The following is a 72,089-nucleotide window of genomic DNA, read 5'->3' on the forward strand; positions in this document are numbered from 1 at the left end:
ATTGTTTTGTCTGGAAGACGTTTCTTTGAAGAATTTTTTTCCAATGCCAGCTCTTAGTTATTCCATTTATGACCACTGTTTTGCAAAAATTACTGAGCTGTGGTAGGGGAAAGGTGATTGTTAACATGCTGAATTTAGTGCTCAGTCCCTATAGGATCTTCCTATTCTCAACAATATCCAGTTATTGGCCAGTATATTAATTATAATGTATTATAAGATTTCTCCAATGAAGGCTGAGTAGCACAGTTGCGGATAGGTATAGAGCTATATATCATTAGGAGTTGTATTTATATGTGGCCATTTGACAGATTCATGGTAGCCACTTTTGCCATAGAGTCAATGACCTATCTTGTCTTAGGTTATTGATCTCATTAATAACAAAACAAAAACAATGTACCAAGAAAATATCTAACATTACATAAGATAGATCCTATAACTAGCAACAATTTAAACTTGGGAATCTGGTGACATCATGAGATTGTGTGAAACATATTTAGGGAGATACAATAAATTTATAAAGCATATATTGATCTTAAATTCTAACAAAAAGATCTAGATCTATTCATTAAAATTTTGATAGGAGACAATCTAGTCAGCATCTAAATAAATCCCTTTTTGCATTCACTATTCATGAAAAAGAGAAATATCATCATGCAATATTATTCTTGGAGACATATAACTATTTTTAATATGTAAATTTTTAGCTAGTTTTAAAATATAGTCATCTAAGTATATTTACAAAAAATAATTCTTAAGAAATATTTTATAAAGCTTATTACTTCAGTAAGCCCATTTTTTACTATGTGGCTACAATTTTTAAAATTAAGTTCTAAAAGAAAGTTCATCATCATGCATAACAAAAATAAGTTTTTCCACACTCCTATTTTAAGGTAAGGTCTGATGCTGGTGTAAGGAGTAAAAGTAATATTTTAGTACTTTGGCTAATGTAATGGAGAATTTTTTTCAAGGAAATACAAAATCACCATCTGGGAAAAGGACTAATAGGTAAGAAAAGGATTTTCATTTCAACTTGAAACCAATAAGAGATGATGAGATGAGTAAAGATAATTTAATATACAGGCATATAAAAGAAAAAATAATGTTGGAATTCTCTCTTGCAGTTATACTGGCTTTATTAGGCAGAATCAGAACTACAGATGAAAATAATTCAATGGAGTTTTTGTTTGTTTTTACTATTATTTTACATCCTGACAGCTGATTGTCCTCTCCTTTCCTCTCAGTCTTCCCTTCACCTCGACTCTGTACCCTTCGACCCCATTTACTCTTCTGTTTCTCTTCAGGAACAGCAGGTCTACCATGGATACCAACCAATCGCCACAATCAAGTTACAGTAAGACTCGGTGCCTACACTCAAATTAAGTCTTTACCTCTTCTATAGGCGACGCTGAGCTCTGCCTAATGTTTGACTGAGCGTCTCTGAATCTGTCTCCATCAGTTGCTGTATGAAGACACTGGTGACAATTTGGCTTGACACCAACGTATGAGTATAGTAGAATAACATTAACCATTAGGTGCCTTTTTTTTTTGCCAGTCATGTTTGGTTCTATCCTAGGTCTCTGAGCTATCCAGACTCTGCTCCTGGATTTGCAGAGAGTGTTAAGGGTAGATTCCCTCTTATGAGTTGGGTCTCAAGCTGTACCATTCATTTGTTGCCTACCCCCATTGTTTCTGTTCAACCTGCCTAAAATATCTTGTAGGCAGGACAAATTGAAGGTCCAAGGTTTTGTGGCTGTTCCAATTTTTCCTCTGGTTAAGGAGATTACTGATTCAGGCTCCTTATTCGCATTGCTAGGAGTCTTAGCTAGGATGACCCTTGTGGTTTCCTGAACATTTCCAGTGCACTAGTTTTCTCGCTTATCCCCGAGATGCTCCCCCAGTTCCAGTTGCCTTTTCCATTTCTCTCTCCATCCTTCCCCAAACTGACTTCTATTCCTGTCCACACCTGCTCCTTCCACTCTCTGTGATTAAATGATTTAAAAATTAGAATAAGTAGTTCTATAGTAGCTTTTTCAGAAATGAATGACATATTTTCAGTATATAAATATGATTGCATTGAGTATGTCTTCTGCATATATTATTAAATAAACATACAATATCAATATTTCCATGTATAAAAGATATAGAACCATTACCTACTGTGACATAAGTGTTTGCATTGTTAATATATCTGTTAAATTTAAAATATTGTTTTTTTACATTTTGAGCATGTGACTATTTTTGTTAAAACAGAAAAAGTACAGAGCATGTTTCAAGATACAAATATAATGTCTTTTATGCATTAAAGGCCTCCCAAACTTTACTCAAAGCTATAAAAGTCATACTGAACACAAAATAAGGGCATCTAATAACTAAAGATATTGCTTGATGGTTGAAGGATAACATCATGCAGGTTCAATCGTATTTTCAAAATATCTATATAACTTGGTTTTTATATCTTTTCCAGTGTGAGCTCTAATTGTGTTCTTAAGAGTCTATTGAAGTTATCAAATCCTTTGAACCTCAAATATACAAATACTGAAGAAAGGTAGCATCCTTTTAAAATACATTTTTGGTATTCTTTAAAAATTTCACACATATATACAAGATATGATTTTGTAATAATGTTAGCCCTACCTCATTCATATTAGTTAGCCTTTTCCACCTCATTGAAACTCATGCCATTATTACTATAACTCTGTAATGAGAAATCAATAAAACATTTATTGTCAGGATACAAAATTTGTTGGAGCACAAGCACAAATTAGTTAATATTGCAAGGTCATCTCAGAGTTCAACGAGCACTTGATTTTGAAGATGAGCACAGAGGTGCATGTGCTTGCTTTTCTGCCAAAGCTAAGTGTAATTTTTAAGTCTTTACTTGAAAAACCTGCAACTCAGTTTGTTTTTCAACTTATTAAAGAAATAATACCTGTGTAAGAACTATTTGAATAATGTCACAGTGCTAACACAAAAGGACAACACCACAAAATCACTCTACTTCATGGGGAAAGTTTACTACACCTTAATGTGTATATATAATTAATATGCAGAATATAGGATATAGGCATTAAGACATGGAATATAAAATATAGAATATATTATATATAATATAAAATATAATGGATAATATATGAGTTTTCCTTAGAAACAGGAGTAATACAGGAAATAACTGATGCAAATAAGCTCAAAAAGAGGAAATATAATGTTGTTTAAAATTTTGAAGATTCCCTTCCATTATTATACTGGCACATAGTTTCAGATCTATGCTAAGTCAGAGTATAACCAGATCACATTGCTGAGGCTGCCTACTGGCCATTACCACCGATTAACATATGACCTCTGCATATAATTCACCTCTTAACAATTCGACTACATCATGGTAGTGTTATTGCTAAGGAAATATTGTGGAAAACGGACAGTTTTGGACATTTATTCAAATGACAAGAATATCTATGCACACATACATTCTTGCTCCTTAATGTAAATCTCATGAATATGACAACATTTTGAAGACAATAAAACAAGTATTATGACAACTATTATAGATGTGGAAATACTGGAGATAAACTAATTGCACAATTAACAAATACTCAAGATAGAAATAAAAGCTCTCTTTTCAAAATGAGGTGATTCTGATTAAGTCATGTCATTTGCATTTGATTTAGTTTATCAATTTACATTAAATAGCAGTGTATAGTCATTTAACTTCATTCTTCATAGAGATAAAACTTATGTTGCCAGTAGGATTTGTTTGGTGAGGGTTCATTATTCAGCTCAAAAATGTGACTTTCTTGTCGTTAAGCATCTGACAAAGACACATAAATATGACATCTCTAACATGAGAATGAATTAAGGTGGCAGATTGAAATATAAAAACATAGTTATAAAAACACGGAAGAGTTGAGAATATAATTATTATTATTTTCTGTTATTAGATATTCAAAATTAGTTCTTGCCCATTTAATCAGATGCTCAAGATGTTACTCACTAAGACAATATTTTATAGGAAAGTGATAACAACAATAACCTTCTATAGAAGCAAGAAATTGTATTTGCAGAAATAATGCAGACAATCTGCCTAGAGTATTTGTTGCAAATATCTAATGCATTGAAACCAGTCTAATTTGTTTTATGAAGAGGAGATTGGGGTATCAGATATTTATAAGGTAGGGTAATTTGAATGAGATACTCTGGAGAGAAAGATTTCCATCAGTGTTTTTATTTCTGGAAGACTTGAACAAATCTTTACTCCTCTAGCTGCTTAGTCACAAGATGTCAAACTCCTAAGAAGGGTGATTGTGCTTGAGGCTGGTGGTTGCAGGAAGGATACAGTTTGAAGTTGTTTGTAACAATTTGTTTATGACACCCTTTATCTTAGTTGCATATCTTCTTTTGTCAATGGATCTTGGAAACATCCCTTCTATGATGACCTCCTAACCATTGCATTACATTTTGTGCCTATTCTTGGGAGCATCTTCTAATGAAAACATTTTCTTGATAGAAAACATAGAAGGGGCCTAGTAGCATGAACTTCAACACAAAAATGCAATTTGTCTTTGGCATCTTGTTAGATACTTATGATCCTCATTCCACACTACATTTTAAGCTTTTCTTCAATAGGATTTTTGTTTTGATTTCAATGAAGCATATATTGATATGACACAGAACTTCAATTTCAAGGTGATTGAGACACTGGGAATCATGTCCAGATCACTTAGGATTCTCTAATTATATTACCATTCTCTAAGTATATTCACTAAGTAATATTACAATTTTGGACCATGGAGTCTCAAAAAAATTCAAGTCAACTCATGTAAATTCTGTCCTACCTTTATTGAGTAACAAACACATAAACTTAGCATTATCTTTTGTCAACAAAATATGCAAAAACCAGTGACCTTTCTTTCTGTTCTTAACTCTAGGTATTAAAAGTCCAAAGTGACCAGGTAGAAGATATGGGCCATCATTCAATATGCCTTCTAACGAAAGTACATATACCAGGCTGAACTCAGATATGATCCACCTAGATCTGCCTTGCAAGTGTTGACATAAAAGGTATGTGTCACCATATCTAGCCACATTGTTCATTTTAAGTGGTTAAAATGACTGTGAGACTCGGTACTTTACATTGTCAATATATCAAATGTTCCTTGAGCCTTTTGAACTGGAAGACTGTCAAAGAGTGTACTTTAGAAAACAAACAGCAATTTCACATTGGTAATGTATTTGCATGTATGTATGAATAAATTTCCAAATTCCCTTTGTTAGAAAGTAGGAAAATGTTTGCCAAGCATAGATAGTGGCTTGCTGTTGTTACTGTTATTTATTGTTGGTAGGAAGAATTGTATTTGCTAACTGTAAAATCACATCAATATCCAATATTTGTTTCTATGGCTTTTTGTTATAATATTTTATGCAAGCTATGATATGGTTATTATTAGAGTCTTATTGAAATCAGTATCTTGGAAAATTTGTATTCTTAATTTTTCAGTGTCTTTTCTAAGGAGAAAAATCTTTTCAGAGTCAATGACACATGATAGACAGTTTATCATTTTCATATCAACTTCAATATATCCCTCTCGCAAAACACATTGTCTGCATCGTTCCACATTTTATCTTCAATATCTTTACCCAATGGCATTCAGGATATTTGCCTTTTATCTTTAAATGCCACATATTTAAATCTGATTCAGCATTTATTACAAAATAAAAATTAGGTTTTGTTACCAAAGATTTTGCTTACTCACTGACTTTCAAAGTCTCTGCTTTATAAATGCTTATACATTAGATGCAAAAGTTTTTATTTGTATATATTCAATGAAATGAAATATAAGATTAACTTGTTTTGCATATGCATAGGGTCATATGGAAATATCTATCAGTAATTACCATAAAAATGTTTCTTTGCTATGTTCTGGAAGTACAGATACAATGGCCTGGGCTTTAGTTTGAAAATGGTGTATAAGTACAGATGTAGTTAAATATTTTCCTTAGAAGTGTTATTTTTTTCATATAAAGTCCCCAAATACCCATGGGCTTTATGTACTACCTTTAACATATGGGCTTTTAGCAAAACTCCACTCTGTGTATAGTAACATAACTATGATAACCAACAAAGGTTCTATCACCAGTGTAATGAATAGGCTTGATACTGGGTCACATGTACAACTTATTCAGGGGTCTTAGGATTGTATTATAATAGAAAGGCAGATATCCAGCTAATTATAAAACTAAGATAATTTAAATGCTCATGCTGCTAATGAAAATACACTATTACCTAAGAGGGCATAACAGATAGTTTATTCCATGGCCCAATACGAGTGATTATGGCCTAGGAACACAGATTAAATTTACCTCAAATTTACTGTAATAAATCTTAGATCTTTCACTTGGTTAACTGGAATGTCTGTTAATTCATAGTAAATTTTTATTTAATGAGCACAAGAATAATGGGTCACATATAGATATTTGCAATAGATGGCTATAAAGCTAAAGAAGGCTCCAGAACTGTAGCTCTTTAATTTCTGTACATCACTGAAGATCTAGTCTGCTGTCCACAGCTGTAGTTGCAGGATTTCTCTAGGAACTTTAATTAATGCTTCTTTTGTTCTTTTTTTTTGATGAAGAAAGAAAATCATGAATTTATCAAATCAGTAGTTAAATATCAAATCTCCTGGAAATGTTACATTTGAAAACACTTCTGTTTTTGATTAGTGTAACCAGAAATGTGGAGGATTTTTGATTAGTATAACCAGAAATGTGGAGGAAGACTGACAATCATTTCACCATCCACTATCCCCTTTTAAAAAATATTTGTTACTCTCTTATTGGATATTTTATGTACTTACATTTCAAATGTTATTCCTTATCCTGGTTCCTCCATCCCCCAATTCCCTCCTCCTGTTTCTATGAGGATGCTCACTCTCCCCCCCCCACTCTCACCTTAGCACTCTGGCATTCCCCTACACTGGGAAACAAGCCTTCACAGAACTAAGGACATTTCCTCCTATTGATGCCCAACAATGCCATCTTCTGCTATATATGTGGCAGGAGCGATGGGTCTTTCCATGTATACTCTTTGATGGTTTATTCTCTGGGATCTCCTGTGGGGGACGTCTGATTGGTTGATACTGTTCTTCCTATAGAGTTGCAAAGCGCTTCAGCTCCTTTAGTCCTTTAATTACAACATTGGAGTTGCCAAGCTCAGTCTGATGGTTTGCTGTAAGCATCCTCATCTGTATCAGTGAGGCCCTGGCAAAGCCTCTCAGGAGACATACATATCACTCTCCTGTCAAGAAGAAATTCTAGGCATCAGCAATAGTGACTGGGTTTGGTGACTGCATATAAGATGGATCTCCAGGTAGGGCAGTCTCTGGATGACCTTTCCTTCAGTCCCTGCTCCACTTTATACCTTTAGATTAGTTCTTTTCTTCCTGGCATCCTCCAAATGATATTATAATCTTACCTGGAGAAAGCTAGATTTAATATTCTCCCTAATCTGGTGTACTTCCAGAAACACATGATTATGTCAATACCTATTCTACATTTTAGGATCACAAAATTGACAATTTTTTCAGGGCATATAACATAACGTAAGATATGCTTGCACACCCTGTGGTTTATTATACTATGTTCTGCTTCTTCTTTTTTTTTCATCTTTATTAACTTGAGTATTTCTTGTTCACATTTCGATTGTTATTCCCCTTACCGGTTTCCCAGCCAACATCCCCCCCCCAACCCCTCCACTTCCCCTTGTCAATGGGTATTCCTCTTCCCATCCTCCCACCATTACTGCCCTCCCCCAACAATCACATTCACTGGGGGTTCACTCTTGGCAGGACCAAGGGCTTCCCCTTCCATTGGTGCTCTTACTAGGCTATTCATTGCTACCTGTGAGGTTGGAGTCCAGGGTCAGTCCATGTATAGTCTTTGGGTAGTGACTTAGTCCCTGGAAGCTCTGATTGGTTGGCATTGTTGTTCATATGGGGTCAATAGCCACTTCAAGCTCTTCCAGTCCTTTCTCTGATTCCTTCAACGGGGGTCCCGGTCTCAGTTCAGTGGTTTGCTGCTGGCATTAGCCTATGTGTTTGCAGTATTCTGGCTGTGTCTCTCAGGAGAGATCTACATCCAGTTACTGTTAGCCTGCACTTCTTTGCTTCATCCATCTTATCTAATTGGGTGGTTATCTATGTATGGGCCACGTGTGGGGCAGGCTAAAATGGGTCCTCCCAAGGGTATTCTTGTTCCCCTTTTAAAGAAGGAGTGAAGCATTCGCATTTTGGTCATCCTTCTTGAGTTTCATGTGTTCTGTACATCTAGAGTAATTCAAGCATTTGGGCTAATAGCTACTTATCAATGAGTGCATACCATGTGTGTTTTCATGTGTTTGGGTTACCTCACTCAGGATGATATTTTCCAGTTCCATCCATTTGCCTATGAATTCCATAAAGTCATTGTTTTTGATAGCTGAGTAATATTCCATTGTGTAGATATACCACATTTTCTGTATCCATTCCTCTGTTGAAGGGCATCTGGGTTCTTTCAAGCTTCTGGTTATTATAAATAAGGCTGCTATGAACATAGTGGAGCATGTATCTTTCATATATGTTGGGGCATCTTTTGGATATATGCCCAAGAGAGGAATAGCTGAGTCCTCAGGTAGTTAAATGTTCAGTTTTTGGAGGAACATCGAGACTGATTTCCAGAATGGTTGTACCAGTCTGCAATCCCACCAACAATGGAGGAGTGTTCCTCTTTCTCCTCATCCATGCTAGCATTTGTTGTCACCTGAGTTTTTGATCTTAGCCATTCTTACTGGTGTGAGGTGAAATCTCAAGGTTGTTTTGATTTGCATTTCCCTTATGAGTAAAGATGTTGAATATTTCTTTAGGTGTTCTCAGCCATTCAGGATTCCTCAGCTGTGAATTTTTTGTTTAGCTCTGAACCCCATTTTTTAATAGGGTTATTTGTCTCCCTGCGGTCTAACTTCTTGAGTTCTTTATATTTTGGATATAAACCCTCTATCTGTTGTAGGGTTGGTAAAGATCTTTTCCCAATCTGTTGGTTGCCATTTTGTCCTAACAACAGTGTCCTTTGGCTTACAGAAGCTTTGCAGTTTTATGAGATCCCCATTTGTTGATTCTGGATCTTAGAGCATAAGCCTTGGTGTTTTGTTCAGGAAATTTTCTCCAGTGCCCATGTGTTGGAGATGCTTCCCCACTTTTTCTTCTATTAGTTTGAGTGTATCTGGTTGATGTGGAGGTCCTTTATCCACTGGGACTTAAGCTTTGTACAGGGTGATAAGCATGGATCGATCTGCATTCTTCTACATGCTGACCTCCAGTTGAACCAGCACCATTTGCGGAAAATGCTATCTTTTTTCTGTTGGATGGATTTGGCCCCTTTGTCAAAAGTCAAGTGACCATAGGTGTGTGGGTTCATTTCTGGGTCTTCAATTCTATTCCACTGGTCTATCTGTCTGTCTCTATACCAATACCATGCAGTTTTTATCACTATTGCTCTGTAATACTGCTTGAGTTCAGGGATAGTGATTCCCCCTGAAGTCCTTTTATTGTTGAGGATAGTTTTAGCTATCCTGGGTTTTTTGTTATTCCAAATGAATTTGCAAATTGTTCTCCTTAACTCTCTGAAGAATTGGATTGGTATTTTGATGGGGATTGCATTGAATCTGTAGATTGCTTTTGGTAAAACGGCCATTTTTACTATATTAATCCTGCCAATCCATGAACATGGGAAACCTTTCCATCTTCTGAGGTCTTCTTCAATTTCTTTCTTCAGAGTCTTGAAGTTCTTATCATACAGAACTTTCACTTGCTTGGTTAAAGTCACACCAAGGTATTTTATATTATTTGGGACTATTATGAAGTGTGTCGTTTCCCTACTTTCTTTCTAGGCTTGTTTCTCTTTTGTGTAGAGGAAGGCTACTGATTTATTTGAGTGAATATTATCCCCAGCCGCTTTTGTGAAGGTGTTAATCAGGTTTAGTAGTTCTTTGGTGGAACTTTTGGGATCACTCAAATATACTATCATATCATCTGCAAATAGTGATATTTTGACTTCTTCTTTTCCAATCTATATCCCTTTGATCTCCTCTTGTTGTCTGATTGCTCTGGCTAGAACTTAAAGAACTATATTGAATAAGTAGGGAGAGAGTGGGCAGCCTTGTCTAGTCCCTGATTTTAGTAGGATTGCTTCAAGTTTCTGTCCATTTAGTTTAATGTTAGCTACTGGTTTTCTGTATATGGCTTTTACTATGTTTAGGTATGGGCCTTGATTTCCTATTCTTTCCAGCACTTTTATCATGAAGGGGTGGTATTGGATTTTGTCAATGCTTTCTCAGCATCTAGTGAAATGATCATGTGGTTTTGTTATTTCAGTTTGTTTATATAATGGATTATGTTGATGGTTTTCTCCATATTAAACCATCCCTGCATGGCTGGGATTAAGCCTACTTGATCATGTTGGTTCATCGTTTTGATGTGCTCTTGGATTTGCTTTGCCAGAATTTTATTGGGTATTCTTTCAGGGATTTTTGTGATTCCTCTCTATAGGCTTCTTTTTTTTTCACTTTTATTATATTTATTCTCACATATACATATTCATGAATTTACATTTACATTTTTGATTATGTATGGATATTATACCTAAATTAAACATGTATATGCAAAATGGTATGCAAAATGGTATTACGTTCACTTAAAACTATTTTAGTGTAAACAAAACAACATTGAATGCTTGAACTAGTTATTCTGATAGTCAAAGACAGAGCTCAGACTCAAATGAAGATTTGGTCCTTAATATCGAGCCTCTGGTTGCATCTTTTTTAATGTTCCCATTTTTTAACTGATTAGTAGATGTTTCTGTTATTGTGATAACTGATGTGAACTCTTTACATCTTCAAAGCCCTCCAGGATTCTAACACTTTTAAACGTTTTATTCTATAGGATAGGTTTTAAACCTGTATAAACGTGTGGAAGCCACATGTGGATTCCAGTATACTCTTTTGTTACTCTCTACTTTATTCCTGCTGGTTGCTACATTTTCTTACCTGGGCACTCCCAAAAGCCCCAAAAGATCTTCTACTTGTTTATTTTTTTCCTCCATTTCTCTAACGGAGTTCTTTATGTCTTTTTTTAAAGTCCTCCATCATCATGATCAAATGTGATTTTAAATCTAGATCTTGCTTTTCTGGTGTGTTTGGATATTCACTGTTTGCTTTGGTGGCAGAATTGGACTCTGATGATGCCATGTAGTCTTGGTTTCTGTAGCCTGGGTTCCTGCGCTTGCCTCTCGCCATCAGATTATCTCTAGTGTTACCTTGTTCTGCTATTTCTAACAGTGGCTAGACCGTCCTATAGGCTTGCATGTCAGGAGTGCTGTAGACCTGTTTTCCTGTTTTCTTTCAGCCAGTTATGGGAACAGAGTGTTCTGCTTTTGGGCATGTAGTCTTTCCTGTCTACTGTAACTGGCTGTTCCTGTGGGCCTATGTCCTGAGCCCACCTGGCAGGTTGCTTGGAGCAGAAAAGTTTGTCTTACCTGTGGTCCCAAGGCTCAAGTTGCTCGTGAGGGGCTGCTTTTGAGCTCTCTGTGAGGGCGGCAACCAGGAGGTCCTGTGCTGCCTTTTCCTGGTGATCCTTTGCACCGGGGTTCCAGATGGTGTTAGGTCTTTTCCTCTGGAGTCAGAAATGTGGGCAGAGTGTAGTCTCTTCTGGCTTCCCAGGCGTGTCTGCACCTTTGAAGATTTAGCTGTCCCTCCCAAGGGATTTGGGTGCAGAGAACTGTTGACCCGGTCCCTTCAGGTCTGGGTGGTGTCTGGACTGCAGGGGACTGGCTGCTAGTATGCCCAGTTCCCAGAGACCCTATATATATATGCCAGGGGTATGGGCAGGGGTGGGCTGTATTGGTGATCTCTCTGGCTCTGCAGTCTGAGGAGTGCCCACCTGTCCGGGTGGTGAGCTCTCTCTTCTAAGGGGTTTGGGGCAGTGAGCTGTGGGCTTGTTCTTCTATACTACAGGATGATCATGACTACAGGATTGTGTACTGTATCAGTGGCTACTAGAAACTTTCACCCCAGTTTTAAAAACTATTTTGCTATTACCACTCACCTGGTGCAAGTCTCCTGTATATGTTGTCATAAGGCCTTTCTTATTTTACTGATTCCTGCCCACTCCCTGGAAGAATAATCTATTCATTTGGGTTCCTCAACCCTTCTTCCTAGAGATAGAACCACCTCTTCAATTTATTAAAACTAATAAAGAAATCATAAATCTTCATTGAAATGATTGCTCTCAGGTTTTGATTATTTTCCTCTGCAATAGTTTCCACTTTATTTACTTTTCAGATTTCTGCATTGATTTTGAATCCATAATTTTGTGAGGCAGGGCTTGCTGATCACCACTTAGACCTTTATATTATTAAAAAATGTGAGATACTACATCTGACAGTAACAATTGTCAGCTCCTCAATTATTTCATTCTCATCCTCATTTCTATTTGTGGGAGAAGTGTCATAATCTGCCTTTTTAGGGTTTGAGTCTATAAAACAAAGGTAGTGGTATATTATGTAAGGATATTAGTCTCTCACCAGTTCATTCACATATTACTAAACACCGCACATTCAGCATTTCCCAGAGAATATAACTGCCTTCTTTATATCTCAATGAAATTTATCTCTTCCAGAATGCTAACATTTTTGCATCTTCCAGTCTTTTCATAGTTTTTTTTTCATGGAAATTCCAGAAATATGTGATGTTTTGAATAAAAATGGTCTCATAGGCTCAAATATTCAAATAATTGATCCCTATTTAATGCTAATGTTTAGAAAAGATTATGAGGTGTTGTGTTTTGAGAGGAATTGCATCACTAAGGGTAACTATACCATACAATTTCATTTTCTTTCTTTCTGTCTTATTTCTGTTGAGTCTCAAGACATGAAATCTCAGAGCCTGCCACCATGTCATATCTTAATGCTACTGCTATACTCCCTGCTACGATTATCATGGGTTCTAACCATCTGAAAATGTAATCTTCAAGTAAACTTTTCTATAATTTTCCTTGGCCATGGTGATTTACACAAAAACAGAATAATGACACATTATAACCCACTTTTTCAAGATGCATTGACTGATCTTGTGTGTGTGCTCTGTATTGATTTTCACACCCTGTTTGATATGTAGTTCATGGAATTTTGCAGTCATAGATCATAAATTATTTTATGATTCACTTCTCATTTTAGTGATAACTAGTTATTCTTTAAAAAAGATAAATAGCAACAAAAATAATTATATTCATCCTATTAATGAAAATACTTTATGAATACATATGTTAAGGTATGATTATATAGGTAGGAATAAGTGTGTGTGGGGGAATGTACATGACTGGTGAAAGCTTCTCCAAATATTTCAATGTTTCAATTTCTATGGGCAACAGGAAAATATATATCCAGTATTAAGCAATTGTTCTAAATGATTTTCTTTTTATAAAAATACAAAGCTGTTTTAGATTTGTGTCCCTAAAGAATGGTTATTTTGTAAACGTGATATGAAAAAGCACTGAAAAGGAATGACTGCTATCTCTTTATTCACCAACATTTTCAGACAAATACTTGTGTGCTAAAATGATGAAGTTGTTGACACATAAGACATCCATCACAAAAATACAGCTTTGATACAAGTTGGATCAGGAGAATTATTATGCTGCTATAAAAATATGAGTGTACAGTGAAGCTGAAGTAAAATAGCAGCCTACAAAGTGGTAGAGCACAAATGTATAAGAATATCCTTACTATATATTTCTGTAAATTATGGATGAACAAAATTTTAGTATAAAAGTAAACCGTGGTTGGAACTTTGTGCTGTAAAATAAGGGAAAATATAAAAATTCTTAAACAAAAAGGTAGAGGAGAAAAAGGAATGAGGCTCAAATTAAACAATGTTTTTCTTAAACCTCAAATAAGGAAGTATTTAATTATAATACACACAAACACATACATAGATAGATGCATATATACATACATATATACATGTTTTGTGGGAAGTTAAGCCATTTTGCCTTACACTCTTTCCTAGAAACTATACAGACTAACAAATGCTTCAGTAGCATTTCTGAGTCTGTAGAGAAACTTTAATCCAGGTATATGGCTGCTTTGGAAAGGGCTCACATATAAAGACCTAATTCTACATGGTCTTGCTTAGATGTAGCCATGCTCTGAATTACAGTATGGTGTAGATTAAATACAGATATGAGCATAGTAACAAATTTTAATCCCCAAAAATGAAAGTAAGGTTAGTTTATAAAAGGAAGGAGCTATGTTTTGAAATGCCTTCTAAATGAGGGGCAGATCAAGTGATGAGTCAGAAAAGATTTGACAAAATGAGTCAGAAATAGGATATGTCCAACTCGCCTGAGAACAGAAATGAGAGGTAACATAAGAGAGGAGCACAAGCATACATGTGTGCACACAGGTACGCATGTGCACACACACTTGCACGCGCGCGCGCGCACACACACACACACACACACACACACACACCCACACACACACACACACAGAGAGAGAGAGAGAGAGAGAGAGAGAGAGAGAGAGAGAGAGAGAGAGAGAGATTTTATGAGAATAGGGCAATTTTACAGGAACAGATGGCAGATAAAGACAGAATGAGACAGCAAATAAGAGGAAGACAGAAGATTAGAACAGATTGCCAGAGATAGTTTGAGGGCAAGCAAAGCAATTCCATCAGAAGCTGTGAAAAAACAGTTGGAAGCAACCAGCATGGAGTCGAGGTTTTAGCCACAACAGCTGAGTTGAATTATCCAGCCAGAGTTTAGAAAGAACAAGAAAGGGTGAGCTTAGTTAGCAGTAAGCTTCTGAGGTGAATTCCATCAGGTGAATAAAAGTTAATTTTATAGAATGGATGGCCATGGTAGACAAAGTGACTCCCAAAACAATACAGATAATCAATATATATATCCCTTGTTTGTTTTGCAGGGGTTGAGGGTGGGCCCATTTTGTTGAAGACCAAAATCACTCACAATCACCTATGCATTCACATGGAGGTCACCCAGTCTGGAAGAAATGATGCTAAATCTGCAGTCATGAAGTACTGTATCCTAATACCAACACGCACAGTGTCTGAGTCATAGGAAGGACTAATATATGTAATTTCCAGGAATACTATAAATAAGTAATGCATAATATAGGCCTTAATAATATGGGCAATATAGAGCCTTAAATCACTCTCACTTGCTAAGATTTTATTAGACAATGGGAAAGGAAAGACTCAAACACAACGTTAGTTATTTTTTAGCCAGACAGTATTTTAAACATATTTACTCAATGAATTCAAGCTAAATATGTCTCCTGAAACTTTGATAACTTAATTTATTCACTAAATTGCTAGTAATGTGCTTCTATCATAAAAATTGAAGCGATAGCTCAGTGAGTATGAATGCTACACATCCGTGATAATCTTGGTTCAGGTTTCTGAAACCTACCTAAAGGATACACATGACAGCAGGCACACCTCGCTGCAGCTCCTCTGTGTCAGGGAAAGAAGGGGAAGATCCTTGGGGTATGGTGCAAGTCAAGTTTCAGTGTCAACAGAAGACCTGTGGAATCAAGTGGAGATCATAACGGTCGACCTCCAGCTCTTCTTCCCAGTACAGGTAGAAACATGTGCTTCCCACGTGCACATAACTACATATTTACCCACAGAAGCACACACATACACAGAAAATTAAAGTTTATTAAATCTGACATTTAAAAACATGAGAAATTAAAAATGTAGTCTTTAATTATATCTATAAAAAGACGCCTCTTTCTGTTTCTCTGTCTCTCTCTTTTTCTTTCTCTCCTTGTGTGTGTGGTACTTTGCAGTGTGTGTGTTTGTCTCTGTCTCGTCTCTGTCTCTGTCTCTGTCTCTGTCTGTCTCTCTGTCTCTCTCTCTCTCTCTCTCTCTCTGTGTGTGTGTGTGTGTGTGTGTGTGTGTGTGTGTGTGTGTGTGTTCAACAGAACGAACTTTTAGGGAACAGAGGCTAATCTTATTACAATGTCTGAATATAACAATGTGTTAGACCATGAACCAAGTAGAACAAATTTCTCCATTAAAAAAAGTGTGCTCAGTATCAGAGAAAACTGATGAGATATAAAATAATAACACTTTGAACTATTTCATATATCTGCCTTTTAGGATGCATGAAAATCTGCCAAGTGAAAAGCATATTAAAACATATAAAAATATAAAAGATGATGAGCAATTAACAAATACCAAATATGAACTAGCCCCCTGGGTACTGATGTGGATGAGCTCTGTTGATCCCTGACCTCAGGCAAAGGTTTTCATCACTGACACTTCCAAGCTGAAGAATGAAGTGAGTTATAAAAGAAGTCTCTTAGCTAACACTGATTTCTTACTGTGAATTCATGATATTGTATTATCTATTACATAATTTTAAGAAATTAAACAGACATGAAAATAAGACTTTAATTTATTACCTTAGAATCTATTACTATGGTATAATAAAAATTGTTGCTGTCTTTATAGTACCTGAAAGCTACTGGTTAAGGAATTAAATAGGCATCAATTATCATATAGCTAGTGTTTATAATACAATATGTAAGTAATAAACATTAAAATAAATATATTTAATAACAGTATTTAAATTACAAACATTAAAATTCGCAGTGCTCTTTGCCTAACAGTAATTTTTTTAAATAGGGATGAGACTTTTCTGGAAACGGAAATGGAAATGGGCTTAACCATAAACATTTATTTATTAATTAAATGCATTCTTTATCCATGTCCTCCAGGAGAACTGAAACAACTAAGAAAATTAGGGGTACTTCGTTAAAATATTTTATGATAGAATTTATTACTTAAAATTAATTTTGATTAATAGGTATCCCAAGTATCTTATGCTTTTCAAAAATACCTCATGTTACATAATATGAATAATCCATTTTTATCACACTGCCTTCTGACCACAGTGCCTTGTGATAAAAGCCCAATAAAATAGAGTCATTTATAACTATGAAGAAAGTTACAATAATTTTGGCACGCTGCACAATCTTATATTAATTTAAAGTTGACTTTGATTTTATTGTAGTGAGATCAGTACATAAGGATAACATGCCATATCTGAAGATATATTTTGTTGTCTATCTCCTTTATGTGCACGGGCAAAGATAATTGTAACATTATAAACCATCTCTGAATGGTGACATGAAATATGATTTCCCTAATTGTTATTTTCCCCAAGTTTCCATAGTTTTGAAAATATCAGCCTCAGAAGTCTTCTGATCTCATGGAATTTCAGCATTATCGGCATAGAGCACTTAAAGGATGAAGATTTATTTCAAAAGAATTATTTCTATTATGGTACCAGTATAATGGGAAAGCAGGTACATCAGGCTTGGTTTAGAAAAGTCTAAATATGATCAATTTTAATGTACATTATCATCAAGGTACTTTCAATTATTACATGATAACAAGTACCTTTATGTTTTACTTTGTATGTTATTAATATCAAAGATTTGACATATCTCCATGACACTAACAGGTAAGCAATGATTTCATTTTTATGATTCATTTTAGGGCTTTACTAATTTCAGTATTTTCAACTGACTTTAAATATAAAATTAATTATCTTACCAGTTATTATAGTACATATATTTAATGTCTAACTTATTTACTTTAAATGATCTGTAATAGTAAGTTTTTATTTTTTTCCTGCCTCACATTTCTTTCCCTCCATTTCCCATACATCCAGATCCATTATGTTTCTCTGTAGGCTTGTGTAAATCCTATAATTTTAAGTGATATAAAGTTATTAATATGATTAGTTTTGTGATTTAAAAATTTTTTGAAAGACCATGATGAAATTATAATCACTGCTTAGAGACATGGATATCTTTTCTGTTGTTTGATTCGAAGAATATTTTCACCTAGATTTAGTCACTACAGCACTACCTTCTGATTGTCACAATAGGTGCTAAAATGTTATGTTCTATGCTTTTCGTGTCTTGCCTTCAGCCAGACTCAAATTCTACACATGCTACTGTGTCTCCCTTGTGAGTCTGAAAGGCCAGCCATGAGCCCACTTGGAAAGAATCACATTAAGGTCTCTTCATTACAAATGCAAGCTTGGGCTTGCTCCACTGACTGGCAGGATGGTTTGGTGAAGCAGGCCAAAACTCTCATTGGGACAAGGTCTTACAGAAAATGGGAGCAAAGGAGGGGGCCTCCACCCCGGCAACATCTATTTGAATGGCTATTGTAAGCCTGCAAGTGGGTGGTGCTCTGAAGCAAGGCTGTGAGGATCACAGTCTGAAAGTCCACCTGAAGCAATCAGACTAGCCTTCCGGGGTAAGGGGCAAAAACAAGTCACGGATAGCATCCTTCCTGTCACTTGGGTTCAGCTTGCATTCAGCTGCAGGTCAAATGCTCAAGTTCTTTTCCTTTTAAGATGGAGGCCAGTCCTAACATAGTGTAAGTTTGGTCTTGCAACTCAGTTGATCTTCCCTATAGGATTCTTTTACAACAACAGAGGAAATCATTAAGTATAAGAGGAAGGGATTACAGAAACAACAATACTTACTAGGGAGTCCTTCAAAGTACAAGTTCATTGCTTGGTGGCTAATGATGTTACAGCCTTGATAAACTAACTTACTACATGTAGTATAGACTATATATTAAAAAATCTTAACTGGTAGGAAATGAAGTGACAGCATTTTCTAAGTGTATAGCCCCTGACACTTATCCCACATTCCAATGGAAGGCACACATGCAAGAATGTTTGGAGAGCACAAATTGGCCATGGTGAGAAAAACGCTAGATGGGTAGGGGAAGGAGAATGGTCCTGAGAAGAGGGTGAAGAGAAAGGATATGTATGACCTGACCTCATTGTAGAAAATGCTCAAAAAAAGTATTTGGTCCAGAGTAAAATCACTTTTTCCCCCAAAGTGCTTTTCCTCTGTGGTGTTTGAATTTTAGGAGGCTTACTGCCTCAGTCTGTTAGTGTGGCCTATTTCTGGAAGCTTCTAACCTCCATACAATCTTATCTAGCCCTAGAATGCTTTCAACCTTTGAGACTTACTGCTGAGTAAGCTCACCCTTCTGAGTTCTTTCTGACCTTTTATTGAATGTGACCTTTTATTTAATGACTGGTTCATTCAATTCATCTGCACTGGCTCAAGTTCCTCACCAGGCTGACTGATTCTCTCTCTCTCTCTCTCTCTCTCTCTCTCTCTCTCTCTCTCTCTCTCTCTCTCTCTCTCTCTCTCTCTCTCTCTCTCTCTCTCTCTCTGCCTCTGTGTTTGGCCTCAAAACTAACTCTGGCAATTTATTTGAATCTTCTGTCTTAATCTCATTCTCTGTCTCGTTATGTTTTTAACTGTGTCTAGCTATCTTTTTCTCTCTCTGCAACTTGTCTCTCCATAACCTTCACAGTAAAATTGTCTCCCTCCTTTCTCTACAGCCCTCTTAAATAGCTTCCTTTTCCTCTCTCTTCTCTCTCTTCTCCAGAGAGTTGGCTATTTCCTAATCTGTCAAATCTTTCTTGGATTCTTCCCTTTGTCTGCCATTCAGTTAGAAATCACTTTCAAATATGCTCCTTACCTCAACAAACTAACATTATCTTCATTGCTTGGGGTTAAAGACATGTTCGAAGGCTGGGTCTCTATTCCTTGCAGAGGGATTAAGCCTGTGTGCAAAGTGCTAAGCCACATTACAACTAGAAACAGGGTTTTTTTTGTTTGTCTGTTTGTTTTGTTTTGTTTTGCTTTTTGTTTTGTTTGTTTGTTTGTTTTTAAGAAACACAATCAGCTATCACAGTGTGATAAAATATCCTTACACAGTCCACTCTGCGACTAGAAAGCCTGGTATGGAAGAATCCCTACTGTTGCTAACTGATTTGGGCAAGGAAGCGGTGGAGTCTGTGACTCACTGCTGACTCAGAACTCAGAATGAGAGACACTGATGGCTCCTGTGACAACCTCCTCGTAACCTATCCAACAGCCGAATAAAAGAAAAGAAAAGGAAAAAGAAAACAATCCAGACAGGAGTCTATTGAAGAAAGGCCTTTAAACATTGTGAGAAAGATGTGATCAAGCACTTCACAGTTGATGGCTTCTGGCAATGGGAGCAGGTACTCATTTTTTATTAAGCAGCTGGTCATTGGGAGTTTCACTATGCTGAAACTCCCAATATATATTGGGAGTATATGGACATCACAAATTGGATTTGGTGTGCTTGGGGTGGGAGGAAAAGGGCTAGGGCATAAGGGTAAGAGGTAGACCTGGGAGGAATGGAAATCTAAAGTGATTGTGGTTCATTGTATGTAATTTGCAATTACTTATTAAAAATATTATGTTGGACAAAAAAAGACACAGCGAAAATACCCTTTAAAATAGATGGCTAGAAATCACTTGTTTGCATGCATAGAACTCATGTTTTTTAATAGATTTTTCAGAGCTCAGATTCCATCTTCTATAATAAACCTTTACTTTAGAATCTTCTCAAACGTCAGTCATGCTGAGAGCAAAATTATTACTTCTTAAAACATTTGATACAAAAAAAACATTTGATACACATTAATTTGTCTTTATTTTGTCAGATGTTTTAAGTTACTGAAGAATTCTAGGTTTTCATATTTTACCAAAAATAGATATATCTTTAAATTTAAAAATTTTGCAGCAATGTGGCAGATGAGGAGCAACCTTGGCGTTATCTGTTGAAGAAGAGGCAGCGTCAAACAGTGTGGATTTCATGTGCATCAAGGAAAGAGCTGCAAAACGGCAACACAAACAATGACAAAATGCACATGAAGATGAGAAAAATTGGACAACACAGAGAGGAAGCAAAATAAATCCAAACCAAATAGAAACAAATGAAAAACCCAACAAGGTTGCATAATGGAGAGTAAAGAAAATAAATAGAATCAATTAAGCAAAGTGTTGGTTCTTGGGAAAGATAAATTAGAGGAAGCAATCTACAATCACACTAACCAAAAGATAGAGGATAATCACAGGAATCACACGGTCATCTAAACAGATTAAGAAATGCTCTTGGACAAAGTTCAATGTCCTTTCCAGATACAAGCCCTGAATCTAGGAACACATCTAAATATAATAAATTATATGAAAAACAAGCCTATGTCTAAAAATTATTTTATCCAATGTATGGCTCAGAGCGTTCCAAGTCCGTAAAATGCAAGAAGATAAGAGATATATATATATACACTGTCTCCGCTTATTCCACACAGTGCTTTAAATCTTATCTACAGCAATAGGGTAAGAAAAGAAGTAAAGACCACAAGTAAAAAAGTGGGGAGTGAAATTAGCCCTATTTGTAACATTATCACTTACTTAAAAGATTCTGAAGAATTCATCAAAAAGCTCTAAGACTTGACAAACACTTTCAGTGAAAGGGCAAGATACAAAAAGTTGTATATGGAAATCACTAGTCTTTATGGCAATAATGAACATTCTAGGAAAGAAATTAGAAATGCAAAAGAAATCTCATTCAAAGTAGTTAAAAATGAAAATACCTAGTAATGAATTCTAACAAAAGAGATGATAGGATCTGTAATACAATCTCTGAGACATTGAAGAAAGAAATTGAAGATCACATAAGAAGATCTAAATCTCCCTTATGCTCATGAATTTGCAGGATTAATAGTGTGAATAGTAATCTTAACTAAAGAGGTGCAAAGATTTTATGGAGTTTAGATATAAATTTCAATGATATTCTACCAAAAATTATATGAGAAACACTATTAAAATGTATTCTGATGAAAAATGACTTGAAATAGTAAAAAAAAAAAATAAATGCTATAAACAGACAGAGACATGCTGGAGACATGTTTGAATCCTATATGCTATAGATCAATAATAACAAAAACTTTATTGTATCGACACAAAAATAAAAAAAATATACAGCAATGGAATACAGCAGAGTATGCAGAAATAAGCTCACATATGTATAGTTTCCTAATCTTTGACAGTTTTGTCAAAAATATACAACTTCAGTTCTGGAGACTTAGCTCAGTGATTCCAGCTTTTTATTTCTCTACTGGAGGAAAAGAGTTTGGATCCATATGCCAGGTTGCAAAAATTGTAATTCCAGATTTAAGGCATTTGATGTACCATTCTGGCATTGTAAGCACCTGTGCACATACAAGGGCATACAGATATACATATATAATAACACTTTAAGAAATTAAAATAGTAACACCCTCTTCAAAACCAATTTTAGGGAAAATACATACATACATACATACATACATATATATATATATACATATATATATATATATATATATATATATATATATATATATATATAAAATCCTGAATCCTGAAAGATCATATGGGTAGTGAGTGGCTTAGCCCCCAATAAAAACAATTACCAACGGATGAAGTGATATGAAATCTTCAACATAGTGTGGATACAGTACTTCAGTATAGGTATTAGAATTCCAGTAGCACAAATAAGAAGAATCTTTACCAATTATATATCTGATACCACTTCATATCTGCGCTATGGGAAGAACTACACAAGTCACCTACTAAAAGAAAAATGTTCAAATTAATAAGTATTTATGAACTGAATAGACATCTGTTTAAAGTATATAAATAACATTTTGAATAGATGTTCAATATTCTTACCTTCTGGGGAAAATAATAATGAAACTACTCAGTAGTATATCACAAGATAAAAAACAACAAATACTGTGAAGGATGTAGGGAGAGAGAAAAACACTTATTTAATTCTGATGTGAATGTTAGATGGTTGAACCAATATAGAAATCAGTATAGAGATTTTCAAAGGCCTTAATATAAAATTATGTGTTAAACCAGCTCATTCACTATAGGCAGATAGTAACTACCCTGGAATTTTCACATCCATATTGCAGTGTTGGTCAAATATCTGAGCAACAAAATCAGTCTTTGACATACATGAACTGATGGTTGAGTTAACACTGTGTGCAGATAAATACAATGGAAATTTAATTAATATATAATTAAAAAATTATAATGTATTTGAGGATAGACCCTCTTGTCCCCCACTCTGCCTCTTCTCTATCCAATCATCTTTCTCTTTTTTAATAAATGCAAAACCAAAGAAATCACATAAACACACACCCTACACAAAAGCAAAAATTAAAACCAAGAACCAATTTTTGTTAGTAACTACTCCTGATTAGTATCATTACATTGAAGAAAACCAATTATCCTTCCCTACCAGTTATAAATTAACAGTATCTTCTTAGTTAGGGGTAGATTTTGGTTCACAATTTAATTCTCTTTGTGGGATCTTTGTCCAGTTTGATCTTTTGCAGTTCTGCATGTGTTGTCATAGCCTCTCTGAATTCACATTTGTACCAGACCTGTTGTCTCTCAAAAATGTTTCCTTGGATGCAATTCCCACTTCTGACTTGTATAAGGTTTCTGTCTCCTTTTATGCACAGAAACCTGAGCTTGACTGTTCAGCTATTAAAAACCAGGAGGACATCATGATTTTACAGGCAAAAAGACAGAACTAAGATCAAGAATTGATGAATACAACCTCATGAAATAGGAAAATTTCAGTAAGACCAAGGACATACTCAATAAGACAAATTGGCAACCTACAGATTAGGAAAAATCTTCACTAACTCCACATCCCATACAGGGCTAATATGAACTATATAAAAACCTCAAGAAGCTAACCACCGAAAACCAAACAACCCAATAAAAAATGGGGTATAGAACGAAACCAAGAATGCACAACAGAGGAATCTTAAATGGCTGAGAAGCACCTAAAGAAATGTATGAAGTTCTTAGTGATCAGGGAAATGCAAATCAAAACAACCCTGAGATTCTACCTTACACCGATCAGAATGGCTCAGATCAAAACCTCAGGTGACAGCAAGGATGTGGAGAAAGAGAAACACATTGCTTGTTGGATTGCAAACTGGTATAATCACTCTGGAAATCAGTTTGGAGTTTCTTCAAAAAATTGGAAATAGATCTTCCTGAAGACCCAGCAATACTACTCTTAGGAATATACACAAAAGATGCCCCACCATGCCACAAGAGCACATATGTGTTCCATTATGTTTATAGCAGCCTTATTTGTGATGGCCAGAAGCTGGAAACGACCCAGATGCCCCACAATAGAAGAACAGATACAGAAAATGGGGTTCATTTACAAAATGGAATACTACCCAGTTATTAAGAAAAAGGACATCCTGTGGGCAAATGAATGGAACAAGAAAATATCATCCTGAGTGAGTTGACTCAGACTCAAAAATCATGCAGTGTATATACTCACGGATAAGTGGATATTAGTCAAAAAGAGTATAGAATACCAAAGATACAGTTCATAGAACTCAAATAGATTAACAAGCTGAAGGGTACAAGTGAAGACACCTCAGTCCCACTTGGGAGGGGGTGAAAAGCAACCACAAGGGAGAGGGAGGGAAAGACAGTGAAGGGGAGGGAGATTGGACAGGGGGAGGTAGAGGAGAACATGATCTGGTATTCATGAGGGAAAAGGACTGAAGACCTGAGAGCCAGCAGAAAGAATGGAAACAGTTGACATTGGGAGGAAGGAGGTTGGGAGGACCCTCCAGAATGTACCAGAGACCTCAGGACTCAAAGAGGGGGATCTCTAGATGAAAGGCCCTACAATGGGAAGAGGGAACTTATGGAACCCATCTCCAGCAGAAAGACAGGGCATTGAGTGAGGTATGGGTTTGCCATCCCACAGTCAAAATTCTGACCCATAATTGTTCCTGTCAGAAAGAACTGCAGGGATAGAAATGGAGAAGAGTCTGAAGAAAAGAAGGTTCAGAGACAGCCCAAAGTAGGATCCAGTTCCAGGGGAGGCCCCAAGGCCTTACACTATTACTGAGGCTATGGAGTGCTGATAACAAGGAACCTATCATGACTGCCCTCCAAAAGACCCAGCAAGCAGCTGAAAGAGTCAGATGCAGATATGTACATCTAACCAATGAACAGAAGCTTCTGACCCCTGTGGTTAAATTAGGGGAAAGCTAGAAGAAGCTGAGGAGGGCAACCCTGTAGGAGGACCAGCAGTCTCAATTTACCTGGACTCTTGAAGTCTCATATGAGGTCCCCAACATTTATACAGCAGAGGACAACCAGGTCTGGGTTCAATTAGAGTAGATGTATCTAACCCTAGATACTGGAGGCCCCAGGGAGTTTAGAGTTCTGTTGGGAAGTGTGGGGTGGGCACATTCTCAAGGAGATATTAGGGGTGGTGGTAGAGGCAGGGAAGAGTTATGGATGTGGAACAAGTTGGAGGGTGGACCAGACCAACAGGTGGATAAAAATCTGGAGGCTGAAAAAAATAATAAAACTATATATAAAAACAAACTTTCAGAAAGGAAACAAAATAAATATTAATTCTAAAAATAAAAGTCATCCTGACGGAGGTAACCCAGATTCCAAAGGACATCCATTGTATGTATTCCCTGATAAGTGGATATTAGTCTAAAAGGACACAATACCCATGATGCATCCCACAGACCCTAAGATGTTAAAGAAGTAGGTTCAAGTGAGGATGCTTCAATTTTACTTAGACAGAAGAACAAAATATCACGGAGGTAGAGGCTGGAGAGACCTGAGTGGGAGAGGACGAGAGTAAAGGAAAAGGGGTATAGAATTAGCTATGGGAGGAGAGGAAAGAAGCTTAGAGGGCCAGGAGATTGGATGGAAATATGCACTGCTGCTGGGGATGGGGGTGGAGGACCTCTAGAAAGTCCAAGAGATGTGGGATGTGAGAGGTGCCCATGGCTCATGGTGGGTGACCATAGCTGAAATGCCTAAGAGTGAGGAGATGGAACGTGAAGAGCTCTCCTCAGTAGGTAGACAGGGCCTCTAGTAGAAGGATGGGGACACAAACCCACCTTCAAATTTTTGACCTAGAACTGTTGCTATCTAAAAGAAATGCAGGGACAAAAAGGGAGCAGAGACTAAAGAAATGGTCTACTAGTAACTGGCCCAGCTTGGTATCAATCCCATGGCCAGGCACCAAACCCTGTCACTATTACTGATTGCTATGATATTATTTTGGATAGGAGCCTTAGCCTGGCTGTCATCTTCGAGGCTCTACCAGAAGCTGACAGAGACAGATGCAGATACTTACAGGCTAGCATTGGTCTGAGGTCTCAGTCTTCTATGGAAGACTAGAATTGAAGGCATTGGCAACCTCATAGGAAGACCAAGAATGTCAACGAACCAGGTACCCTTGGAGCTCTCAGAGACTGAGCCACCAACCAAAGAACATACAGGGGCTGGGCAGAAGCCCTGGCATATATGAAGCAGTGGATTGACTGCTTTTTCTGGTCCCTATGGTAAATGATGAGTTTATTCCCGTAAAGACTTGATGCCCCAGAGAAGGGGAATGCCCAGGGGAGACCTCCCTCAGAGGCAAAGGGGTGGGGAGATGGACTGAAGAATTTTGGGAGGAGAATCTAGGAGAGGGAAACTTTGGGTAGTAAATAAATAAAATAATTCAAAAAATAAAAGCGATTCACCATTAAAAGTAAAATACAAATAAAGAAACCTGAACTTGAGAGAAAAAATTGATAAAAACAACCCCTTTAAGGTTCTAGGTTCCAGTGTATCTGGTTTTATGTGCCAGTCCTTGATGCACTTGGACTTGAGCTTTGTAAAAGGAGATAAAAATGGGTCAATTTGCATTCTTCTGCTTGCTGACCTCCACTGGAGCCAGCACCATTTGCTGAATATGCTGCCTTTTTGCCCCTGAATGGTCTTTGTCCAAGATCAGATAATCATAGGTGTGTGGGTTCATTTCTAGGTCTTCAATTCTATTCCATTGATCAACCTGCCTGTCTCTGTAACAATTCCTTGCAGTTTTTAACACTATTGCTCTGTAGTACAGCTTAAGGTCAGGAATCATGATTCGCCTATAATGTCTCTTATTGTTGAGAATAAGTTTTGCTGTCTTGAGTTTGTTTGTTATTCCAGATGAATTTGAGAATTACTCTTTCTAACTCTGAGAAGAATTGTGTTGGAATTTTGATAAGGATGGCATTGAATCTATAGATTGATTTTGCTAAAAGGGCCATTTTTTACTATGTCAATCCTGCCAATCCATTAGCATAGGAGATCTTACCATCTTCTGAGGACTTTTTCAATTTCTTTCTCCAATAGAAGAGAAAGTAGGAAAGAGCCTTGAACACATCAGCACTAGGGAAAATTTCCTGAACAGAAACAACATCTGAGACACAAAGATCAACTATAGACAAAGGGACTCTCATAAAACTAAAAAGTTTCAGTAAGGCAAAAGACACTGTCAACAGGACAAAATGGCAACTTACAGATTGGTAAAAGATCTCTAACAATCCAACATCTAATAGAAAGCTAATGTGCAATACATACAAAGAACTCAAGACTCCAGAGAACCAAATAAACCTATTTAAAAAATGGGATGCAGAGCTAAACAAAGAATTCTTGACCGAGGAATATCAAATGGCTGAGAAGTGCCTGAAAAAATGTTCAACATCCTTACTCTTCAGTGAAATGCAAATCAAAACAATCCAGAGATTCCACCACACACCAGTCAGACTCGCTAATATAAAAAGTTCAGGTGACAACAAACGCTGGCAAGGATGGAGAGAAAGAGAAACACTCCTCCATTGCTGGTGAGATTGAAACCTGGTACAACCATTCTGGAAATCAGTCTGGCAGATCCTCAGAAAACTGGACATCGAACTAGCTGAGGATCCAGCTATACCTCTCCTGGACATACACCCAAAAGTTGCTCCAACATATAACAAAGATACATGCTCCACTATGTTCATAGCAGCTTTATTTATAATAGCCAGAAGCTGGAAACACAACTCAGATGTCCCTTATCAGAGGAAATATACAAAAAGTATGGTGCATTTACTTAGCTATTAAAAACAATGACTTCATGAAATTTATAGGCAAATTGATGGAACTAGAAAATATCCTGAGTCCTCACTCCTTTTGTAACCCAGTCACAAAAGGAAACACATGGTATATACTCACTGATAAGTGAATATTAAGAAAAAAGCCCAGAATACCCACAATATAACTCACAGAACATAGGTCCTAAGTAGAACCTAAGTCCTACTTACAAGAGGAAAAAATAATCACAGAAGGTAGAGAGAGGGAGGAACCTGTGAGGTAGAAGTAGGTTGAGGGAAATGGGGGAACAGGATCAGGTGTAAGAGGAGATGGTGGAAAAGTACAAAGGATCAGAAAATTGAGTAGAGGTGTATAGCAATGGGGGGTGTGGGGAACTGGGGTTAGCAACTAGAAAGTCTCAGATGCCAGGGACCTAAGAGTTTCTCAGGACCCAACAGAGAATATATTATCTGAAATGCCCAACAAAGTAGAGAGAGAACTTGAAGAGACCATATCCAGAGGTTAGGCACAATCCCTGGTAGTAGGATAGGGCCACCCACCGATCTCAAAATTATTAACACAGAGTTGTTCCTGTGTAAAGGAAAGGAAGGGACAGAGTGGAGCAGAGACTGAGGAAAGGCCATTCAGAGACTGCCACACAGGGATTCACTCCATCTGCAGAAACCAAACACAGACATTACTGCTGATGCCAAGAAGTGCTTGCTGAGAGGACCCTGGTATGGTTGTCTGCTAACAGGCTCTGCCAGAGTCTGACTAATACAAATGAGATGCTCACAGCCAACCATCAGACTGAGCATGGGAACCCCACTGGAGCAGTTAGTGGAAGGACTGAAAATGCTGAAGGGGTTTGCAAACCCATAGGGAGAACAACAATATCAACTAACCAGATGCCCAAAGATCACAAGTCACTAAACCACCAATCAGAAAGTACACATGGATGGACCCATGGCTCCAACTGCTTATGTAGCAGAGGATAGCCTTATCTGGCATCAGTGAGATAGGAGACCCTTGGTCCTGGGAAGACTGGATGTCCCAATGTAGGAGAATGCTAGGGTGGTGAGGCAGGAGTGGGGAAGTGGAGGAGCTCCTTCATAGAAGCAGAGGTGATGTGATATGGTATTATTGGAGGGAAAACTGGGTAGGGGAATAACATTTGAAATGTAAATAAATAAAATAACCAATAATAATAATAATAATAATAATAATAATAATAATAATAATAAAGATTTTCAGTTCCAAAGTCTCTCACTTTCTACAAATTTGTCTGTTGTATTTTTTTGTGCTAATTACGTTTATCATAACAAGAAGCCTCTTGATGAGATTTCAATGATTCAGTGGTCTATGGGTATAATAACAATTAGGAGATGCTTTTTTGCTTTGTTCCATTAGCAGAATACTAGCAGTAGTCTTTCTACCTAGGCCAGTGGCTTGTCTATTCTCAAAGTCATGACCTCATTAACAATGTCAGATATGAGGTCCACTTTATGGAGAGACCTTAAAGCCAATTTAAAAACAACAGCAACAACAATAACAACAACAACAAACCGAAAACAATCATTTGTTGATTCCATAGCATTAGAGCCACTATTCCATTAGTAGAGAGAGTATCTTGTAGGCTGGCTCCTTTTAAACATCACATCATTCTTCCCAAATATTTATTCAAAAATAAACGAAATCTTATTTTCAAGAAGAGATGGAACTGAAAAGCACTGCTTAGTAAAATGAGTCCAATCTGAAAGCCCTTACCATGTTTTTACTCAGATTTGGAAGTCATTCAAGTGAGTGTATGGGTGTGTGTTTGTGTGTATGTGTGTGTGAGGGGGGAGTTATGACAATAGATGGTGATCCATGTGAGGGGAAGAGAGAAATATTAAAGGAAGACAAGGGTAAAACAATATGGAGTAGAATACATCTGATACAAGAACAGAAGAAGGCATACTGCCTGGAGGAATGTAAACTAGCAAGACATTAGCCAGAAATTGAATGTGGATGGAAGTTCGGTCTCTCAACTTCCTGTTTCAGCTACCTACTTTCATGCCTCCTTGGACAATTTAGACACTTACTAGATGTGAGAATTGAAGTCCCAGACAAGTATGACACTGATTAAAATGAAAACTAAACATCCAAACTGAAGGATCCTACTGATAAAATAGAGAAAACATTCTTCTTGTGTTCTTGATCTTAATTATTATATTCACAAAGATAAAATATTTTTAACAGTATCTTCAAAGTGGTAACTTGAACCCTGCTCAGCCTCACAGGGCCTGGGCAGTAAGACCACAACTTAGATAATGCCTGGCCAGCCTCCTGCAGCCCAGGTAAGCAAAGCAAGCCTGAGACAACCTCTATCCTGGGCCTATGGGGCTTAGGTGGGAGAGAAGCATGAGATGCCCCACAAACTGGTGCCACACATCATGGGCAAGGCATAGCACTCCTGAGACTACCCCAGATACCCAGAGGCCCTGGTACCTGATGAGCAGTAAGTGGTGGAGAGATGGAGGAGAAGGAGAGACAGAAGTATTTGTGCACAAGAAGAGACTAGAAGGGGTTGGGGAATTAGCTCAGTGGTAGAGCGCTTGCCTAGCAAGCGCAAGGCCCTCGGTTCGGTCCCCAGCTCCTAAAAAAAGAAAAGAAAAAAAAAAAAGAAGAGACTAGAAGGTGATGAGGAACAGCCTGATTGGAGTTGTTAAGGATGTCACTTAAGGCCATGGTGAGATCCTGGCCTACACTGCCACCTAAAGCTATGTCTGGGTCAATGACTCTGCAGTCATTGGAGGGTTTGGGTAGCATCTATTACCATTAAGGCCACAGAGCTACTCATGATCTGGGCTACTTTCTGGGGCCATGTAGATGTCTGAGGGCTGTGACGAGCTGCTCCTACCCTGTACCTGAATATTGTGGCAGAGTTGGACCTAGAGTGGCTGGGAGCAGAAGAGCTAGCCCTATATCTCACCAGGTGCACTACTCAAGAAGCAAGTTCTACCGTGCTCAGGAAATACTGTGAAGCTTGCCTTCCTTGCCAGGGGTTTGCAGATGAGCTGGCCCTGAGGGCATGGACACCAAAGAGCTAGCACCACCACTCACCTCTTGTCACCTAAGTCATTAGACTAAGGAATTGGTCCTGCTTCTAACTGACAGAAGCACTTGGGATAGTGGGCCCTACACCTCATCCAGGAATCTCAATAGAGGTGACCTTGATGGCAAGGGTGCATGAACATGAGGGAGCTGGCCCCACAATGAGCAATGCCATGTGGAAGTGTGGGTGACAGACATATGCCCTACCCCCTCCATTCATCCCTTGCACTTACTGAAGAGCTGTCCCCAGTTCCTGACATTGGGAGAGCTGACTCTGCCCCTTGCTTACACTGGTATTGGGTGACCTAGCTGGGGCAGTGCTGGAGCACTTACCATGGTGGCATGGGTGCAGAAGGGCTTGCACAATGCCAGCTAAGCTACCACTCAGGCCCAGATCCAGGGCTTTGAAATGGCCTACCCCAGCATCTACCCAACTAATTTGCTGCTAGAGTATGTGAAGAGGCCAGTCCCTCAGATCCAAAGCTTTGGGATCTTTATGACACCAGGGAATAACAGATTTAACCTAGAGGAGTCCAGGTGAGGATCCAGTATTGACAACTTAGCAGAAGTCAGAGGCCTGGAATCCTACCAATGATTCATGCAATGAACATTTGCAAGTGCAGAAGTGTGGACAATATGCTACAATGCTGGATACACTGTTGTGTCCTACACTTTCCACAGCAAGATTTGTCTTTTGTTATTGGGTTTTGTTTTTTTGGTTTTTGCTTGTTTGTTTGGTTTTGGTTTGGTTTGGTTTCCTTTTGGCAGGGTGTTTGTAAGGATAGAGGGCCAGTATGAAGCAATGGAGAGATGTGTGGGATCCGGGTGCATGATGCAAAATTCACGAAGATTCAATACAATGTTTTTTAATGGTAATTATTGTAAATGTTTTAAAAGCCAGATGTGAAAGAAGGTCAACAGAACTCTTTCAGAGAGGAAAAGTATTGAAAAGTATGTTTGGGATTTTTTGGGGGGTTTTGGGGTAGTTTTTTTGGCTTTTCGTTTTATTATTTTTTTGTAAGTGATTCTTGAAACCCACACTCAGGTTATATATAAATATGTACATCTCTAAATACATATTAAGCTTGAAATTATGTAAAATAAACACTATTTTTTTAAAAATTTCAAAACATATATGCAGGTGCATAGAATCTTTAAGAGGATATATAACAAAGTTAAGTAGGATAATTCAGTGAGTAATTAGGTAGAGCCTAAGACTAACAGGACTAGCAGGTCACATGTTAATGCCGTCCAAATAGCAGTGTACTGTTTGTTCTCCTCTGTATCTTAGGGTCCATTTCTAACCTCATTCAGATTGTTGGTAAATTTCAATGCCAACACTGTTAAATCTAATGCTATTAACTGCTTCATTTAGCCACTCTGCATGAAGACTTCATATTACAGCTACTCACATCTTCCTTAGGGTCCTCGCCTTCCACTGTAACAGGTTTACTGATTCAGGCAAGTCTTTTTTTTTTTTTTTTTTTTTACAGAACCAGGTTCTCCCAACTAACTCAAAAATCATTTCACTAGAGAATCCAATTACCTTTATAGTAATTTTCCCATTTATAATAACCTAATCATCGATGCAATGTCTAATAGACAAATTCTGCATGCCAAAACATAAGGTTATATGGAATATGTATAGCAGGATACAGGAAACTTAGGAATTTTTAAAAATTTTTGCCTGGCACAAGAGAATTATTTTAAATGGGTCACTTGGTATAATAATAGCTTGAATACTGGGATATTGGGGCACATTTTAAAACATAATTCCTTGAACAAATTAAAGACATTTAAATTGGGAAACTGCTATCAAATTTCGGGGCAGATTTATAAATGGAAAAGATGAAGGAAATGAACAGGAAGCTATTATAAAATCAAGAGCTAGAAGGAAATGGCCTGAAATATAAATATCAATACCTAGTAATGCTCTTCACAGACTAGGACACCAAATTGTCTTAACCACTGAGCTATCTCTCCAGCCCTACTGTAAGATTGTAAGACATGTGCTTGTACCACACAGATCCAAAGGCAGGCAAGGGTCTGAACTTTGCAATGCTCTCTAGGGCAAGCAACCCTTCATAGTCCTTGTGGAACACCATCATACATGTCAATGGGTAAAATTTCTGGAGTTAAAATCTGACCTAAAGGAAGGAGTGATAACCTAAAGTCACTTTTCCAGGTGCATGTAGCATGTGTAATTTTTATGAAATTAGAATTCCATAGGGAGCGGTAACTTACCAATGCTTTTGCTCAAATAACTCTGGAAATGCAGTATTCCAAATCTAATTCATAGTAAAGAGCCACAGCTCCCACATTGTAAAAATAATTATTCCCAGATAGATTTATTTTAGAAAATAGCACTTGGAGTGGCAAGATGCCCAGGGCAAAAACTGCAACTTTATAACTGAGGTACTAATTAATACTTCAAATCTAAATTAAATGAAGCTAAAATCACTTCTTAGAAAGCAACATTTTTTACACTGAGAAATGCATTTCAGCTAATACCATTTCATAATGTCATAGAGTTGAAACCAAACAGAATTTTTTCATAGGGAACAATGTACCTTATCCTAATAATTTGAGACATTATGAGAATGACCACTATTTGTTACAACAATGTAAAGCCAGGGCTAGAACAAGAATGATTTATTTTGATAAGCATAAATTTATCTCAGAATATGCCTTTCCTTTTGTAGTTAGTTTGTAGCTTGTACACTGTTTATTCCAACAGATGTTTCATGGTACATCAGGTAAGCTAAAGTAGTTCTTATTCATTCTACTATCCATGCCTCTACTTATATGGCTCTTAGGCGGTGTTATATAGCAAACGATTCTATGGATTCTAAGGTAAATGGAATGAACGTCTCCTTTGTTGCTGCTTTATCTAGTGAAATTGGAGTGAGAACCCAGACCCGGGGAAATGGCTCATTTGGTAAAGCATGTAGCACACAAGAATGCAGACCTGAGCTCAGATTTGTGAAAATTCCCTGTGCAAATCCAGGTGTGGTAGAGCTGTAACAGAAAGAAGCAGCATTTTGGATTAAAAATAGAATGAGTCCAGTAGAGTTGCTATGGTCCAGGCTCTTGGAGGAAAGAAACTCCTCCAAATAAAGTGAGGAGCAGGCGAGATGGTTAAAGAATTGCACTTGATACCTGATACCGAGTCTCATATCCAGAATTCAAAAAGTGAGGTAGACGATTTTTGTAGGCCATATTCTGATACTTACATGGGCATGCATGGGCACTATTTTAGACACAGTTCTATTACTGTGAGGAGACACATTACTATGACAAATCTTATTTTAAAAGAGTATTTAATTGGGCTTACATTCACTATTATAGCATGAGGCATGCCCTGCATACTCGAAGATTTAGCGCTGGAGAGGTAGCTGGAAGTTCTACATTTCAGCAGGCAGCAGGAAGAGAAGGGAAAGAAAGCAGAAGGGAAAAGAAGAGTGGGAGGGAGATAAAGAGGAAGAGGAAGAGAGGGAGAGGTGAGGGGAGAGACTGAGCTTAGAGACTGAACCATCCTTGAGTTTTTAATGTCAAAACCCACTCTCAGTGACACATTCCCTCCAAAAGTGCCACAACTACCCCCAAAAACACACCTCCTAGAAGTACCACTTCCTAGTATTCAAACATTCAAATAGAGTCTATGTAGAAATTCCTACTCAAACCATCAAATTCCTCTCTCTGGCCTCTAATAGCTTGTAGCCATACCATACTGCAAAAAATGGATTCAGTCCAACTTCAAAAGTTCCAATAGTCTATCACAGTCTCAACATTGCTTAAAAATTCAAGGTTAAAAGTCTCTTTGGCCCATACATATACAGCCACCCAATTAGACAAGATGGATGAAGCAAAGAAGTGCAGACCGACAGGAGCCGGATGTAGATCGCTCCTGAGAGACACAGCCAGAATACAGCAAATACAGAGGCGAATGCCAGCAGCAAACCACTGAACTGAGAATAGGTCCCCCGTTGAAGGAATCAGAGAAAGAACTGGAAGAGCTTGAAGGTGCTCGAGACCCCAAAAGTACAACAATGTCAAGCAACCAGAGCTTCCAGGGACTAAGCCACTACCTAAAGACTATACATGGACTGACCCTGGACTCTGACCCCATAGGTAGCAATGAATACCCTAGTAAGAGCACCAGTGGAGGGGGAAGCCCTGGGTCCTGCTAAGACTGAACCCCCAGTGAACTAGACTATGGGGGGAGGGCGGCAATGGGGGGAGGGTTGGGAGGGGAACACCCATAAGGAAGGGGAAGGGGGAGGGGGATGTTTGTCCGGAAACCGGGAAAGGGAATAACACTTGAAATGTATATAAGAAATACTCAAGTTAATAAAAAAAAAATCTGTGTAATCGCAAACAAAAAAAATAAAAATAAAAATAAAAATAAAAATAAATAAATATAAAAAAAAAGTCTCTTTGGAAGCACCATATAATTCTTAACTGTAATCCCTATAACATGCAAAATCACATAATTCCAAAATACGATTGCGCAAAATATAAATTACTATTACAAAAGGTGGAGAAGGGAGCATAGTGAGGAAATACTGGACTGACACAAGCCAGGAAACAAGCAAGGCAAACTCCGAATTCTGTATCCTTATGTCTGAAATCAAAGTGCTTACCAAATCTCTCCTTTCAGTTTTGGTGAGTGAAACACACTTTTCTCAGGTTCCACAATGTGTTACCTGCTCTCTTTGGCAAGATTTCCATAAATCTTGCACCTCCAATATCTTGAAGCCTCCAATAATATCCAGGTTTCCATGATCTTTCCACCGATAAGAGTGGGGTGTTGAAGTCTCCCACTATTATTGTATGAGGTGAAATATGTGCTTTGAACTTTAGCAAAGTTGCTTTTATGAATGTTGGGAGCTTTGTATTTGGAGGATAAATGTTCACAATTGAGAGTTGATATTGGTAGATTTTTCCTTTGAGGGTTAAAGTGTTGTTCCTAATCCTTTGTTAAAATTTTTGGTTGAAAGGTGATTTTATTTGATATTAGAATGGCTACTAGAGTTTGTTTCTTGGAACCATTGGTGGAAAACTTTTTTCCAGCCTTTTATTCTGAGGCAGTATCTGTTTTTGTCACTAAGGTGTGTTTCCTGTATGCAACAAGAGGCTGGGTCGTGTTTAAGTATCCAGGATGTTAGTCTATGTCTTTATATTGGGGAATTGAGTCCATTGATGTTAAGAGAAATTAAGAAAAATGATTGTTACTTCCTGATATTTTTGTTGTTAGGGGTGAAATTATGTTTGTGTGGGTATCTTCTTTTGAGTTAACAGAAAAAAGATTACTTTCATGCTTTTTCTACTCAATTATTCAGAGAGTTAGAAAGAGCAATTTTCACATTCATTTGGAATAACAAAAAACCCAGGATAGCAAAACCTATTCTCAACAATAAAAAAAAAAGTCTTGGGGAATCACCAACTCTGAACTCAAGCTGTATTACAGAGCAATTGTCATGAAAACTGCATGGTATTGGTACAGAGACAGGCAGGCAATTCAGTGGAATAGAATTGAAGACCCAGAAATGAACCCACACACTTATGATCACTAGATCTTTGACAAAGAAGCTAAATCCATCCAGTGGATAAAAGACAGCATTTTCAATAAATGTTACTGGTTCAGCTGGAAGTCAGCATGTGGAAAAATTCATATTGATCCATTCTTATATCCTTGAACAAAGCTCAACTCCCAGTGGATGACTAACCTCCACATACAACCAGATACATTGGAACTAATAGAAGAGAAAGTAAGAAAGAACTTCAAGCACTTGAGCACAGGGGAAAATTTCCTGTACAGAACACCAATGGCTTATGCTCTAAGATCAACAATTGATAAATGGGACCTGATAAAATTGCAAAGCTTTTGTAAGGCAAAAGACAATAGGACAAAAAAGTCAACCAACAGATTGGGAAAATATCTTTACCAATCCTACATCTGATAGAGGGCTAATATCTAATATACACAAAGAACTCAAGATTTTAGACTCCAGAGAACCAAATAACCCTATTTAAAATGTTATAGAACTAAACAAAGAATTTTCAACTGAGGAATACTGAATGGCTGAGAAGCATCTAGAAAATCTTCAACATGCTTCAAATGCAAATGAAAATAATCCTGAGATTCTACCTCATACCAGTCAGAATGGCTAAGATCAAACAGCCAGGTGGGAACAGATGCTGGCAAGGATGTAGACAAAGAGGAACACTCCTCCATTGTAGGAGATTGCAAACTGGCACATCCACTCTGGTAATCAGTCTGGAAGTTCTTCAGGAAGGTGGAAATAGCTACCTGAAGACTCAGCTACATCACTCCTGGGCATATACCTAAAAGACGCTCCAACATACAACAAGGATAAATGTTACATTATGTTCATAGCAGCTTTATTTATAATAGGAAGAAGGCTATTATCTAATTTAAAGGACATATATGTCCTTTAAAGGAAGAATGGATACAGAAAATGCGATAGATCTACACCATAGAGTACTATTCTGCTATTAAAAATAGTGACTTCATGAAATTCTCAGGCAAATGGATGGAACTAGAAAATATCATCCAGAGTGAGAGAACCCATTCACAAAAGAATACATATAGTATGGACTCACTGATATGTACATATTAGCCCCAAAACTCAGAGCACCCAAGATATAATTCATAGACTACATGAAGCTCAAGAAGAAGGAAGACCAGCTTTTACTTATTCAGTTTATCACTTTGAACTTAGGACTTAGCTCCACTACACTTTCTGATGTCCCTTTCTTCCCAGGCAGAACATTTTTTATCTTTTTTTGATCATCATATTCCTTTTCGTTTTAGACCTTCATGAGACCAGGCAGTCATATTCACACAGTCAATATTAAGCACTTTTTAAATCTTTCACTGTCGAAGCAAAACTTTTCAACTTAGCCTCAGAAATATGTTTTGGACAAGGGCAGAAAACATCCAAAATTTTAATCAAAATATCATAAAAATTATCTCTAGGACACTCACTAACATTCTTTTCCTCTGAAATCCCTTGAGCCAGTTGAAATCCCACAGTTGAAATCACCCTCAGCAACATTCTTTCTATGTTACAGCTAAGATAGCCCATTACTCCCCACTTTAAGTGTTCAGTCATTTTTTTTCCAATCCAATGTCCTAAAGTGTTCCTTATTTCCCCAAATAAAAGCACAGTCAGTCCTATCATGGCAAAACTTTAGTGCCTGATACCAAAATTCTATTGCTGTGCTAAGTAAGATGACACAGCAGGGGCAGTTTTTATAAAAGTAAGTATTTAATTAGTGTGTTTGTGCTTACATTCAAAGTTTTAGGTCATTACTGTCCTGGGAAACATGGCCAAGAAGCAACCAGACATTATGCTAGAGAGGTAGCTGAGAGCTGAGAGCTCTACATCTCAGAAGGCAAGAGAGAGAGAGAGAGAGAGAGAGAGAGACAGAGACAGAGACAGAGACAGAGACAGAGACAGAGACACAGAGAGAAACAGAGAGACAGAGAGACAGAGAGAAACAGAAAGAAGGAGAAAGAACAGAGAGACAGACAGACAGAGACAGACAAGAGGCCTGGTTTGAAGATTTGTAATGTCAAAGCCTATCCACATTGAACTACTTCCCCCAGTAATTCCACACATACCCCAACAAAGACATACATCCTAGTAGGGCTGCAACCAAATGACCAAAATTTCAAATGTATGAATATATAAAGACAATTCATCAAACCACCACAGATACACACACACACACACACACACACACACACACACACACACACACACACACACACAAACACACAGACAAACACAAAATAATAAAATGGAAAAAATATTTAAAATTAAAAGAATATTTGATAGAGAAAGACATCTAATATTAAACTCTGGATTGCATTTATATTAATAGATGTGACATTCTCCTAAATATACATGCACATGCACTACACATAACAATATCACACACAAAATTCACCCCTTTAAAGTGTCAGAATCCAAGTACACATAACTTTTCAGAATCTGCCATATTACATTTGTAGAACATTAATTGAGTTTGTACTTAATTTAAGGTCAGAGAACTGAAGGGGTTGGCAACCCCATAGGAAGAACAAGAATATTAACCCACCAGACCCTCCCATAGCTTCCAGGGCCTACACCACCTATCAAAGAAAACACTTGGAGGAACCCATGGATCCAGTCACATATGTAGCAGAGGATTGCCTTTTCTGGCATCAATGGGAGGAGGGACCCTTGGTGAATGAAGGCTTGATGCCCCATTCTATAGGAATGACAGAGTGGTAAGATGGGAGGAGGAGGTTGGGTGGCAGAGTACCCTCATAGAAGCAGGTAGAGGGGGAATACCATAGGGGGTATGCAGAGGGGAAACTTGGAAAGAGGATAACATTTTAAATGTAAATAAATAAAATATCCAATTTAAAAAATACAAACCTGGAATCAGGATGACTCTTTGGACTGATGCAGAGTATATAATATCAAAATCACAAAAACCATTAGCAAGCACAATGTACTTCTTTTGGGACATTTATCATAACATGTCATCCATAGATATGACAGTCTTTATTGATTGGTATATACTATATTTAATGCTGGAACTATACATTCTAACAGTACAATCCATGGTATAAAGCAACTACAAATTTGCAAAATCATTTTGGTACTTGACACTTGCATAAAATACATAAATAGTTAAGGTAATATTTCTGCACATTATTCTTTGCAATATATCACCTACAAAGCTATATATATATATATATATATATATATATATATATATATATATATATATATATATATATTCATTGTATTTTACTCTAATCTGTTTCTTTTTATTTTTGTAATTATAACATTATTACATAATTTTCCCATTCCTCTTTGTCATTCCATATCTTCTTATGTATGCTCATCTTGCTCTTGGAAAATTCTGTGACTTCTGTTCTCTGAAATTATTATTACATACACACATGCATTATACATATATAGATAAACATCCCTAAATTAACATATACGAACTGCTGATTCTGTATAATGTCACTCATATATGTATGGTTTCACAACTGACCGTTTGATTTTGTAAAACAAATTGGGTTTTTTTTTTAAGTGAAAAATCTATTTATTTTTCTATTCTCTGCAGTCCTTAGTTACATATTATTCTTTGTCTAGGAAATAGCAATACATGAAATTATCTAATTTTATATTTTAATTTTTTAACATTGCCTTTACTTTAATTTTTTATCATTATATGCTTTGGTGACCACCTCCTGGTCCATCCTCCCAGTGGTTTTCACCCAATTTCTCCTCTAAGAATGGATACAGAAAGTGCGGTTCATCTACACCACGTAATACTATTCAACTATTAAAATTGAGGACATCATGAATTTTACAGGCAAGTGGATCAAACTAGAAAATATCCTCCTGAGTGGGGTAACCCATACTCATAAAAGACAGGCATGTTACATATTCACTGATAACTGAATGTTAAGAAATGTCCAAGTGATGATGTTTCAAACATACTTAGAAGGGGGAGCAGAATAGTAGGAGGCAGAGAAATGGAGGAACCTGGGTGTGAGAGGGGAGCAGGGAAAAAGAGGACAAGATCAGATATGGGAGGAAACAGGAGAGAAGTCCAAAGGGCCAGAAGAATTAATGGAAGTATGTGGTTGCCTGGGAGGGGGCAAGATGGGCAATCATCTAGAAAGTACCAGAGAACTGGTACATGAGAGGCTCTCAGGACTCAATGTGGGTGAACTTAGATGAAATGTCCAAAAGCAGACAGATGAAACCTGAAGAGACCTCTAGTCTACAGGGCCCCTAATGGAGGGATGGAGAAACCAACCTACTTTCAAAATTTTTAATCCAAACTTGTTCCTGTTTAAAATAAATGAAGGAAAAAATGGGGCTGAGAGTGAAGAAAAGGTCAAGCAGTGACCAGCCCAACTAATCTGGGATTCATCCCATGGGCTAGCACCAAACCCTGACACTATTACTGATGCTCAGTTGTACTTACAGACAGGAGGCTAGCATGGCTGTCCTCTGCGAGGCTCTACCAGCAGCTGACTGAGACAAATGCAGATACTTAGAGCCAAGCATTGGTCTGAGGTTGGGGACCTCTATGGAAGAGTTAGCTTAAGGATTGAAGGAGCCGGAGGGAAAGGCAACCCATAGGAAGATCAACAGTGTCAACTAACCTGAACCTGTGGGAGCTCCTAGAGACTAAGCCACCAACCAAAGAGCATCCATGTGCTGATGCCAGGCCCCTGGCACATGTGTAGCAGAGGACTGCCATGTCTGGTCTCAGTTGGAGAGGATGTGCCTAATCCTGTAAAGACTTGATGCCCCAGGGAAGGGGGATTCCAGGGGTACACCCTCTCATATTTTATTTTTTAAGAAAGCAAACTGAGCTTGTAGAAGATTTGCCAAAATTTCTAACTATTCCATGCTTTGTAACGAGTTTATTTTTTAAAACTCCAACTATTTCTCTACACTTAACATTTGTAGAAAATCCCGTTCTTGAATCTCTTACTTATTTGCTGTGTTTCATCTGTAAAGTAGGCAGAAAGTTTGTGAATACAACTCCAAACACGTTCACTTTCTGTGTTATTCTATATCTAAGCAAATGAATGCCTGTCATATACTTTAGTTATAAATAGTATATGCTTAGGAAGAAAGCAGGAGAATGGATTATGACTATCTCTACTAACAAACAGTATAACCCTCAGCTATCATGTCTTTATCAGCGCTTTGACATTTTTATTATATCAGTGCTTTCATTATAATATCTACCTTATATGGTTTATAGTAGAAACACCAGTGTTCATAAACAATTTGAAAATTCTGCGAGACTTCTCATTAATGGTAGCTGCTGCTGACTGCACTTTTTAGCACAGCATTACCTGTTCCAGACAATCTTAGATAAAACAAAACATGGCTTACAAACTATGCCTGGTTAAGAAATGTCCTTGAACCACAAAGTGTCTGCCTGTGTCCACGACACTGACATAGTGACAGTTTCTTCTGCACAAGCTTGGGCACCAATGCCTTCCACTAATCACACAGTTGAATAATGATGCATAAGCTGGTTCAGAATCCTAGGAATGTTGTGGAGAGAACTTAATGTGCAGTTAAGACATAATTTCTCAACTACATTTACTCTCATTAAATCATCATTCCGTGGTGTTGTATTTACCACAAAGAAGAATTAATTTTGTATAGCATGGTTTGGAAGACACAGACACATTAAAAATATATCACCCTTCAAAGCTCCACTTTAAATACTAACTTTAGTTAATTCAAAGTTCACTATATAATACCACTAAGTTGTTATTTTTTCTTTTATTAAAGCACATGCATAGCATGTTGTGAATATTACTGCCAAAGCTATTGTATATCTTACATTTTAGCTATTGCAAGAGGAGAACTAGGAGAATAAAACAGTTTGTGTCTCTGTACAGCCATATTTTAAACTTTTCCTGAAATCCTGTATCGTTACCTTGTAAAACTCAAGTGTGCCCAAAGGTGTCTAGTATCTGAAGTACAAATTCAAACCCTCAACTGTAAAGACAGAGTTGAGATGAACAAAATTCTCTAGATATAAATCAAGAGTCACGCAGGCTGCAACTATCCTGCAAAACTAAAGGACAATTCAATGAACTGGCACAGACAATTCCTCAGTCCTGTCCTGGTGACCTAGAACAGCAGGTGCTATTTCCATACATAGTTAGCCGCCAAATAGGCAGTATTTTGCAGAGTATTTAGAAAGCACTGCTTCAGTAAACTAAATAATATCTTGATAGCTAAATGAGCTATCAAGAAATCTTTGGGTCAGTGAGAGAGAGAACAATTACTTTTTTCCACAAAGCATATTAGGAATGTAAATGTGCAGTGACATCCCGACCTCAGGAGCATGAGTTTAAGATATGTGAAGTAGAGTTTAAACTCTTTATATGAAGGGTAAATGTAATGAGATCAAAAGACTATTATAGACCTAGGAACAACTGCAAATTTAGGAGTTGATTAGAAGCCTAATAACAAACCTCTATTTTATTTAAGGACAGAGTTACGCTCTCCAAATTCTCCCCTTATTGGTAATTTATTTTTTTAAATACACCGTGCCTCTCAATTTGCACAACATTATTATTTTTCATAGCAGCATGTAATTTTAGCAATTAATTTACTATAATACATCTAAGAAAGCAATTTTCCTTTGCTTTCTAGATTTGAGAATAATAGATTTAATGAGTCATCATTTCCATTATTTTTATAAATAAGTTTATAACTTTTTGTAGGTTTCTTTGTGAGTAATATCATTAAAAGCTTAAGTCAAACTTGGTGCAGATCACTAATACTAGTTTATTTTGGTTTTCTTTGCTAAGTACGACAATGTTACTGGATATTTGAAATCAAACCAACACTTGGAGTCATTTGGAGTCCCTTTCCTTACACTTGTCTTTATTTTTTCTTTAGTTGTATACTTAGTGGTCATTGTAGTTCTAATGTCCTACTTCTAATAATGTAAAATAAAAAAAAATATCTTTCATTTCTAGGCCTTATAATGTTTCTTTATAGTTTTTCAGCCTTATGAATTCATGTAGAATTCTAAAAATGTAAAAAAGCCATACATACAGCTATACCCTAATTCCAAGAATTATTTTTGGAACACAGTACTTTAGATGTACTCCTATTTCAAAAGCATATCCACAAACAAGAACAAGGTGCTTTTGTTTATGGTAATAATTGCAATATTCATTAGCATAATTTGCTCAGCAGGTTTTACTTCTAACACTTGCTTCAGTTCCATAGATGTCATTACTATTCATAAAAGGCAATAACAATATAATATATAGAGAAGGGTTCCACCGCAGATCATTTTTACAGCAAGTGTTCATGATGGAAGAGGATGTCCACTGAACGGCTTGAATATTCATTTACGGTCTGTGGACACTCAACTGCCGGAACACCAGAGAATTTACTTACATACAATGGTTTCTAAAAATAATGAAGTCATTTTTCAAAACTAGAAGCAATTACGAATAGTCTATAGGTTCTGGAACTGCTGTTTAACAATTCTACTTTATTGCGTTCACCTTCTCTGTGTAACAAATTATAATGTAGTAACTGCTGACTAAATGCTTCAAGTGATTCAAAAGCAGAGACCAAACTTGACTCTTTGATTACATTCAAGACACTTTCCAGATGCATATCTGACATCTTGTAACTATGTGCCAAACTAAATAGGAAGTTAACAGATTTATTGAAAGAATGTATAGTTTCTATAAAATATTTAATGGTAGATTTTATGAGATTTAATAATTCTTAAACAGTTAACACAAAATCATCTGCTTTATAACATGTTTAATTTACATGGTTATAAATAGATAAGTCATTATAGCTAATATTTCTCAGTTTCCAAGGTGATTTAGTGTTACTAATAATGAATGCATTTATATAGTAAGCTAAGAAAACCTGATTCAATTAATTATGTATTAATAATAATACATACTAGGTACTTCAATAAAAACTTATTTTAAAATGTGTCCTTAGTACATTAGTAGTAGAAATTATTTTTATTGTTTTAATTTCTGTCATTAAAGGGATATGAAATATTTATTGAATTTTTCCTTGAATGGGACTTTATAGATATATTCTGAAGTTCTGAAGCTCTGAAAAGGCTTTTGAAGTGCTATCAGGGTTCAAGATAACACAAAACTAGACACTGCTAAATGTCTTAGATTTTAGGGCACAGGCAAAATACCAGCATTATCTGGTGGCCAGCTTAACTGGCACACTGTGATTCTAAATAAAGGAACCTTCGTACACTGTGCCCCAGAATTCAGAATACTGAATTCTGAAGTAGCATGTGTAGCATGTAGCTTGCCTATACAGTCCTCCGCAATCCCCACGTCCCTTTTAATGTAACTCTTCTGCATAGGGATCCTGGTGGTATGTTCACTCACTAGCCAATCCGAGGCCTACCAATTACAGCTGTTAGGCATCCACTCTATACACAGCTGTCCATGTAAGATAAAGCAGACACCGTTTTTCTGAAACCACCTCCAGAGTAGTTAATCACCGTAGACTTTACCTACAATTGATCATTACTGTCTTTTATGAAGACACCCAGTAACAATAGCATTAGAATAGCTGTATAGCCTTCTGTTTCTCAATGTGTGATACATCATCTGAAGTGTCCTCTGAAATATGCAAACCTTTTCAGCTTGTGAGCTGAGTTTTCCAAATGCTCATTATGGTTCTTATTGGAACATGCTGTAGTGTATCACTGGCATGTGAACTCTCAAAATAAATGGGCTGTACTATCAAATTCAGCACCGAAAGTGAACAATTTCCTGTTATTCACTCAGGTAATGATCCCAAACAACAGGTATTATTCCCCTGGGTAGGTCTGGATTCTCAACTTAGCTATTTTGTTCTTTAATCTTAAAATACATCAGCTGCCAGACAGTGGGGTGAGCTTATATTATATCCACAAATGAAAACTCCAGCTCAGCCTCTCTTGACAGCATAGAAATGGTTATAAGGTTTTGTAAGTTCTCCCTCTGAAATCACAGAGAAGAAACTCCATAAACTCGCCAATGAACCTTGTCAAATAGCAGCTCTCTAGAATGCTCTTTGCCTTCCCAGTCTCTCTGGAGGTTACTAACTCTAATGTACCATTGGTTATTATTCTCACCAGCAGCCAACTTTGAGGGAAGATGCATCCATTAATTTCTTTGGCCATGTTGGTGTGTAGAGATCCCAATGGAATGATCTTTATATCCTTGTGAAATTAATTGCAGATTTTGGAATGCATTTATAGAAGAGGTTGGAGTCCCCACACCTAGACCTTTAATAAAAATAAAAATGACAGTGTAAATGATGTAATTTCACAATGCTCCTTTGACACACTCTTTTTTTTTTTACTAGAAGTGAGATTTTTCTACATTTCCTGCAAAGAAATGGCAGTTTTCATAATTCTTCGAAATCACCATGTATGATAAAATGCATATTTCTGTGCTAAGAGTAAAGAAGAGTTTTACAAATGTTTTGTGATTTCAAATGAAATGCATTATCCCTAAAACAGCTTTTGTTTAAGCCCCGTGCAGTAATTATTTCCATGTATGCTGTTACATATTGATCTATAGCAGATTGGTTATGATTTGATGGTGCACACTGCTACATTGAAAATGTAGTTTCAATTATAAGGAAATTAAAATGGACATTAGGAAAGCAACTGTATGTGTCTTCAAAAAATGTTTCTGGGGAGTATAATGTATAGATCAATAGACATGAAGTTGAAATAATTTGACTACTTGTTACAAATATCATAAAAATGTATTAAATATCTGTATGAAGATATGTACAAGTCATGGTAGTTACACAATTTCTTTCACTTCTTGGCAGTTTCTGTAGAGTTTTCTTAAAAACAAACAAACAAAACAGACAGACAAACAAACAAAAACAAAAAAAAAAAAGAAAAGAAAAAAAAGAAAAGCAGCCCTGAGTCGTAAGACCGTTGTTTTGTTTTGTTTGTTTGTTGTTTTTAAAATTACCTTCAATCTCTTCCTACAGTCCAGTCATTAACCCACTCTTGGTCAGTCCTCTGAAAGTTCTTCATTACTTTCTTCCTTCCCATCTCTAAGAGGACATTCCCCACAACCCACATCTCATCAGACATCCCCATTCCCTGGGGCCTCGAGTCTCTCAAGGGTTAGGTACATCTTCACTCACCGAGGCCAGACTAGGCAGTTCTCTACTGTATACGTGTTACGGGCTCATATCAGTTAGTGTATACTGCCTGGCTGGTGGCTCAGTGTCTGAGAGATCTCAGGGGTCCAGGTTAGTTGAGACTGCTGGTCTTCCTAAGGGATCCCCTCCTCCTCAGCTTCCTCCAGCCTTTCCCTAATTCAATCACAGGTATCCCAGGCTTCTGTCCATTTGTTGGGTGTAAGTATCTGAATCTGTCTCAATCAGCTGCCTGTTGGGCCTCTCAGAGGACAGACATGCTAGGCTCTCTTCTGTAAGCACACAATAACATCAGGAATAGCGTCAGGCCTTGGAGCCTCCCCTTGAGATGGATCACAATTTGGGCCTGTCACTGGATCTCTCTTCCCTCAGTCTCTTCTCCATTTTTGTCCCTGAAATTTTTTAGATAGGAACAATGGTCAATCAGAGTTTTTGACTGTGGGATGAAACCGTTTCCCTCCCCTGGATGCCCTGTCTTTCTACTAGAAATTCTACAAATTCCCTCTCCCAACTGTTAGACATTTCATCTAAGGCCACTGCTTTGAGTCCTGGTCATCTCTCACTTCCCAGGTCTCTAGTACAAGAATGCTATTTTTAGGAATAGGCGTTTACCTTCAAACTCTGAGATCCATTACAAGGGCAACAGATACAGACTGGATTGTTTGCAGAGGCATTAGAGACCTCTGACAAAACACTCAAAGGGTGGTTTTGTCATGGGTACTAAAGATTTAGTTTATGATTCTAATGAAAACCATTGTTACTGAAAGTGGCAATGGGAGTATGTGTATGTGTGTGAGTGTGTGTGTGTGTGTGTGTGTGTGTGTGTGTATGTGTGTGTGTTTACGTGTGTGTTTGTATGTGTGTATATGAGAGTGTGTGTGCATATGTGTGTGAATTTTTGTGTGTGAATGTGTGTGTTTGTGTGTGTGAGAGTGTGTGTGTGTGTATGTGTGTACAATAAATGTAGGCAAATATAACATTTTGAGAGTTCAATAAGGAACCTTGACATTATTATCTCTCCTACCTTTACAGTTTTATATTGATCTACATTTTCTTCCCATTAGAGCTCCTTCCCTCATCATCCATTCTCCCTTCATATCTTCAAATTACTGTTTCCTGCTATTCTTTTTTTAAAAATTTTATTGGATTTCTTATTTACATTTCAAAGGTTATCCCTTTCCCGGTATCTTGTCCATAAACCCCCAAACCATATCCCCTCCCCCTTCTTCTATGAGGGTGTTCCCCTAGCAATCCACCCATCCCCTTCTGCCTCCCAGCCCTGACATTTCCCTACACTGGGGGTCCAGCCTTGACAAGAACAAGGGCTTCTCTTCCCATTGGTACTCTACAAGGCCATCCTCTGCTGCACAGGCAGTTGGAGCCATGTGTCTGTCCATGTCTACTCTTTGGATGGTGGTTTAGACACTTGGAGCTCTGGTTGGTTGGTATTGTTGTACTTATGGGGTTGCAAACACCTTCAGCTCCCTCAAGCATTTCTCTACCTCCTCATATTGGGACTCTGTGCTCAGCTGAATGGTTGGCTATGAGCATTTGCCACTGTATTTTTCATGCTCTGGCAGAGCTGCTCAGGAGACAGCTATAGCAGGCTCCTGTCAGCATGCACATCTTGGCATTCACAATATTGTCTGGGTTGGGTGGCTGTATGTATTGGGCTGGATTCTCAGGTGGGGCAGGCACTGAATGGTCATTTCTTCAGCCTCTGCTCCAAACTTTGTCTCCATATCTCCTCCCATGAATTTTTGTTCCCCCTACTCAAAAGAACTGAAGAATCCAAACTTTGGTAGCCTTTCTTCTTGAGCTTCATATGGTCTGTGGATTATATCTTGGGTAATCTGAGCTTTTGGGCTAATAGCCACTTATCAGTGAGTACATAGCATATGTGTTCTTTTGTGATTGGGTTACCTCCTCAGAATGGTATTTTCTAGTTCAATCCATTTGCCTATGAATTTTATGAAGTCATTGTTTTTAATAACTGAGTAGTACTCCATTGTGTAGATGTACTACATTTTCTGTATCCATTCCTCTGTTGAAGGGCATCTGGTTTCTTTCTAGCTTCTGGCTATTATAAATAAAGCTAATATGAACATAGTGGAGCATGTGTCTTTGTTATATGTTGGAGCATCTTTTGGGTATATGCCCAGGAGTGGTATAGCTGGGTCCTCAGGTAGTACTATATCCAATTTTCTGAGGAAACTCCAGACTGATTTCAAGAGTGGTTATACCAGTTTGCCATCCCACCAACAACGGAAGAGTGTTCCTCTTTCTCCACACTCATGCCAGTATCTGCTGTCATCTGAGTTTTTGATCTTAGTCATTCTGACTGGTGTGAGGTGGAATCTCAGGGTTGTTTTGATTTGCATTTCACTGATGACTAAGGATGTGGAGCATTTCTTTCAGTGCTACTCAGCCATTCAATAATCCTCAGCTGAGAATTATTTGTTTAGCTCTATCCCCTTTTTTAGAAATAGGTTTATTTGATTCTCTGGAGTCTAACTTCTTGATATATATATATATATATATAGATAGATAGATATAGATATAGATATAGATATAGATATATAGATATATAGATATATAGATATATAGATATATAGATATAGATATATAGATATATAGATATATAGATATATAGATATATAGATATAGATATAGATATATAGATATATAGATATATAGATATATAGATATATAGATATAGATATACACACACATATATACATATGAAGATTTGGGGTTAGGACTCAAACATGAGAAAGAGCATGCAAAATATGTCTTTTTGCATATGGGTTACCTCTCTAGATGGAGTATTTTCTAGGTACATTCCTTTACCTTCAAGTTTCATGATTTTAATTTTATTTATGGCTGAACAATAGTTCATTGTGTAATTGTACCACATTTTCATTACCTAATCATCTGCTGAAATATTATAAATCTCATCTAGTTCTTCTGAACAGGGCATTAGTAATCATCCCCAGTACCCAATGCAATCTGGAAAAACAAAATAATATTGGGAGAGATGGCCATTCCAGATTCCAATTATATATTATATAGTTGTATGTATTAAAACACCATGGTACTGACATAAAAACAGGTGCATAGACCAAGAAAATAGAACAAAGACTGATATAAATTGCAGTCATCTGGTATTTGACAGTGAAATCAAAGACATACACCAGAGAAAAGCAGCATCTTTGATGAATATTACTGGGATAATTGGATATCCACACTCAGAAAATTGAAATTAGATATATATTAATCACCAAAAGTTACCCCCAAATAAAGACAACAATTTGGAACCTGAAATAATCAAATAGATAGAAGAACACATAAGCAATAACAAAGATAGAAGTTGTAGGTGTTGACAAAGGTTTATTAAATAGGACTTTATTTATTCAGGATTTACATCTAATGACAGTTATCACCTCATAAAACCAAAAGGCTTTGTGACACTAATAGAATATCCAATCATGTGAAGAAGAAACACATATAATGGTAGATAATCTTCCATTATATATCTAATAGAGAATTACCTCAGAATATTAAAAGAACTAAAAGAAAAAAAACCAAGGGAAGAAATACTACAATAAAACAAAAACGGTTACATATTTAAATAGACAGTTCTCAATAGAAGAAAGAAAAATCGCTAAGAAGTCCCTCTATATAAATGTCTATTTTCCTTAGCATTTAGGGAACTACAAATTCACACAAGCCTTGGGATTTCATCTCACCACACTGAGAATGGGTGATACACAAATCCACTGGAACAAACATGACATGATTGTAGAAAGAGGAGATTGCTTATCCATTCTTTGCTGTCAGCTTTGCAGGTAGCCTGTTTGCTTTCTGCAACTGACCCTACTGACATATTGGCTCATTGTTCTATTTACTTAAATTAAAAATCTACTTATTTTCCGTCATGCAGATAACCTGAGTAGGATTGCTCAGCTCTTGTTCAGGTAAAGACAATCTAGCATATTATTTCTACTGTCTGTAGAATTTGTTGTCTCTATCCTTATACAGAATCTGACTTACACAATTTTGTTTTGTGACTACTCAACGTAGTTATTGATGAATGACAAAGCAAGTAGGGGCATCATCAAGAAATACCTTTTTTGACAAATGTGTTCATTTATTTAGTTAGTTTTTAATTCAAGAAGCATGGATGACAGAAATCCAAATGCATCATAGAATATCCATTCCAATTTTTTTCATGTTAACTCATGAAAACTAGAACTCTGGAGCTCTCTGAATGACTTGAAAATTATTGGCCAGGGGGGGATTTTTCCTCTGTCATCTACTCTCTTACATAACCTTCTGCCAAAAAGGATCTCCATGTGCATTAGGCACATTTTAAGGCATCCTGAGACCTATAAATATTTATTATCTGAATCACAAGAAATGTTCATTTAAAACTTTCTGATACATAACAAGCTCCTTCTGGTTATGAAATATTTCACCTGAGGATGAATATCTATGTCATAAGAAAATGTTTCCTAAAAGGAAAATTTTCCTCTTTTATTTTGTGGCACTGAAATTCTAGACTAAGTAAGAAGTATTAAAGTGTTTAGTAAAAGGTTAATTTTTTTTATCTGTGTATCATATTACTTCAATCCATGTATTATGTAATCATATTTCTCCCTTGACTATGATTAGAGTCATGTAGGAGACATAACTCAGGCCATGCTTATGAGGACATTTGAAGAGTTTAACTGTGGAAAAGAAAACTGATCATGAATGTTGATGATATCCCATTGAACAATGTCAACTACTGAGTGAAGTAGAAATGAGACTTTACTCCTCTCTGCTTTCTCACAGGAGCAAAAGTGGCATCAGCTGTCGCACCCTGCTACACCACAGCTACAATCACTTCTCCTTTCCTCTCCTTTGTTTTGTATTGAAAAACAATTTTCCGTACAATATATCCTGGTTTCGGTTTCCCATCTCCAAACTCTTTCAACTCCTACAGTCCCATCTGTAAACAAACATTCTTCACGGAGATGGGTGAGATTCTTTAAATCATGAATCCAAAAAACGAAATTTTTATGTCTTCTTTTAAGTTGTTTGTGAAGGCAATTTATCATACCAAGAAGGGAAGTAACGAAAAGTTGTTTAAAAGCAGTTGGGTGGACAGATACCATCACATGGTTATGCATAACTTTGGAAAGAAAGGTTTGCAGCTAAGATGAGTGTTATTTATTATTATTATGCATCTATATTCAAAGTTATTTTTATGTTTGCTGTGCTCCCTCAGAATTTATATGCTTTCACTAAGAATGATTTATACACTGACATATCTACTAGAGGGAAGATTCTTGTTTTTATCTTCTCATGTACTGAATATACAGCAGGTATTAAAATTTGTTTGCAAACACTTAAAGACTATTTTTATTTAAAACATCATTAATCATGTCCTCATATTGAGCTGGAACTGATATCTCCCATTTTATAATTTTATAAATATCTTATATTGCTTCAATACGTAACGAACACTCCAAATTTCTCTTACTTACAATTAGTTATTCCTAAAGCTAAATACCATATAAAACATTAATATTTAAATTATCATACTACAAATTTTATCTTATTGAAATATTTTTGTTTAGATGTATTAACATCATCCATAGTCTCACTAGAGATTTAGAAATAATTAAGTGGTGTTTAACAGTGCATGCCAGTGCCTGGTTGTGACATTTTTAAACATATAAAGCTATATGTAATCCTGTATTGTACCATATTTATGATACATGGTACCCTGGAGAGTCAATTCTTTGTCTCAGATCATCCATGCAGTATTTAATGATAGCTAAAGAGAATTTTTATTGTATGTAAAAATCTGATTTGTATTTATACAAAATATTATAGTAAATGCTTTCTACCAAGTATTGACATGAAAATGTAACCTTTTAAAATTTTCAGTGTTAATTTCTTACATTAATATCAAGAGTGTGTGCAAAACTCACACATACCTACACTCATAGACAAACAGGAAAGGGGCTCTCTTTAAATTGTAATCATGCTTTCAATGAAATCATGTTAGCAATTCTTTTTTTAAATTATTGGCTATATGTGTATTATCAACATTACAGTATTTTAACAAACTTAGTAAGCGCATTTCTCCACTTGCTAAGTCGTTTTGGTTTTGGTGTTTTGAATCTCTATACATTTGAACATTTTGCAGGGGTTTCTTCACATCGACCTCAGCAAAACAGTGCCAGACATGTCACATATTCATAAGAAGATCAGTATTTATTTTACATAAAAGTCATGGCTATCCAACTTTCTAATCAAGCCATTAAAATAATTTAACATGAAAAGAATGAGTAAAGAATTAATCATAGTAGCAAAGGCAATGAAGTTGATGCTTCAAATGTATGTGACAATTTAGAAAGAATCACTTAGTCACTTAATGAATGGTGTTGAAACATAATAAGCAACTTATAGCTAGAGGTATCATAAAAGGCTTAACTGATAAAATGCAGCATTTATAACATCCCTTATAGATCTACTGTAATAATTCTATATATTGTAGGTATATGTTAATTTATTCAATCTCAAATTCTTACAATTTTTATGAACACACAAAGATTCGGGTTAGTCAAGAGTTCTATTTAACAAAAAAATTTACCAGAAGAATCACTATCCATGCTTTCAGATGATACCATAGAGCTATAGTAATAACAGCACCTTGATATGGAATTTAAACAGAAACATGGAGTAATGGAATAGAACTGAGAACTCAATTGTAATCCCCTCTTATTACAACCACTTGATTTTGAAAAAGAGGACAAAAATGCACATTAAAGAAGAAATAGGATTTTCAACAAATGTTGCTGAACAAACGGGGACACCGCATGTAGAGGAGTAAAATGAGATCCTTCGCTCTAACCTTGCACAAATTCATTCCCATAAAGATCAAGGACTTCAACACAACGCTAGATAGCCTGCATCTGATAGAGGATAGAATAAAACCCCAAATTGTACCCAACTCATAGGAAACAAGCCTCTGAATAGGACCTAATAGTGCAGTAATTAAAACTAGCAATTAATAAATAAGAACTGATTAGGCACAAAATATCTGTACAGCATAGGACACTATCAATTGAGTGAAGAAGCCAAAATGGTCAAACAATTCACCATCTGGTTTTTGACATAGAATTCAGATCTAGAATATAAAAAGAACTGAAAAACCCAAATATCAAAAAAGAAAATAATGTAGAGACCCCAAAATATGGTAGTTAAATGTATGACTCCAATTATCAATACTAACCTTTCTCCCAGTCAGGGAGCTATCTTACTCCCTGACTTACTTATGTTGACTTCTGTTTCTCTACAGTCTTTTTTTTTAAGATTTATTCATTTATTATATAAGTATACTGTAGCTGTCTTCAGACACACCAGAAGAGGACATCAGATCCCATTACAGATGGTTGTGAGCCACCATGTGGTCGCTGGGAATTGAACTCATGACCTCTGGAAGAGCAGTCAGTGCTCTTAACCGCTGAGCCATCTCTCCAGCCCCTCTACAGTCTTCTTAACTGAAATGTCATTTGTTTATTATTTTGTTTGTTACATGTGTTTTTAATGTATTATGCAAAAGAGCTGCTCAGAGAAATGCAGTTTTGTGTTTTATATAAAAGTCAGTAAAAAAAAAGTCAGTAAAATTGATATTTGCTTATGGTAAGAGCAAATCTGTTTCCAGTCTCTTGTATAATAATATAAAAACTACAATCTATCATTAGCATTATAAAACATACCCATTATTTTCAACTAAAATCTCAATAATTAATATTTTCTGCAACTCAATATCATGTATCTAGTATTTAAAAATGCTCATTTGTTCACAGTCTCGATCACAGCAATTCATAAGAAAGTACAACTTACACTTACAAAGCTCCTGCTAAGTTTCATGTAGTGCTAATTCAATATCTTAATTAGAAGCAATAAAACTTCTCAACTCTTAATTATTTTTATGGTAAACAGCCTTTAATTTCATCAAGAAAATTCATATATCTTAAAAATTACACTTTCTAAAAATTAAATAAACTAAATCATTAAAAGATTATATGTAGAATTTACATAGAATACTTGAAGCAAGCAGAGGCCTTTCACAAATGTATTAATTATCTACCCAAAAGAAAGGCATTATATTATAAGCCTTCTATATTTTAAATATTTTAAATCTATTTAATTTTAAAAATATATTCACATAATTTTATTTTAATTATATGTTTATATTATAGGAATCTTAAATCTTCCACTGATAAAGATTTTTCATAAACTAATATTAGCAGTATTTTTTCATTTTGGAAAGTTTATAATTGACTGTTTTTTCTTGTACATTTTCTAGCAGCGTTTCCAAATATTGCAGACTAATCCTTGATAACAGATAGTTTGTTCAATGCAAAACTCAGCAAGAAAACCTGGAGGGAGTAGAAAACCTAATAAACAGGAGAATTTTAAGAGGCTGTGCCTAAAATCTACATGGTTATTTTATCCTCATATGTGCCAGTTATTTAGAAAACAAAGGAAAAGATTTCTTTTCAGATCTTTCAAATGTATTAAAAGGAAATGTATTGTAATTGAAAGTTGAGTCCATGCCCAGAAAGTTCAAAGCATCTATACCCATCTCATTTACTAGAAAAAGGATTTTATAGAAAAAGGATTATATTTCAACATCTAGTGCGTTGGTGGCCCTGGGTATGGTCGCAAACCACCAGGACACAGGGGGTGCAGAGCAAAGGCAGAAGCAACTGCACACAGTTGCAAGCTTTATTAATCCTTATATAGATATGAATATGCATTAATACAATTTCCATTTTGGCAAGATACTATAAGATCATTATTCCCACAATACCAGGGACAACTGAGGCAAGACTAAACAAAGAAATACGACTAAACAAAGGTTTCTTCTCAAAATATTCACATAACAAATCACCCCTCTTATTATCAAAATATACTCGCCATTACCAAGAGACCATGAGAACCGCTTCCACTGAAACAGGACACAGCAGAACGTAGTTTAAGGCCAAGTGAGAAAAGCGTTTTCTTCTCAAGGGCGGCGTTCCAGCCCCTACTTGCACCTGTCACCAGTCCTTACTTGACCCCGCCTGGGAGCTGCATCTCCATGTCTTAACAAGTATGGTTCCCTGTTGAATGTGAAGAAGATATGAAATAGCAGTCTGGTTCTACAGGTATCATATTCTTTAAGGGAATATGGTGAAATGCAACGGCGGAATGACAAGCATTTTACAATTCTCCAAAAATTAAAAAACTTCAGTAATGGATAGGAGTAGTGTGTGTATGCCTATATTAGAGCAGCTTCAATTTCTTTGAGATAATTTATTGAATTATCCAGGTGTCCTCATACATTATAGACATAGTCATAGCAAGGACATATGGTGAAAGCTTAGAAACAGCCAATAATTCTTTCGATGAAGGGTAAAATAGACTATAATAAGAGTCTTAGTGAGTATTACAATAGGTAAAATGGTATACTAATAGAGGAAGGTGACTTGGGAAGTATACGAAATTGAATACTATGTACTTTGTATGAAGTAGTACTTCTCTATAATTTCAATATATTTTGCTTGTACTCATACTATCTATAAAACTACATAAGTTTTTATAAGAACAAAATATTAAGCCAGATGCCAGGAATTAAATTCCTATTTTAATATTGACTATGTGACTTTGAGATAATAACTTTAACAATCTAGGACAAGTTTTAACAATCAAGCTTAGATATAAAAGGGCATCCATCATGTTAAATGTTCATAGCACATCTGTTGCACATGAATACTTAATAAATGTTAACTGTGATATAGCTGTAAATGAGTAGAGAAGAAAATGATATGCCAACTTAACCATCATTTATAAGATCATATTATACGAACCTTCTGTATCGGTGGCAGAACTTGAGGTTATTATCAGAAAACTAATGCTCATTAAATAATTTATTCACTTGTTACAAGAAAACAAGATAATGAGCAGTCGAAAATGTATCAAATGGCTGAATTGGACTGATAATTTGAATGAAGCAATTCATTGTTTAAGTATATTGACATAAAAAATAGCAAAACAATACCAATAATAAAAAGGTACATTCTAAGCTTTTTATTTCTAAAAATCAGTAGAATTTGAGAATTGAAATGAAAACAACCTCAAACGTCAGAATATCAATATATAAAAAAATTAAAAACTACACATTAACAGCCAGAAAAGTTATTTAAAACAGTGGCTAGAACACACTTAGTACACCAGGGATCACATCCCAGAGAAATCCAAGTTTCCTTCTTTAGCAGCAAGTGGTAGTGGAGGTGGCAGTGACCCAGTGGCTAACCCTTTTATGAACTTGGGATGGTTTCTCACTTCATTCTGCTTTTCCTTATTATTGCACGATACAACAGGTCTTCCTTTCCTATTTTATTCTTTAGTTAAAAAGCAGGCCTCTAAAGATTATATTCATCCCTATGTGTGGCTGCTTATATATGTTATCTCAGTATTCAAGAGATTGAGGAAAGAGGATCTTTTAAATTTCTTGACATTTTGGTCTTCCTGGTGAGTTTAAGCCACCCTGAGCTATGCAAAATACTCTGCCCCTCCAAAGAATAACAGAAAATTATCCTTTTTGTATATTAATTATAAAATGTAATGAGTATCATTGCTGTACCTACATACATACTGATGATTTCTGTAAACGACTTTGGCCCATTTCCTTCACTTTACTTCATACATATCCTTATTTACTCATTTTAAAATCTGAGTACTTTTTTCACAAAATTTCACTTATAAGAGAAATCATTATCTCTTCCTTTATAAAAGTATGGTAATTAAATCCTGAGCTATCATAAAAGTACTCAAAATTTTTATATTTCTTTAAGCTATTCACAAAATAGTCCCCATCAATTCCAAAGTAACAATTATAACAAACAGATACAAAGAGTTATGAAGTAGCCTGTTTTTTATGAATTTTATGTCTGAAAAAGGATCAAACATGTAGAATGCATAGTAGTGGAAAAATAGTATACAGAACCATGGTTGTTTGAGAAAAGAAAGACTGTGTCTATTCTAATTGCATTTTTCTTTCTGTGATAAATATTCTGACAAAAGTAACTTTAAAGAAGAGGTTTTCTTTAGCTCCAGGATATAGCCCTCATACCGTACCAGGGAAGTTAAGTATGTAGGAATATAGGACAGCCAGTCTGTTAATATCCAGAGTCAAGAACAGAGAAATAAATGCATAAATGGTTATAACTCAACTGACTTTTACCAGTCTATGTTTTCATGATACAAATTCACGGAATGTAGCCACTCTTCGAAAATAATCCTCCAAAGGCTTTTCTAGGGGACAACCCTAACCTAATACAACCCCTCACTGAGAATCTCTTCACAGATAATTCCATATTCTATAAATCTGTGAATTTAAACAACTGCCTTGGTGCTACTGGAGAACAATGATCGGGAAAATCAATATGTACAGTAACATATTTCAGGTAATATATTTAGTTGAGCACTGTTTGAGAATATATGTATGATTCCCAGTCTAAATATTAAATTTGTTTAGCATACTGGTTCAAATTGTTAATCCTAGCATTTAAGATGCTGAAGCAAAAAAAAAAGTCTTATGTTTGAGGTCAGGATTGGTTCTACATTAAGTTTCAGGTCAGCTTGTGTACAGTGTACAGAGTATTCATCCTCCCAAAATATGAAAGACAACTAAAATTAATTGTGGTGATGGAATTGGAAGAGTTTATTCGTGAATCACAGAGTATTAATAAAAAATGGAAATTTAGGAGTGTTTGTTTCTCATTTATAGCTGTCAGAACTAAGTAGGTCAATATTTACTATTGTGCCACTGTTTAAACACCCACAATATTTCAAGAAAAATAATTATTAAACCCATGTTTAAGGATTTATAGTTATGTTGATAAAATTATATCAGTGACTCATATAAACTATTATGAAATAAAGATTTGCAATACTAGCTGTCCGATTATTATTTTATTGAAAATAGATTTTGTATACAAATATTGTGATTATAGTTTTTCCTCCATCTCATCCTCCCAGTTCCTACCCACCTCTCCTCCCATCCACAGCACACTTTCTCTTTGTATCACATTAGAAGAGACTGACTTCTAAGAGATAAAATACAACCATGACAAAATAAAATATAAGATGCAGAAAAACTCTCATATTTGGACATAAGTTGGACATGACAATTCAACAGGAAAAGAGTCCCAGTGGCAGACACAAATCTGAGACCACCTGTTGCCATGGTCAGAAGTCTCAAACTTTTGCTATGGATTAAAGCTATAATGTATATGCAAAAATCTGGCGCAGAAACAAATAGACACTCTAGTTGCTTTTTAGTCTCTCTGAGTTCATATGCACAATGCTTAGCTGATTCAGAGGGCCTTGAATTCCTGGATTCCTCCTCCTTCTCTTTTCTGCTTCTTAAAATACATCTCCCTCTTCTTCCCCAGGTTTCCCTTAGCTAAGAGGGGATGAATTTGATAAAGACCACCTATAAACTCTCTCATTGTAATGTTTGTGGGAAGCATCTCTGATGATGACTGGATAAGGCACTGATTTGAGTGTAGTAAAAATTATTAGGAGTCATTTCACTGATCATTTCTTTTTAGACCATTAATTTTTGGTTTTACTCTAGGTCTCTGTACTAAGTCTCTGCTTATAGGTTATGGAAACAATGCTGGTCATGGGTTATTCTTGTAGGTGGGCCTTAAGTCAAATCAGATGTTGTTTAACTACTCTCACAACTTTACATACTACATATGCCAGCTTAACTACACTTAATCTTATGTCTATATTTTTTCATTCAGGAATTCATTTACAAGGTTAAACAAATATGAGCTATGCCATTATAAACAATTGAACCTTTTTGCTTATTGAGTACCTGTGGTTTATTGAGTACTTTGGAATCTGGAATCATTTAGTTTATATTCTCACTGGAACATACAGACAAAAATATATGAAGAATTTTACATACAGCATTTTAAATGGCAGAAAATAATGTAGAAAATAAAAAGAAGAAAGGAATTTGAGGAGAATGTCTTCAATTATATAGTTTGAGAAAACCTGGCTGTGACATGATTGTTAAAATCCATAGACTAGATAAGGATGCTAAGCTAGACACTACCTCTATATGATTATATGAAAGGAAAATACAGAGTAAAAATTAAAAGACTCTATGGCCAATTGAAGTTTGAAAAAGAAGATAAAAAACCATCCAATGTAAAAAAAAAAAAAAGACAGGATTTTCAACAAAAGGTGCTGGTTCAACTAGTGGTCAGGATGCAGAAGGATGCAAATTGATTCATTTTTACCACCTGGTACAAAGTTCAAGTCCAAGTGGATAAGGACTGCCACATAAAACCAGATACACTGGAACTAATAGAAGAGAAAGTGGAGAAGAGTCTCGAACACGTGGGCACAGGGAAAATTTTCCTGAACAAAAGAACAATGGCTTATGCTCTGAGATCAACAATAGACAAATGGGACATCATAAAATTGCAAAGCTTCTGTAAGGCAAATGACACTGTCCATAGGACAAAACAGCAACCAACAGATGGAGAAAAGATAGTTATCAATCCAACATCAAATGTATAGGGCTAATATCCAATATATACAAAGAACTCAAGAAATTTGTCTCCAGAGAATTGAATAGCCTTATTAAAATGGGGTACAGAGATAAATAAGGAATCCTCAACTGAGGAATATCTAGTGGCCGCAAAGCACAAACCAAGAAGTGCATCTGACAGGAGCCTGATATAGCTATCTCCTAAGAGGCTCTGCCAGAGCATGATAAATACAGAGGAGGATGCTCACAGCCAACCATTGAACTGAGAACAGGGTCCCCATTGAATGAATTAGAGAAAGGATTGAAGGAGTTAAAGGGACTTGTGACTCCATAAGAACAACTATACCAATCAACCAGTGCTTTCAGGGGCCAAACCACCATCCAAAGAGTACACATGGACAGACCCATGGCTCCAGAAGCATATGTAGTAGAGGATGGCCTTGTTTGGTATCAATTGGAGGGGAAGCCCTTGGTTCTGCCAAGGCTGGAACCCCTAGTGTAGGGGAATTTCAGGGCAGGGAGGCAGGAAGGGGTGAGTGGTTGGGGGGAACACCATCATAGAAGAAGGGGGAGGGGAAATGCAAATCAAAGTAATCTGAGATTCTACCTCATACCAATCAGAATGGCTAAAATTGAAAACTCAGGTGACAGCAGATGCTGTTGTGGATATGGAGAAAGAGGAACACTACTCCATTGCTGCTGGAATTGCAAGCTGGTACAACCATTTTGGAAATCAGTCTGGCAGTTGGTTACTCAGAAAATTGGACATAGCACTACCTGAGGACCCAGCTCTACCACTCCTGGGTATATACCCAAAAGATGCTCCAACACATATAACAAGGACACATGCTCCACTGTGTTCATACCAGCCTTATTTATAATAGCCTGAATCTACAAAGAACCCAGATGTCCTTCAACAGAGGAATGGATATAGAACTTGTGGTGCATCTACACAATGGAGTACTATTGAGCTATTAAAAACAATGACTTCATGAAACTCATAGACAAATGAATGGACCTAGAAAATATCATCCTGAGTGAGGTAACCCAATCACAAAAGAACACACATGGTATGCACTGTTAAGTGCATATTAGCCCAAAAATTTTGAATATCCAAGATAAAATTCACAGACCACATGAAGCTCAAGAAGAAGGAAAACCAAAGGGTGGATGCTTCAGTCCTTCTTTGAAGGGGAAACAAAATACTCACAGGAGAAAATACTAAGACAAAGTATGGAGCAGAGACTGAAGGAAAAGCCATCCAGACACTGACCCACCTGGGGATCCATCCCATATAGTCACCAAACTCAGACATTATTGCAGGTACAAAGATATACATGCAGACAGGAGCCTAATATAGCTTCCTCCTGAGAGGTTCTGCCAGAGCCTGGCAAATACAGAGGTGGGTGCTCACAGCCAACCATTGACCTGAGAACAGGGCACTCAATGGAGGAGTTGCACTGAAGAACCTGAAGGAGTTTGTAACCCCATAGAAAGCACAACAATATCAACCAACCACAACCACCAGAGCTCCCAGGGAGTATACCAAAGAGTACATATGGAGCATAGCATCCCATAGATCCAGACGTATAGGTAGCAAAGGAGAGCCTTGTAGGGTATCAATTAGAGGGGAGGTCCTTTATCCTGTGAATGCTAGATGCTTGAGTGAGGGGGAATGCCAGGATGGTGAGGCAAGAGGGAGTGGGTAAGTGGGTAGGTTAGAGAGAATCCTCATAAAAGCAGGGGGTAGGATGGTATAGGGGATTTCTGGAGGGGAAACCAAGAAAGGGGACAACATTTGGGATGTTAATAAAGAAAATATCCAGTAAAAGAAAAAAGTAAAAGACCCAGATCTCAACAGATACAATGATTGGATCAAAGTCTAATGATAGGATACGTAAAAGTGGCACAAGAAAAGGTAGACAACAAAATAATAAAAAAGGATTACAGCAGATTTACAAATGCTGACAAAGCAATAACTGAGGAGAGAAAGAATCAGATTCAGGCAATTAAGTGCAATGGCAAAGGTAGCTTCTAGGGTCAAGGAGAAGGATGTGAACTGCAAGTAATTCTGTGGTTTTCACCCTTACACTAAATACAGTGAGTAGATCAGGTCCCTTCCATTCATTACCAATACTCTCTACAGGTCAATGATATGCTTACAGAGATGAGTTAAAATCAGGCCTCATTGATGAGAGTCGTCATAACGCCAACAAAATGGATGCAAAAAAAAAAGTAGTCTCAAGCAGGGAAATCTAAGCAATTTGGAAAAAAATTCAGCAAGAAATGAATGCTTTGAAATGATAACTCAATAAATCACATAAATAACACTGAAAAATTTCACCAGTAATATCAAGGTAACAAATTTCTCTGTGAAATCTCTCATGGACCGTCAGATTTTTGAGGTATTATAAATCCACGGAGACTAAAGCTCACAAATCATAATACAGTAAGCATGGTAAACACTATCACTAATAGGGGACATTTTAAATTTTTTTAAAACTATTATTTTTTGTTCACATTCCAGTCCTTGCTTTCCCCTCACCCCTCCTCCCACATTTCCTTATCTCATTCCTCCTTCCAGTGTCTCTGAGAGGATAGCCCCCACACCAGGCCTCCCACTTCACTGAGGCCTCAAGTCTCTCTAGGTTTAAGTGTAACTTCTACTGTGGGCAGGCCAGGGAGGCATCTGCTATATATTCTATATATGTGCCAGGGGCCTAAGACCAGCCATGTATGCTCCTGGTTGGTGGCTCAATCTCTGGGCGCTCAGTGGGGTCCAGGTTAGTTGAGGTGAGAATGTTTGTCTTCCTATGGGATCAACGTCCCTTTCATCTTCCATCCTTCCCCTGACTGAACCAAGGGGTCCCAGACTTCAGTCCAATGGTTGGGTATAAATACCTGCATCTGTCCCTAATGTCCGTATAACAAAAATTGTACACATTATTATTTGCAGTCCTTTGAGTCTTGTATATATTTGACCATATTCTAGGTCACAACAAATAGTGTCAACCAATAGAAAGCAGTGAAAATATTTTATTAGATCACATTGGGAAAATTACAAAAAATTGATAGAAATAAACCTACAGAAACTTCACAAATACTTGAAGAATAAGCAATATACACCTAAATGACCATTGCCATTAAAACAGTGGAAGAAATTTACAAATCCTGATAAAAAAATTAAAATGTAACTTCAATTGACCAAAAAATTTCGGGTGGTAATTAAGACATTTCTAAAAGAAAAAAACAAGACTGAGTCCATTCATTAATTCTTTTTCTTTTTCTTTTTCTTTTTCAACAGAGCTTAGCAATAAAATCTAAAATTTAAACTCAAGGTCTAAGAGAACTATAAGAAAGAGCCTATACTTTTGAGGTGGAGGTAGGTGAGGAAGGCTCACAGGCTATTAGAAACAATGACTTCATGAAATTCATAGGCAAATGGATGGACCTAGAAAACATCCTGAGTGAGACAACCCAATCACAAAATAACACACTTGGTATGTACTCACTGATAAGTGGATATTAGACCAAAATCTTAGAACACCCAACGTTCAATTTACAAACCACATGAAACTCAAGGAGAAGGAATACCAAAGTGTAGATGTTTCAGTCCTCCTTACAAGGGTAGCAAAATACTCACAGGAGAAAAATAAAAAGACAAAGTGTGGAGCAGAGACTGAAGTAAAAGCCATCCAGAGACTGCCCCACTTGGGTATCCATCCCATATAGTCACGAAACCCAGTCACTATTGCAGATGCCAAGAAGTGCATGCTGACAAGAGCCTGATATAGCTGCCCCCTGAGAGGTTCTGCCAGAACCTGACAAATACAGAGGACGGATGTTAATAGCCAACCATTGGACTGATAACAGGGTAATCAATGGAGGAGTTAGGAAAAGGGCTGAAGGAGATGAAGGAGCTTGTAACCCCATAAGAAAAATAACAATATCAACCACCTAAAGCCCCCAGAGTTCTCAGGGATTAAACCACCAACCAAGAGTAAACAAGAGTGACCCATGGATCCAGCTTCATATGTAGCAGAGGGCAGCCTTGTTGTGTACTAATGGGAGGAGAGCCCTTGATCCTGTCAATGCTAGGTGCCCCAGTGTAGGGGAATGCCAGGGCAAGGAGGCAAGAGGGAGTGGGTAAATGGGTGCATAGGGGAGCACCCTCATAGAAGCAGGGTGAGGGTGAAAGGGATAGGGGGTTTCCAGAGGGGAAACAGAGAAAGGGGATAACATTTGAAATGTAAATAAAGAAAATATCCAATAAATGAAAAAAATTCAAAAACAAAAATCCTGAAAATATTTAGTAATAGTGGACCAATTCCTGGGTGACATGCCAGTTTTAAGACTAGAAATGGATAAATTCTCTTTCACTGTGAAATCATAGGAAATTCCATCTAAATTTTAAAAGTATATCCTTGATTTAAAAGATATGTACTCAGATTTTAATGAACTAAGATTAAATAGAGTACTCAATGTTAAAACTCTGAAAACCAAGTGTAAATCAATATCTTCATAATTTCAGAATAAAAATATCTTTGGTATTATTAATACTTTTAAAGTGTGTTTCTCTACATTATATGTAAAATCTAAAATCAAATTCTACTTTCAGTGCTATAAAACATGGTCAGCAGGAATACATTTCACTGCTGATATTATAATGAAGTCTACCTCAAAATTAGCACCCTTTATTCTAGGCTACAATAATCATCTTTTGCAAGGGAACTGTCTCGCTCCTCAGATTCATACATTCTCTTGAACTCTCAGTAGAAGGTGCACACCTCTGTGGTTGATGGCTTAATACCCTACTAGGTCTATTTTGTCAACTTGAAAGCATATACAGAAGGGGGAAATACATGCTCAGATATTGCTTTACATGCTGTATTTGAAGTATTTTGCTGCCACAAATTAATTGGTATGCTAGATAATATGAGGGAAAAGTAGATAAAGAACTAAGAAAAATGACAGTAGTACCCAACCAACTAATTCAGAAAATGAAGGTATTTGGAATACCTTAGTTATCAACTTCCTTCTGTACTATGAATCTGAAAATTACAGTTAATTAAGGACTTTTTTAAAAATTGAAGGACAAATTTAAATTATATTTGGAATAATAAGTAAATCGATATTTCACATAGATAAGCAAACTATAATGTATATATTTTATTGGTTTTTTAAATGAAATTAACTTAATTGGTTATATAATTTTTTGCTATACACTAATATATTTCCTGTCCCATTTTACTCTTTAAAGGTAGGCACATATACTTTAGAAATTCAACTTTTTTGGATATAATATTTCTATGACTATAGACAGGACACTGTTTAAAATGCTGTCATTAAGGTTTTGTTAATAATCGTATGAGCTCTGTTTCTCTTATGTTAATAGTGATAGTAGAGGTCATGGAAAATGTTTTACTTACCATTTTATTAAATTTTCTAAAATAAATGCTAAGGTAAATCCAAAGCATATCTCTTTTCAAATTTTACCTGGAACAATTACAGAAATTGATATTACCTGCATTTGACATTTATTAATACTGTTTTATGCTCTTATATTTTAGTCAAATCAAAATATGTCATCTAAAAATTACCACAGACAACACTGAAAATATATTCACTCCAATAAATTACCCATTAGTGAGTGAATTCAGTGTAAACATTTGAAATGCAAGAATTATTAGAATATACTATCATGCTACATCATGATTTTATATTAGGTTGAAATGGCTAAATACATCATTTTGGGGCTTCATAACATTGTCTGTTTTCAAACTACCTTAACCATTGTTTAAAATTCTGGAATAGCTTTCCACTGTAGAAAGCTTGAAAATACTACCTACATAGCTTACTGTATAAGACCTAACAATGATGTGATTGATATTCACCAAATTCTTAAAGGAATAAAATGGTGGATGCATTTAGGATAACTACTTGTTTGGTTTTCCTCTGCATAATACATAATAACTGAATTTGCAACTGACATAGTCATAAGGTAATTCATTTCCACTCATCTCCTTTAATGAATAATTACATAAAAAATGAAACATGATTTATTTTTCACAAAGAAAGTCAGTTTAACATGCAACACTTACAATTTTTTACAAAACAAAAATACAAAAAATAATTGTATACTTTAAAATGAAAACCCAAGGATCTGCCATAGTTTAGAAGAATGTCAATGCTAAAATATTCATGTTATGTAAAGTAGGTGGGGCAATAGAAACGCAGCAGTGGTATCACACTAAATCAAATTCCCAAAGCCAATGGAGTATTTCCAGTTTAACTGAGGACTTCGTAAACTGCCTACTAATCCTAATAATAAGATACTTAATGATCCTTTAGCATGTAGTATCAAAGGGATTCTCATTTTAGTTTAATATTTTCCCGATCGTATACTTAAATTGTCTTAGTTGATTTTCATAATTCAAGCATTTTATCAATCTCTTTAAAATATAATCTTGTGAGCATAGTTTTTCTTTGAATATTATTTTGAGAGACCAATATTTTTTTTGTTTAGACTCCATCTTAGAGATCTGAACTAAGGTTGAACTCAACTTTAATAAGAGGTCAGTACCTAGCACCAGTGTCCAGGCTACCCTACTACAAGACCTTCATCTCCAGGTCTTCCTCCCAACAAAACCTGTGTCTAGCCCCGTCTTCATGTTATTCCCAAACAAATCTGAACCTCCAGGTCACAAGTCTGCCCCTGGCACTTTATTTCCTAACAACCAACAATCAAGAAGAAAGCAGAAGTTAAGTTTATAGTTTGGCTCCCAGCACCAGCTAATTATGTTAAAGGCCACAGTAGCCCTCCAAATAGATGTCTGTCAGGCTAGAAACATTCACCCCTTGCCATTTTCTTTAAACCTTGTCTAGATGAGAGGTCAGGGCTTCTCCACCAAGAGAAATCACCTGTTGGCTAGCAGTGAGGTAAGCCCAAGCTCCAGCTTGTGTATAAAGACCTTTGTGTACTTGCATCAGATTGGCTCCAGGTTGGCCTTTTAGGGTTTAAAAACCCTTTCTGGTACTAGCATTTTTATCTCTTTTATATATAGAATGGTGAGACTCACATTAAAACTTTCCATTGGTGATCCTATTACCTGTCAGGATTTACACATAGATTTGATAGAGAATTTTGTTTAGATGGCAATATGACATGTTTTGATCCTTTGCAGATGGTATTATAGATGAATATCTCAACAAGATCATTTATAATAAGTTTCCAAATTTAAATAATCGTAAGAAATTAGCATACATGAAAACACAAATTGCCTCTTTTTCTTCCATTCATTCTACCTATGCTGGTCAGTTTCATGATAGTTTGACATAAGTTAGACACATTTTGTAAAAGGGAGAATCAATGAAGAAATTGCCTCAATGATTGAGGTGTAGTCAAACCTGAGATGCATTTTCTGTTATGATTGATATGGGAGGACCAAGTTCTCTGTGAGCTGCGCCATTCATAGGATGCTCATCCTGGTTGCTATGGAAAGTAGGCAGAGCAAGCAATGAAGAACAGAGCAAAGAAGTAAGCATCAATACTCTGTGGCTTCTGCATCAGCTCTTGCCTGCAGTTTCCCACCTGCCTAAATCCCTTCTCCAAATTCCCTCAGTGATGAATTGTGAATTACAACTGGAAGCTGAAATAAATCCTTCCCTAATGGTTGTTATACATGATGTATTATCACCACAAAAGAAGCCCTAAGAAAATCCATATATAAGAAGTCAGTAGACAGTGGAGAGATAGAGAGATAGATATATAGGTAAATGAGTAGACAGAAAATAAATCATGCATGGTGATAGTTTATGAAAACAGTAAATTATATCAGGTATGGGATATAAATATAACATAAAACATTTCCTGACAAATTAAAGGAATAATTATTTATGATTACCAAGTTAATTAAAAAATTTACTAAGATGTAACATTTCTTTTTCTATTCATTTCACTATTAAGAAGCCCATTCTATAGTAACTGAAAGGCTACATCATCCATGGTTAGTAAATTTACGTTAGCTATCATGCTATGTTAACCCACATGACTTTTACTATAACCCTTACTGCAAAACAGAACATCAGCGTTTACTTCACAAATAATTACGTAGCTTTCTACAGAAACATTAAGACTTAATATTCAACCAACATCTCCTCTTTGTTTTTCAACCAAAATAAAAGCTAGTAAAATACATCATTTAAAACATCAATATTATATAGAAATATATCAAATATAAGTATGATAATAATTCCTGAAGTAAATATTTTTTGTGATTAAAATAATGAATTTAACATTCAGAAATTTGAAACAATATTTATCCATTACTTAAGAGAGAGTGTATCATGTTAGGAATGAGAATTATAGCACATTCTGAATCATATAAATTAAAATGCTATTGCATGAAGCTCTCTGAATATGTCACACACCTACACAAAAGATCAGAAAATATTGTCAAGGAGGGAGGGACAGATTTTGATAGCCAGAGGACCAGGACATAAACTGCCAGAATATCATCTGCAAAGACAGTGAATAGAGCTAGGAAGGAGGGTATGAGGAATGAATATAATCAAATATTTGTGAGGAAATTCTCACTGGATGATTATTATATTTGAAACTTTATTGTGTCTCCAGATGCAGAAGTTTGAAATTTGCAAAATAGACTACTTGCAGCTTGCTGCTTGTGTTCATGATGGACAGCAACACATCAAAGGAGGAAACAGAAAAGGACACCGGTGAGAGGGTGAGGCTCAACAACTCACTCCTGTATCACTATGCCAACACCATGACAACAAACCCCAAAGCTTCATCACCTCTCATCCGCTTTACCCCTGACTATTCCGAGGTTCAAAAACAAGTCTTAACATGGACGTTAGATAAAACCAATCATATTTAAACCATATTAGAACATAAACAATGATATTTTCAAATGAGAGTGATAATATTAAGTATCACTGTTTATAAGGAAAAGCATTCTGAGAGCACTAAAAAAAAACATGCTAATTATGTAAGGAATGTAGTGACAGAAAACATGAGTGCTTTGTTTGCTAGTGCCCATAAGCTCCTATAATAATTGGAACACCAAGATTATTTAAAATTTACGTAAATTGAATTGTTCTTTACCTACTCAACATGTATCGAATGCTCTGACTGAACTCTAGAGAAGGCAGCCATGTCTTAAAACAAGAGGAATGGATACCGAAAATGTGGTACATCTACACAATGGAATATTACTCAGCTATCAAAAACAACGAGTCTATGAAATTCGTAGGCAAATGGTTGGAACTGGAAAATATCATCCTGAGTGAGCTAACCCAATCACAGAAAGACATACATGGTATGCACTCATTGATAAGTGGCTCTTAGCCCAAATGCTTGAATTACCCTAGATCCCTAGAACAAACGAAACTCAAGACGGATGATCAAAATGTGAATGCTTCACTCCTTCTTTAAATGAGGAAAAAGAATACCCTTGGCTGGGAAGGGAGAGGCAAAGATTAAAACAGAGACTGAAGGAACACCCATTCAGAGCCTGCCCCACAGGTGGCCCATACATATACAGCCACCCAATTGGACAAGATGGATGAAGCAAAGAAGTGCAGACCGACAGGAGCCGGATGTAGATCGCTCCTGAGAGACACAGCCAGAATACAGCAAACACAGAGGCGAATGCCAGCAGCAAACCACTGAACTGAGAATAGGTCCCCCGTTGAAGGAATCAGAGAAAGAACTGGAAGAGCTTGAAGGGGCTCGAGACCCCAAAAGTACAACAATGTCAAGCAACCAGAGCTTCCAGGGACTAAGCCACTACCTAAAGACTATATATGGACTGACCCTGGACTCTGACCCCATAGGTAGCAATGAATATCCTAGTAAGAGCACCAGTGGAAGGGGAAGCCCTGGGTCCTGCTAAGACTGAACCCCCAGTGAACTAGACTATGGGGGGAGGGCGGCAATGGGGGGAGGGTTGGGAGGGGAACACCCATAAGGAAGGGGAGGGGGGAGGGGGATTTTGCCCGGAAACCGGGAAAGGGAATAACACTTGAAATGTATATAAGAAATACTCAAGTTAATAAAAAAAATAAAAAATAAAAAAAAATAAAAAAAAAGATTAGATGATTTTTTTTGTCTTAAAACATAGTATATTAGAGTTACTTTTACATACTTCTGCTTCTATTTTTGTTTCATTGTTTCAAACTACCTACTAAAATCCTGACCACAAAGAATTAAACTCACCTTTTTTTTTTAGTTGTCCTTGTGCTTAGTGCAGGATCAATGTGAAAAGAGGGCCTCAACCAAGAACATCACTACTAAAACTCTGTCTTAGCAATATTAGAAAACAATAAATAGCAATTTCATGATGTTTATAAAACTATGAAATGTGTAAATTTCGTAGATACAGTGCAAATCATCAATCAGGCATTGAGTCTGTCATGTTAATGTTTTGAATAATTCTTTTGACCTGTTACAATATTGGAGATATGGTTTAGTGCAAATACAATATAATTTTTGAAATTATGATAAATTTTAATGATTTTCATAAAATGGCAATCAAAACTATTTGATATTAAATAATAATGCGCTTGAAAAAACCCTGCATTGTGTATCTTTGCTACAAAACAGTCAAATAAAGGTAATCATCAAGTGTGACATACCCTCCTTCCTCTTTTACAATAATTTCTCACACTTTTGTGAAGGTGTTGTGTTGTAGAAGTATAAACTTGGAATAGGCACTGCATTCAGGTAACTGTGGTTTTTTCTTAATTTTTATTTATTTTTATGTATTTATTTTTACACTCCAGATTTTAGTCTCCTCCCGGTCCACCACCCAACTGTTCCATATCCCATACCTCCTCCTCACTCCGACCCCATCTCCATAAGGATGTCCCCAACCCTCCCACCCACCAGACCTCTTCTTGGGGCCTCCAGTCTCTTGAGAGTTAGGTGCATCTTCTCTGACTGAATCCAGAGCAGGCAGTCCTCTGCTGTAAATGTGTTGGAGACCTCATCTCAGCTGGTGTATTCTTCCTGGTTGGTGTTCCAGTGCCTAAGAGATCTTGGGAGTACAGGTAAACTGAGACCTCTGGTTCTCCTACACAGTTGCCCTCTTCCTCAGCTTCCTCCAGCTTTTCACTAATTCAACCAGAGGGGTCAGTAGCTTCTGTTCGTTGGTTGGGTGCACACATCTGCATTTGACTCTTTCAGCTTCCTGTTGGGTCTTTCGGAAGGTAGACATGATAGGTCCCTTTTTGTGAACACCACATATACTCAGTAATGGTGTCATGCCTTAGAGCCTCCCCTTGAGCTGGATCTCACTTTGGGCCTGTCGCTGGACCTTCTTTTCCTCAGGCTCTTCTCTTTTTTTCTTTTTTTTTCTCGGAGTTAGGGATCAAACCCAGGGCCTTGCGCTTGCTAGACAAGTGCTCTACCACTGAGCTAAATCCCCAGCCCCCAGGCTCTTTTCTCTATTTCTATCCCTGGAGTTCTTTCAGATGGGAATAATTATGAGTCAGAGTTTTGATTGTCAGATAGTAACCCATCTCTCACATGATGACTGTCTTTCTGCTAGAGGTGGCTTCAATAAGTTCCCTCTCCCCACTGTATGGTATTTCACCTAGGATCCCCCTTTGAGTCCTGAGGGTCTCTAATACATTCTAGAGGTTCTTCACAACCTCCTTATCCCCAATGTTGCCTG

Source organism: Rattus norvegicus, chromosome 11 (genome assembly GCF_021556685.1).
Source record: "Rattus norvegicus strain SHRSP/BbbUtx chromosome 11, alternate assembly SHRSP_T2T, whole genome shotgun sequence".
NCBI lineage: Eukaryota > Metazoa > Chordata > Mammalia > Rodentia > Muridae > Rattus > Rattus norvegicus.